Source organism: Azolla caroliniana, unplaced genomic scaffold, assembly GCF_043228905.1.
Source record: "Azolla caroliniana isolate FFs.n. ecotype wild unplaced genomic scaffold, voAzoCaro1.0.p SCAF_13, whole genome shotgun sequence".
NCBI classification, from domain to species: domain Eukaryota; kingdom Viridiplantae; phylum Streptophyta; class Polypodiopsida; order Salviniales; family Salviniaceae; genus Azolla; species Azolla caroliniana.
In genome coordinates, this window is record NW_028230448.1 from 18,010,211 (window position 1) to 18,082,299 (window position 72,089).

At 38.1% G+C, this 72,089-nt stretch overlaps 6 protein-coding genes and 1 pseudogene across 9 annotated transcripts in view; 3 read left to right on the plus strand and 4 right to left on the minus strand.

Annotated features, from left to right (window-relative positions):
- LOC147856483 (uncharacterized) overlaps positions 1-893 on the plus strand; it is a 5,194-nt gene extending 4,301 nt beyond the window's left edge. The window contains exon 8 of the mRNA XM_087329439.1: positions 1-893. This exon is cut by the window's left edge and continues 415 nt beyond it. Coding sequence (XP_087185565.1) covers positions 1-889 — 889 coding nt within the window. The 3' untranslated portion in view covers positions 890-893.
- Positions 894-2,806: 1,913 nt separating this feature from the next.
- LOC147856484 (ATP-dependent Clp protease ATP-binding subunit CLPT1, chloroplastic-like) lies at positions 2,807-5,871 on the minus strand. 2 transcript variants are annotated; one of them, XM_087329742.1, is made up of 6 exons: positions 5,603-5,871; positions 4,392-4,427; positions 4,164-4,282; positions 3,504-3,683; positions 3,238-3,365; positions 2,807-3,150 (listed from the first exon to the last, which is right to left on the minus strand). In XM_087329742.1, the coding sequence occupies exons 1-6, from the start codon at positions 5,821-5,823 to the stop codon at positions 3,124-3,126; spliced, it is 711 nt and encodes a 236-aa protein (XP_087185868.1). In that variant the 5' UTR covers positions 5,824-5,871; the 3' UTR covers positions 2,807-3,123. The 2 variants fall into 2 exon arrangements, with proteins under 2 accessions (XP_087185868.1, XP_087185869.1); XM_087329743.1 differs by having other exon boundaries at positions 4,164-4,273; positions 5,603-5,870.
- Positions 5,872-7,409: 1,538 nt separating this feature from the next.
- Positions 7,410-14,908, minus strand: LOC147856485 (uncharacterized). Of its 3 annotated transcripts, none has more exons than XM_087329422.1 (21): positions 14,831-14,908; positions 14,347-14,427; positions 13,683-13,823; positions 12,729-12,800; positions 12,528-12,632; positions 12,375-12,443; positions 12,199-12,288; positions 11,717-11,782; positions 11,550-11,614; positions 11,373-11,460; positions 11,117-11,206; positions 10,933-11,017; positions 10,644-10,776; positions 10,482-10,560; positions 10,329-10,406; positions 10,118-10,251; positions 9,936-10,038; positions 9,761-9,819; positions 8,281-8,371; positions 8,080-8,191; positions 7,410-7,980 (listed from the first exon to the last, which is right to left on the minus strand). In XM_087329422.1, the coding sequence occupies exons 1-21, from the start codon at positions 14,849-14,851 to the stop codon at positions 7,787-7,789; spliced, it is 1,956 nt and encodes a 651-aa protein (XP_087185548.1). In that variant the 5' UTR covers positions 14,852-14,908; the 3' UTR covers positions 7,410-7,786. The 3 variants fall into 3 exon arrangements, with proteins under 3 accessions (XP_087185548.1, XP_087185549.1, XP_087185547.1); XM_087329423.1 differs by having other exon boundaries at positions 10,488-10,560; positions 12,375-12,446; XM_087329421.1 differs by having other exon boundaries at positions 12,375-12,446.
- An 11,173-nt stretch (positions 14,909-26,081) lies between these two features.
- Positions 26,082-26,860, plus strand: LOC147856486 (secreted RxLR effector protein 161 pseudogene; annotated as a pseudogene).
- A 1,139-nt stretch (positions 26,861-27,999) lies between these two features.
- On the minus strand, positions 28,000-29,863 carry LOC147856487 (elicitor-responsive protein 3-like). Its single transcript, XM_087329061.1, has 5 exons — positions 29,704-29,863; positions 29,551-29,616; positions 28,645-28,771; positions 28,404-28,521; positions 28,000-28,187 (listed from the first exon to the last, which is right to left on the minus strand). Exons 1-5 carry the CDS (start codon positions 29,771-29,773, stop codon positions 28,083-28,085), a joined length of 486 nt encoding a protein of 161 aa, XP_087185187.1. The 5' UTR covers positions 29,774-29,863; the 3' UTR covers positions 28,000-28,082.
- Positions 29,864-65,644: 35,781 nt separating this feature from the next.
- Positions 65,645-67,998, minus strand: LOC147856488 (L-gulonolactone oxidase 3-like). The gene is made up of 2 exons (XM_087329855.1): positions 66,908-67,998; positions 65,645-66,820 (listed from the first exon to the last, which is right to left on the minus strand). The coding sequence occupies exons 1-2, from the start codon at positions 67,899-67,901 to the stop codon at positions 65,937-65,939; spliced, it is 1,878 nt and encodes a 625-aa protein (XP_087185981.1). The 5' UTR covers positions 67,902-67,998; the 3' UTR covers positions 65,645-65,936.
- A 3,610-nt stretch (positions 67,999-71,608) lies between these two features.
- LOC147856489 (secreted RxLR effector protein 78-like) lies at positions 71,609-72,016 on the plus strand. Its single transcript, XM_087329126.1, has one exon. It carries the CDS (start codon positions 71,609-71,611, stop codon positions 72,014-72,016), a length of 408 nt encoding a protein of 135 aa, XP_087185252.1.
- Positions 72,017-72,089: the final 73 nt, after the last annotated feature.

Genomic DNA, 72,089 nt, shown 5'->3' on the forward strand with positions numbered 1-72,089 from the left:
TAGTAGCAGTACTAGCGACACTAATCATAACATCAATTACGTCGAGGGCAGTGCTACTATTCAGGACGTGAATCATGTTAGCACTAATCAAACAATTAATCATCAAGAACTTATCGCTCATCAGAGTCATGTTACCATTCAGCTGCCGGATGCAGATAACCAAAGCCTGAACGGAAAGAATGATATGATTAGCAAGCCTAAGACTACTTCTCTGGAGGCCACTAATTACGAGCTATTTAGCTATGCAGATCATCATCAGATCAGTAGCCATAACACTAATTCTGTTTTACAGGATCTGGTGACAGGGTTAGAAAACCCTAATCCCAATAAGTCTATCAGAATGAATGACGGGTTGGAAGACGAAGAATTAGAAGAAGAAGAAGAAGAGGAAGAGGAAGAGGAAGAGGATGAAGAATTAGAAGAACGAGAAGGACAAGGAGAAGAAGCGGAAGAAGAAGAAGAAGAAGAAGAAGCTAATTCGAGAAGTTTAGTGCAGAGTAACTCGGCATTAACAGAGAGCCCAGGGAACCTGAGTGAAATTGACAATGGAAGCCCCCATCATCATCATCATCATCATCATCATCATCATAATCATCAGATCTTGCATCAGAGAGGCAGTAATCAGGCCCAGATTAGCGTTAATCAAGGCCAGGGTAATCAAGCTCCTCCACTATATAACATGACTAATTACAGCAACAACATTAATTACCCTCCTGCTAATCACCCTGCTAATCGTGGCTTAATCCATCCATGGATGATAAACCCTAACTCTAATACTACTGCCAACACCAATTCTAGTAGTACAAGTGACCATGTTCACACTAGGGCTGCTCTGGTCCCTGGCCACTTGCCCACCTTTGCAGTGTGGAATGACCATCATCACACATAAAAACCCACCCCCAAAATAGAAGGGAGGGAAAGTTCTTACCGCCCTCCTACTTGGGTGGAGATTTAGTGCAAAACAAGGGATTAGTTTAACTAATCTCACTCAATTAGTGGCTAATCTCAGCACCATTAGCACTAATCTATCTCCAAGAACTCTTATCCCAAGCTATGTATGGGGCCTGGGCCATCCATCTGCACCTACTTCTATCTACTCTACTCTACTTAAAGTTACAATGATAGTCATATCATCAACATTCTAATCCCCACATTGGGCTCCCCTTTTCCAAAACAATAAGAGAAACCTTCGCGAGTGCTCGTTTTGTATTCCTTTGAACCTCGATTCCACGCCGTCACATTACATTTTTACCTTAAACCTTTCACATCCTCGACAATATTTATTCCTCTCAGCCAAATCTAACCTCTTCTTTAACTTGCCCAATTGATTCGGTTTGCTTAGGGCTCCTTCACTTAATTAACCTAGTCTTTGTATCTAATCCAAAGTATAGCCTTGTAGTATACTACTGCTAGACGGTTTCATTCTGCTTAAATTTATGGTGCTCCTCTTTTTGGTGGAATATTTGACAATTTGTTACATAAATGACAACTTCATCTTTTACTAGGATATTTTCTCTCTGCATTTGTGCTATTACTATTGCTAGACATTTCCTCTTGTTCCCAATTCACTGTGTTTTTGTGTGAAGTATGATACGTCATCATAAGTCGATGGGAATTTCATTCTTTTAACACTTGAATCGTGTTCAACATTCATTAAATATACATCATGCATACCAAACACCCCTCTTCTTTGAAAGGCTTTTGTTTTGACTTTCAGAGTTATGGTTACAACTTACAATCTCTAATATCCTGGTTGTCACACCAGAAAGGGTTGTGTTTCATTTTCAACTTATAGTTACAATCTCAGATATCCTGATTATCACACTATTGATGCACCATCAAATTAGTCACAACATCAAAAATATGATTGTATTCCATGCATTGGGTATTATGATTGTAGGTTTTGTGGCACAGTTGCTCCACAGAGTAGACACTAATGTGGTATCCAAATTCTCTTGTACAGATATCCATGTACACAGTAAGTTCCAGTTCTTCACAAGGATATTAAGGAAGATCTCTAATAACCAAATATTGATGAGGAACCCAGACATTTTGAAAAAGTTCCAATGATTTTGGTTTGGAGATACATGTGAATGTTTGTTAAATAACATGTCCAAACTTGAACTAAATCAGGTAAAAGTCCTAGTTGTCAAACTCACTTTTCACCTTCCATGTTAGTACCAACATATGCGCACTCCATTAGTCTTAACCTTCATACCACATGTAAGATGAAAAATGCTCAAATTGGTTATGTATAATTCCCTTATATACGTAGCTACATGACAAACAACCCACTATTATTACAACCCAAGTCACCTAATACAAGCAGCAGTTCACAATAATTCTTTTCTCCCAAAGTCATGAACCTTAGAATCAAAGTCATAAAATTCAGAGAACCTATGTTTGATCCTTGCCATGGGATAAGCTCAGTCTCATACATCAAAATTGATTTCATGTGGATGTTAAAGAACATATCTATATATCTATCATGAAGCCTCCCACTGTGCATTTCATGAAAATTTTATAATATAATATAGGTGCTTAATCCCCCCCATGTGTACTACTACTATGTATAGATCAGGGTCGTTGAGTCTCATTTGCAACACAGATGCATCATTGCCATGAGGCATCTACGCGAAGACATCGATCAGGCATGACTATCCAAAGGCAAATTAAGTAAAATTTTAGGGAATAAGAGAATGTAGAAGCCCTAAACCCTAGTAATCTAAACATCATCTCACACCATCTAGATCTGACCTGAGCATGATGCAGAGAAGTACTCTCAGCCTTACAGTAAAACCACATGTAGCTTCAAAATTTAGAACTCTATTCCATGGCTCTCCATATAAGAAGCCGCAATATAAACGTTTCAATGAAAACTGTCCTGGCAGAAGATAAAAAACCGCACTGTTTTGCCAGGGTTAGTAAAATTGTCACCACATCTTTCCCACTTTTGGGAAATTATGAACATAAAAATTCCGGTTTTCTTTCCAAAAGGGATTTTTTGTTATCGAGGGGCATATGAAATAGAGTATATCCAACAATGGTGTGGTTGATGGGAGACAATTATATTCAATAAATACCAACTAACAAAATAATTGCCGCTAATATTAACTCTTCCTCTCAGCCAATCAATGTTGGTTGCTTCAACTGAAAATCATCAAAAAAATGTTCGTTAAGATAATTAACCTTCAGAGACGCATCATTAACCTCAAAAGAGAATAGTTTCACACTCACCGTGCCTTCTAGCTCTTCTGCATTTTGGTCATTGAATCCAAGTGCAGCAAGAATCAATTGACCTGCTGATCCTTTTTGTGCCCAAATGCCAAGAAGCAGGTGGGTTGCTGTCACCTCACCATTGTCCCCTGCACAAAAAAATAATAGGGACATTCATCTTGAATTCCAAGACACACTGATGACATGATACAACATGTGTCTATAATTCGATGGTGAAACCTCATTCTCTCTTTTGCATGCATTTAGAGGAGAAAAGAAATGCATGCCTGTCTTTTGTTTCTCATTGACAGCCCAATCAAGAGCCTTTTGAGCAGGTTCAGTCAATGGAGGATGTTCTGGGCTGAAAAAATACATGTCGGCTTTTCCCAAGAGCTTGATAGACTCCTCCCGAACTCCAAAAAGTGTAATACCATGTGCACGTAAGTATCTTGCAGCCTGACTGGTACCTGCACACATATGTTCAATATGTCACAATTATCTAGTTGCATAATGGATGACAGCATTTCATGGTTGAAACTATCAAAAAGGCAGGGACAAACAAAACTCATTAGCAAAAAGTACATTATTTTGGCAATTTAAAGATTTTTCATTCCACATATTATGCAGGTAGATATAAGGGTATAGAGTTAGTGGCACAAGTCCAATTAAAACAAGAGCTTTCATTTCACAACGAATGATAGTCCTGAAATTCTAAAATAAACCAAACACGTGTTTTTAATAATAACACATTATGCAAAGAGAGGGCCGTTTCAAATCGTACGCTTGATGACATCACATTATACACACAACAGGGCAAAATATCTTCCAGCAAGTGAAAACTATCACCCTCTACATTTTCTGCAGTTCAACTCTGGTTTTATGTAATGGAAATTGCAATGTTGTTATTAACATGAACTATCTGAATTCTCAAAACAGTAAGAAAATACCTTCAGTTAGCAGGCCCATTAGGATAGTCTCTGTGCCTGTATTTGGGTATTTCAGCTTTCTTGCCTCCAGCTCTGCCATACTGTATGACTTAATAGCCCTGGCAGACCATCTACCCATCCTTGCAAAACCAACTTTCACAATGAAAATTTATTCCACATAGAAGTACAATAGTCACTTTTAAACATGAAACTTTATGTCCAATTCATCCTAGAGGTAAATGGTTTTACTTTGGCTGGTTCCCGCTCGATGCCCTTTGCGGATCTCTACATAGATAAAGTCATCACGTCAAATTGCAATCCAAAGTGTGAAAGTTTATTAAGATTGGATTTACTTATATAGGAGATGTAATCAGAAATAGATATATAAGTCTCAAATTCATAGGTCTCTATTTAATAAAACATTCAAGTACTTCACTTTCATGGTTCACTATATCAATTTGCAATCCAAACAATGAAATTTACCAAGATTACCAATGCTTTCCATTGGAGATGATAAATAGAAATTTCATATTTATGATACTCATTTCAATCAAAGATTAGAGATTACTTTTTCCATGGTACACTGCACCATGATTAAAATTGGAGTCCAAACAATTATATCTAGCAAGATTACCATCATTTACAAAGAATATACAAACTGTTCTAAAGATTGGGGTTGCTTTAGTTTCGTGGCTTAGTATTACAAATTGCAATTCAAATGATGAAAATTTATCAAGACTGCCATTGCTTTACATAGCAGATAGAACTTGCTGCTTTCTTTAGGCGAGGGTTACTCTACTATCACGATTCACAGTTCACCATATGCAATTTATCCAGATTAGCATGCTTTGCATAAGAAAGTGATATGCAGATTTTGAAATCTAAGGTTTTAAAGATTCAGATTGCTTTTACTTCCAATATTCACCATGTCAATTTGCATCCAAACTATGAAAATTTACCAATATGGGCATGATTGACATGCAAATTCGTTGTTCTCAGTTCGATTGAAAATTTGGAGTTACTTTTATTCTCAAGGTTCAGCATATCAAATTGCAATCTAAACCACCAAAATTTAGCAAGATCGGCAAGCTATATATTTGCAAGTCATTGTTCTCAGCTTAATTTAAAGATTGGGCTTACTTTCACCCTTATGATTCATCAAATTGAAATATAAATGAACAAAATTTAGCAAGATTGGCATGCTATATACGAAAATTCATCGTTCTCAGCTCAATTAAAGATTAGGCTTACTTTCACTCTCATGGTTCTCTATACCAAAATTTCAACGCAAATAATGAAATTTCATCAAGATTAGCAAGCATTGTATTCAAATTCCCTGTTCTAGACTCAAACTAAAGACTAGGGTTACCTTTCTGTTTCATGGTTGTTAACACTCCAGACATAAAGTATGAAAATAAAACCACCAAAAGGAAAGAAAAGAAAACCACTGCAAGACTTACTGCGATGGAAGCATCATTCGGATGGAAGTACAGTGTCTGCTCCTCGTTATCTGAGTAGAAGAACGAGGGAGAAGAAACCAAAGAGATGCGGGCATAGGGGAGCGCAACCAGGGAGAGGAAACAGAAAGAGTTGAGGAAGGTTGGATGGGTTTCGGGTTCAGGTGGGTCGAAGGGGAGGCCATCGACAGTATCGACGAAGAGCTCGCGCCCACCATAGCCATTGGAGCTCAAGAACAGGATTGAAGGTATCTATGTATGTGTGTATGTATTTGTATATGTATGTATGTATGTCTATGTACATACATATATATATATATGTGTGTGTGTGTGTATATGTATGTATGTATGTATGTATGTATGTCTATGTACATACATATATATATATATATATGTATATGTATGTGTGTATGTGTATGTGTGTGTGTGTATTGGGGGTGGAGGGGGATTCCATATGTATGTATGTATGTATGTATGTGTGTGTGTGTGTGTGTGTGTGTGTGTGTTGCTTTCTCCAAATGGCACTCTGCTCTGTGTTTGTCTACCAAATGCATGTTGTAATTCTCGTGATATCTCTGGGCCGACCTATCTACTACAATCTTTTCTTCTGATGCTTTTAGTTTGATTGAATATGGGAAACCTCGAGCTCCCGAGCTCCTTTGGGTTTCCCCACATACAAGGAGTGGTTCAAACATATCGCATGTAATAAACATTGCATCCGTCAGTGAGTTCAAGACATACATGAATTTCAAACACATGAAACCCTCGTTGCCTGCATGGTATCCAACTCAACCATTTGTTAAAAATTTAGGTAGCTTACTATTATTTGATGAATGATTTGGAAATATGTTTGAATTGCAACATGAATAACAATAAGAGGATTAGCTGACTATGTGGGCCACATACATTAGCCTTTAACAATCCCCAATGTGCTTTGAGCCCATTAGGCACACATTCTTTAGGTGATGTGATCTCCATAATGTATGTCTTAGAGCCCTTGCACCACATCAATTATCCTCTTGCTTATCATGTCTAGAAGCCGGGATGAAATTGTGATGTGATGAAGCTTTAGCATGATGGTGTAATAATAAAACATATGTTTTGTACTCTTAAGAGTATTATGATCCAATCTTTAAATGATGGATCTATAATTTTTTATCGTAAAATCATTAACGTGTTTGGTTTAGCATAGTGCAAGAGACACTTTCATAATACTTCTTTCCTAAGAGTAACACTTATCCATGTTCCAAACACAGGTACACTACTAACTTCACAAAGATTGCTTAAAGTTTTTTCTACAACACATGTGGCAAACATTAGAAATCCAAGTCCTAATATGTATTGACAAGAACAAATTTGCTTTGTAAAGCCATTGTCCACAACCACTTCCTTATTATTGAAATTGACAACAATGTTGAAGAAATTTTTATTGCTAGATGATGGGTTAATTTCTTTTGAATGTGTTAGTGTTGACATTTGTTTCTAGAAAATCAAACATTATACAACAAGATTGTGTTTGTGACAACATTCTACACACTTGAATTGCTCTTCACTGCTTTATAACTAGTGCTCAACCATGCACTACAATTGAATTGCTCTTCATTGCATTATAACTAGTGATCAACCACACACTACAATTGAATTTGCTCAACCATGGTTTGAAAGCAAAGTACTTGATCTCAAATGCATGGAACAGATTACTGAATGTTACATTGCAATTGAGGTTTTGCTCAACACTACCAATGAATTACATCAATGCTTGAAATTGCATCAAGACTGCCAATGAAATGGACTTGGTTTTCAATAGATGTTGACGCAATTTATCTTTGTGGATATTATTTTTCTTAAATCACCTAGTTTACTAATGTGCTGAGATTTCTCAACCAAATGGTTATGTTCCACTACTTTTGATGTAAATAGAAGCACTCTTTAAGCATATGAAATATTTGAATGATATATATTTGACAGGTTACAAATGAATATAACACTTACAACATTGTAAAATTTCAGTTACCCAACATGCTCCTTAATATTTTAGATAAATTTGTTTGAAATATTCTTCTCTTCGATCTTTCTCATCTACTAAATGTCACAAGGGTTTCAATTTCAAGACTTTTGTGTGTTTGGCTTTTCGGAATTGAAAAGTTCCAGGTTTTTTATTCTTGTTTTTGTGGTGGTGGAGAGTCTCTAGCAGTATATATTAGCGAAGTTATTTGTGAGTTTCATCTTCCTCTTTGCTACATTCCTTTCCCAAGTTAACTTCATAGTCCCTTCTAAGGTTCCTGCTGGACATCCCCTGTACGAAAGCTCAACAATAAAATCAGCTTTGCCTTTTCTTTTGAATGCAACCACCGCGTCTCTTAATGGAATCACCCCATATCCTAACCAAAAAGAAAACAATTCAATACACAAAAGAAAAAACAGAAAACTTCAAATATTAACCCACACTAACTCCTAGACATTTGTTTTGGGCTTTTTACCTAGAACATTATCTGATGATTTAACAAAGTCATGGTCCACAATGCGAACCATAAGATACTCCTTTTCCAACCTTTGTAGCGCAAATGTATTAAGGATTAATGTTGGAAGGTCCTGGAAAAAAAAAGCCAGTTTTTTATCAGCAATTTTTTATCATACAATGACCCATAAAGCAAAAGACAAACAAGAAATATATGTATCACCTTGAGAGGATTCCAAACTGGGTTTAGATTCTTGAATCTGACCGTTGTATAGGCTTCTTCAAATAAGTTGGGGCCAAGAAATGAAACAAACCTGGCAGAACAAGCTGGGATTAAAATAGTGAAAAAATCCTTCACAGTTACACACTTAATCTGTTCATTTAGGTCAGAAGGCTAAACAAAATGCTTAGAAATACTATGCCACAAAACGCTTGCTTTACTCCAACAACTTTGAAATTTGATGCAACATGTACCATGCATCAATGCATGTATGAATGTATAATTATGCATGGATGTATACATATGCATAAATGGATGTATGTAAAATATATTTATCCATTACATCTACCAGGAAGGCCTATATCAAGCTCTTATTCCAGTGAGTTCATCCTTCTGATTCTGATTCTCCTCTTGTAGTTTGAGCAACTTTTGCAGTTGCGACATCCATCTAAGATGTCATGGTTAATATAATTTAGCTGTCTCTTTCTTTCATGACACTGACAGTGACCATCGATACTAAATCTGACAACTTGTTTCCATATTTTCTATGGTAGGGTATACAGTCCTCAGGAATGAGACTTTGGGCCATACAAGAAACATGGACTGTAGAATATATACTATAATAAAAAGTTATTGCATATGATTAACCCATAAAATTTTGGTATTGTTTGAATAACTTTAATTATCTGAGGGGGATGGAGGATGCCAGTCTCCATTTCTTCAAGTGCAAGGGACAGCTGGGTATATTTTCAGTTAAAATCTAGGGGTGTCTTCAAATGGCATTACTCATGGTTGCATGTAAGTTGAAGTATTGCAGCCTATCACAATGAACTCATGAACTTCTTCCACTGAACTGAAGCCCTGTTTAGAAAGAGAAGGCAGGGAATTCTAAGAACAATTGAGAAGAAATTTATCTTTGTTCCCGATATCTGTAGGCAATGCAGTCGACTTTCTAAGAAAGATCATGTATTGCTCTCCACCTTTCTTGACACTTCAAGCTACATTTCAATGGCAGATTGAAACCAGACTGAGAAACTTTCCGAGGGCAGAAAGACTCCAATCGGATCACCAATTTAGCTTAATTTCACCAGTCTTAAGTTTTTTATATAAGTGACAAAAGGACATCTTAAGTTTTTTATCACACTATGACTTAATTTCACATCCAGGAAGCTAGATTGCCATTGACACCCTATTGGCAACAAAGGCTGACAATCCTTTAGGTATTTCTTTTATTGATTAAATAGAGGATGATTGGATCAGATCTAACAAAAATCTTGGTAACACAGCCACATATTTTGAGCCTATTTCTACAACTAAAACCCATATGTAGAACTTCTAAAGTATTCTCCATTGAGCATACATGCAAAGAAAGTAGACCAGCTATAATTCCTGTTGATTTTCGTCCTCTAAAATGGGTTTCAATTATTTTAAGACTGAATTTCGAATTATGAGCATTTGAACAAGTGTTTTCCAAGTAACTTACGGATCAGAATAACCATTGATATTTGATGCCCTCAAATTCCTTGCTCGAAGCACAGTGAACTGAAAATCCATTTTCAAAAAGCCTTTTTTAATTTGGAAAGACCCAAACAAATCCACTTGATATTGTAAAAAGGTAATGCCTCCAAATTATGCAGTGGAAGGTTTAAGATCCTTACTCGGAGATGCCACCGTTTGTCATCCTCATCAAGATCATTCAAGGAATTACACGGAAGGGCATATGCAATTAATGAGAATGTTGCTGCTACAGGTTTGTGGTCACTGCCATCACTCATTACAAGTTGGCATTGAAGATACTACGTTATTACATGTAGAGGACTCTATAATAAATAAAGTATACCTTGATGTAATACTTGGTGCTGATGTATAAGAGAGCTGGTTTACATCACAGCCAGCAAGTGATGACCAGAGAATTCTATCACACCATGCAGGAAATCTTTTTGCATCATAAGTTTCTTCTAGCTCCTTTTTCATCTATTGGCAGTATCTCCAAAAGGATGAAACTAATTAAAGTATTCAGCATTACATCACTTAAAAAACCAGCCCCTTACCTTGAATGTTGGCGGAAAGGTTATCTGCCCCTCTTTAAATGAATAGAACGCTCTTTTTGCCTCTTTTTCTTTATTAAGCTGTTCGGGCAGAGATTTTTATATATATAATAATGGATACCAATTATTTAAGCATATCCATCAGAGCATCAGTGCCTTTACCTCATCAAACGGAAGCAAATTTTGAAAGTTTCTCTCTTGAATTTGTTCAACCACAGTGTCCCAAGCAGTCTTCCTGTTAACCACACGAAAAATGTTAGTAGGATGTCGAATCGTGATTTGACCAAGGAGTTTGAATAGCAAAAACTTATGTCTTACTCCACTGTCTTGCTGTTTTCATCAGAAGATTCAAAATCAAGCCGATAGTTCAAATCACCCAGCCAAAATACGTGGTGAAACTGATTCAGGATGTCCATTTTTTTATCATTGACGCGTATATTCCCAACAATTTCTGGCAACATGAGATTCTAAGATGGGAGCAATCATTTGCAAATAATTGTTTGACCAGGAAAGTAGAAAATGAAACAATGTAATGTGTATAATCCGGTTGGCCTTAACATTTAGAAAAATGTTTACAGACGTAAGGCTATTACATGAGATGACATACCTCTGTAATGTCCATTCCTGGCCTTAGTTTGGCCAACATGAGCAGCAAGATGGCTATTCACAAAGCATAACGATGTATCCCAAAACTGGTAGGGAATTTCAAATGTCACTTTTTGCAGACACCATACTAACCAGGGCATTAAGGGTTTGAAGATTACTTTCAACAAAAATAAACACTTTCTAACCTTGAGAGCAATGCAAACCCCACCCTTATTTGCAATCACATTTCCAATGCCAGTTGCCTCACTTCCACTTTGAATATCTGAAATAGCTTTCTGTTATGCATTGAAGTCAGTATATAAGCATCAAACGATGTGTCTATTCCACTTCTCCATGTTGGGGCCATATTTGACCTTCGAGGATGATAATACAATCTATCCTATCTGTGATAGAGCCTAGTTCAATTGCATAGACGAAAATAATTTATTTTTGAGTTCTCACTTCTGCACTGACGTGACAAAATACAGCTAATCGCATTTGACCCCTTGATAATCCATGGATGATCTTGTAGTTTGCGCCAAGGGCAGATCTACAAAGAAATTCTTGCAATGAATTAGAAAGGACTGTCTCACATCAGCAGCTTTCAAATATTGAGCTACAAAATAACCATTTCCATACATCAGGGTCGCCATCCAGTCCTTTTCACAATCAGCATGTGGTGCCCGAGGCGGGTATTCACATTCCTATAGAACCCAAAATGTTGAAATTTTTAGCATTGTCTATCAAGATTTCATATTCTAAAATATAAGAATGAATTCTAGATCTCTAGAGTCAGAGAAATATGCCTGAGCTCCAATACCAACAATATCATACATTGCTGTATCTGGAATCCATGAAGATAGGTTATCCTGCTGCATAAACAAAAAGAAATACAAAGCGCTGTCAAAACGCATATTATCAATCTTGAAATATGACACCAAAATAAGACATTCTTAAATATGCATGACTTCCAAGAGATGCAATGCGTTTCAACCATCTAAAGCTTACTTCATCACAATTCTGTTTTGAAGAAGAAAAAAGTAGATTTACCCTTAAATTATGCATAAGTTTATGTTTCCTCAATTTGAAGAAGATATTCATTTATTTGAATTTAAATATTTTTTCTATTTATCTATATGTATGGGTGTATGTGTTTATGTATGTACGCATCTATGTATACTATAGCTATACATAAGTATACACATATGTATGCATGGCCTTAAAATATTTATTGCAGGTATATATAAATCTAAACCAAATAACATCACGAATTAAGGCAAGTACATACAGGTCGAGCATTGCCTACATTCCATGTACCAACAAACACATGTACCCTTTGCTCTGGTCTGGCCATTGCTGCTCCTATCTGCATTAGTACCTGGGCAGTATTAAATCATCAAATTAGGAAGTTAATCACAATATAAGGTTGTGCATTAGTTCATGTTTTTACTGGTCAAGGTTCACCTGTCCTGGTAGTATCTTTCTCCCATCTTTTGAGTACAATTCATACCAGTCTGCTTTCCGAGTGCTCATCTTCTCTTGTACCCAGGATAAGTAAAATCAGATTGGTTTTGGCGAGTTTCTTAAGTGAGAAATTCCATGAATACCATAACTCACCTCCACAGCTTGCAGCAGATCATCAATTGCAATATTTTTGCATCGTCCAAGTAAATCCATTCCAAATAATCCCTTAGAATATATTTGCACAGAGACGATTGAGTTCTGCTCATCAAAATGGGAAAACTACAACTTAATGCCTACTTTGATCTAAATTTTCTAAGAGATCTGAATCTTCATAGCGAAAGCTAGTTCTTGAACCTTATCATCAATATTTAACGTAAAGCTCTGATCGATTTTGAGGATCCCATCTTCATCTGACTTCCCTTTTATCTGTGCATCAGTTGAATATTAACAGTTTACTCATTATGCATAATCCATCTAACTACGTTTCCTATCTATTGCTGCAGTTTCCCCAGAGAATGCTTTTCCCATAATATGCTTGTGTAATCTGATTTTTCATAAAATCACACGTGGACGTCTGGTTTATTTACAAAGATGAATTTTGTAACAATATTGTTCAAGAGGTGGGTGCATTCCTTCGTAGAATGAAGATAAATAAGCTATATTTAGGTCAACACAAAATGTAGCTGTGATCGAGCTAAAAGGATCTGCAAGTTTGTATGGAGGATTTACCAGTAACTAGTAAACCTTCACAATCTAGGGTGTTAGGATAAATCTCTCTAACCTGGATATTACTCCTATATATAGGAGCAAATTTGATTGGAGTACAGCGATATAGCAGAATTAGCACAAACTAGTATATACATCTGAAACTGTGTTCCATGTCATTTACGTAGAGGTTCTTTGGCATCTAGTTAACTTGAGAGTTGTGATGATCACAACCTGATCTCTAGTTTTTCTGCAGTTCGTAGCATCCTCCTGAAGGTTATAAAGGATCTGCCTTCGATAGTTACACACATTCATAAAGTGACAAAAAAGTAGACTAGAATCAAACATCGCAATGAATCATGGTAACTGAGAAAGAAATAGGGTCTGAATCAGACGCCACAGTGTGGTTGTCACTCTTCACACTCTTACAATTAACCAAAAGAACAAAATGATATAGGTATATGTTAACTGAGTTTCTGATATTGGTGTAAGGAACAATCGTTTCAGCTTCTTGCTTCAGCATATTAGGTCTTGCATCATAAGCTTAAGTATTTGCTGCTACAGTGATCTTATCTATCTAGTTTATTGGGTTAGATTACTTGCCTCAAGGGTCTTTTTAAGCTTTCCATTAACTGTGATTTTGAAGATAGGGTTCTTGATAGAAGTATCAAAAGAATATCTTTTCAAGTTCCTGACAGCATTAATGGTGATATTGAGACGGCACGTCCTATCCGTATTTGTCACCTATATCACCATATATATATATCCCATCATTGAAAGAAATGAAGAGAATGTGAATACAGAGAAAAGATCATAAAGAAATCGATGAAAGGTAAAAGGAAACCGAATAAAGAGAATGTGAAAAACAGTAAATAAACAAGCAGATTTAGGACAGAGAACTTGAAAGCCAATTTCACAGGATGATCGCTGGATGAATATAAAAAACAGTGAAATTTTGAGCACAGAGATTATGAATACAAAATTTAACACAGAGATAACTGTAAGAAAAACGAAAACCAGTGAATGGAACCGCAAAAATTAACAAGAAAGAATGAAAAGCAGTGAATGGGAAAGCAAAAATGGAAACGGATAGCATGGAAATCAGTAAATGAAAAAGCAGTTTAACAGAAGGAATATGAAAAGCAGTCAATGGAAAATCCGAAAGCTAGATAAGCCCAGAGAGAAAGAGAAGGAAACAGCAAAAACCCAGTTTTTAATAGAAGATAAGGAAAAATAAATCATTTCTGTTCTTCTTTTGCTGGCATACAAGAGCTCCATTAGAACCGGAAGCGATGGTTTTAAGGTCAAAGGTCCTTCCGCTGCTTTCAGCTGCCATCCCTGAATTATTCTTTTTATATCACATAAGAAAGAAACAGAGAAAATTAGTCTTTCCACTTTGATCAAAACATAGCCCTAATTTCGTGTGTAAGAAGAAGGAACTTAGGGCTTCTGCCCCTCACCCTAACCCTAGATAATATTGTGGAAGGATGAAGATGTGCATACCCCTCACCCTAACCTTGAGATTGAATGGAAAGAAGAAGAAGATTTGCAGACATACACACAGAATTCTTTCCAGTTATAAACCCTAACCCTAGATAATATTGTGGAAAGATGAAGACGTGCATACCCCTCACCCTAGCCTTGAGATTGAATGGAAAGAAGAAGAAGATTTGCAGACATACACACAGAATTCTTTCCAGTTATAAACCCTAACCCTAGATAATATTGTGGAAGGATGAAGATGTGCATACCCCATCTGGCCTGAACTCCATTAGAAGAACAGGGCCAACCAACTCCTCTCTCTCTCTCTCTTCCTTTCTTCCTCCCTTCAGCTCCTATGACTATTCATCTATTAATCTACATATTTATTTCCTCATTCATTGATCATTGATCTATCTCTTTACTATTTTCCTACATATTTAGTACTTCTCTATATGTATTTCCTGCATTAAATAGTTCATCTATACATTAATACATAATAATACATATATGTTTACATATAATATACCTATAATATACATATACACCCACATATGTATATATGTATGTATACAAAAAGTGTCCTTTTTAGAAATTACCAAAAGTACCCCTATGGGGTCCCACAAAAGAAAAGTGTGAAGTCTGGCTGGCTGACTTTTGTTTGTGGACCTTATCCATCATCACATCTCTCAATCACTCTTTTCCATTGACTTTTTTATTTTACCCTGACAACATGCCTCCTCACACGTCACAAGCATTGAAACTAGATCAACCCTCGTCCCTCGTCGACACGATTCATGCTCAAGAAAGTGCTTGCCCGCCCAATGGACCAGTCACCACACTTGTGATCGATTGGACTACATGCCTCCTCACGCGTCACAAGCATTGAAACTAGATCAACCCTCGTCGACACGATTCATGCTCAAGAAAGTGCTTGCCCGCCCAATGGACCAGTCACCACACGTGTGATCGATTGGACTATTAATATATAAGTCACGAAGAGAATGGCATTGGAACAAGCCTTCTTGGTTGGATCTACATATGTCAACTTGGAGGGTTGAATCCTAACTAGGACTGAGGACGTGGGAACCGATTGAACCCATGTATTCGCCAACGTGAATTCATTTAAGAAGCCTTTTGTGTTTCATATTTTGTGTGTGTGTGTGTGTGCACGTGTCCTGTCATCTCTAAGCGACCCAAATATGAACTGAGCATTTCCCTCTCATCTTAGAGGTGGTGGGACGTGTGCAGAGAGTCGTCGAATGCCCAGTACATTACATGCACCCAAGTTTTTGTTTTATTTCTCTTTAACATTTACATGCTTCAACTCAAAAAGCCTGGTTCACACCTTCTATCAACATGCTCTCATTGTGCTTCTATCAACATCTCACAAAATCAAAGGAAACATGTGGCGTCATCAACCTTTCCCCTCTTTGGTGGTTATGGAACTTATGACTTTTCTTCGTTTCCAAATCGTCATATATTATGGTATTGTGCCTCTCAAAGAAAATGACACTGAATGAATTTACACATGGTCTCATTTTGCTTGTGTCACATAAGTATAATCATCACTCTTTACCCGAGTTACATGGTGTCTCGATTCTCTACCTAGGCCTCACAAGCTATGTACCCTTCAATATTAAAGTTATCCATGTGTTAATGCAATGCTAATATGATAGTATTTCATTGCAATAAACAGCCCTAGAAAATACTTTTAGCTTTATAAAGGATTAACTTATTTTATTTAGTCAAACATTAATGCACCCTCTTTAATTATTGTTTATGTGTGAATTGTATGACAAAAAAAGTTATGGTGCTCACCCATTTGTTTTCTCATGTTTGATCATGAAATATACAACTTGGATCAAAATATTGCCTCTCTCTTGGCATGCTTTGGAGAGTTTCCACATTGGGTTGTGCTACGGTGTAGCACAATGGTTACTTCTAGAAAATGGCTTGATCTTTATTGTTTATATTTTGGTTAGGAGCACAATCATGTTTGACACAAGGTGTTGTGAATCAAACTAGTGAATCATTCCCTTTCTTTTAGTAATGAACATTAACCTATGAGTTCTCACGTCACACTATAAAGGGTGTGTTTGACACGATGCCACCTCTCCTATGAAGAAACAGTTCATTTGTGTTTTTGTTCATAAAATCATCGTTTCGAGTGACACATCAATGTTATGAAAGAGATACGAATTACTTGTCTTTCATCTAGTGACACATTCACACAACACATCATGAATGGAACAAATAATGTCGACCTCTAGGTTTCAAACTCCTGGTCTAGAAGACAATTGAGGCAGTGACACCACTACCATTAAGAAATACATGTTTCACATTTGGGTTCACACTAGTGTTTACGAAGGAAAGAAACACACTTGAGTAGCCAGAGCCTTTGATTTTAGGTCGACAATGTTCACATTATGCTTTGGACTTTATAGGGAAACTTAAACACCTTTTGATGTTCCATTCTACTTGTGATAGTTAGCAATAAAATATTCAAAAGATCTAGATTTAAAAATAGATTATGGCAAAATAAGTTTCATCAAGCAATTTTATAAGCATGCAAAAAGGTCTTGATTATTATACTCATCATTTGTTCGTTCCATATACATGCACGTCAAAGAAATCCAAAGTTGAATGTCACTATCCTCTTGCTTACTCATCTCTAAAATGAACTAATGACTTAAAAATGCTATGGTGTGACATTAAAAGTTGCGTGATTTTTTTATGGGTAGTCTCTAATAAAGTTAAGAGTATCGCACAAAATCTTTGATTCGTAACACCTTTTGTTATTTGTTGCACATTTTTATTATTCTTAACATCTTTTGTTATTTTTCCAATGGAATGGTTGTATGATGTGTAAACGACCGATCCGAATATGCATGTGCTAATTCATTATGAAGACATCTCGTAATTACTTCGCATTTTATAAGATTTGATTGATATTAGCACTTTGCTTCGTGAAGTACTCTTGATTTGTGACGCTAAAGTACACTTTCATTGGTAATATTATCACATTAAAGGAAAAGCAAAAAGAATATGAATATTATATAGCAAATTGTTTCCTGAATAGAACACCACAAGTTCCATCATGGTTTGCACCTATTGTTTCTGAGCTAACTATCTCTTACAAGTGAGCTCTAAAAAAATATTGTTATGAGAAAAGGTGGTTGCCAAGTCCATTCTTGTTTATTTATTGGGATGTTTTTCCAAGGATGTGTTCAAAGTTTGTTGCACATGTCTAAAATATATTGATTTAGGTATGTGCGAGTACAACGAATGGCCTTGAAATATGGCATGTACCATGCTTATGAGAGGGACAAAGGAGATAATGTCTTGGATCAATGTTGTTCTTTGATGGCCACCTTGGCCATTCATGATGATAGTTTTCCTAGAAATTAATTTGTCCAAGACATGGCAAGTTTTTCTAAGAGTTTACATGTAAAAATATAAAACCTATGGATTTGTTTCGGGATCTGTTAAATAATTATTCTCAAAAGTACCTTTTAGAGCGTTTCCATGCCTTACATATTACTACTTGCAAATCATCTTAAAAGTACTAAGAAATATCGAATAAACCTATCAATGATATTACGAAATAAACCTAACAATCAAAGAAATTGGTTTCTCATATCCAATTACACAATTAGTCACGGCCTTTGCATCAAATACACAATCCCATTGCATATCATGAATTTCTGGCCCATTGAATGATACTCACATAAGAACATCTAGGTGTTCTATATTCAACCTAATTCTTTTCATCTACTTGCTGGCATTTTTCTTAGAGAACCCTACTCATCTTTGAGCTTGGGAGGCTTCAAAGACATCTATGTGATTGAGGTGAAGGGGCTGTTGGAAAACAATATCATGCTTGATATGCTTTGGGTTTGTAAAAGCAAAGCAAAGCAAATCATTACAAATACATTTTCCATCCATGAATATGTGCACATGGTTTGCATCATTCACTTGAAATTTATGCTTTTCTATCCTTCATAAAAAAAGAGGTTGCACTATGGCAATCATCACAAACCCAAGTATTCTTCATAGCATGTATAGGCCCACCTTCATGTGTGTTAAGTAGGGCACACACAATGGCCATTCCCCTCATTATGGTCACAGAAATCTCCCATTTATCATATTAAATGGTTTGTGATACCAAGTCAAAGTTCCGGAAATAGCTCTCATGTGCTAGCTTCTGGTGGATCTTGTCCACGTTTGCCTAGGTGGGCATACTTTGAGATGACTCCGGTCAGACACAACAAACAAATGCATATTCCCGTTGGTATCCGATCAACGACAATGTCTTAGGTTGTTCCATGCCTTATTCTATACTCGCAAAGCCTCGATTTCATCCACCTCAATTTTGCATTCTGGCAGCTGCATATATGTTTCTCATGCAAATCATACACAATAACACACATTTCATCCAATTGTAATGAGTATTCAAATGCCCATCTACCAAGCTTTATATTCTTCCATTTTCTACAGGCACCCAATATACGTTGGAAAAGTGGGAAACCGCCAAAATGAGGAACCTTGTCGAGAAATGCACTGACTTTGCCAAAATGTCCGGCCTGGCTGTATGATCAAACAACTCTCCCTCTTTCGCTAGACCTAATGTTGTTAAAGTGGGAGAGTTGTGTAGTATTCTAGTGTTGGAGATGCATAGTATATTCCATACATCTAATCAAACAACTCCCCCCTCTTTCACTAGACCCACATGACTTGTTGCATCCATCAACACAAGGAAAGTAATGAAACTGGGAATTACACTTCCAGCCTTCATTCTTCTATGCAAGTCCAAGAACAAATCAGCTTGGCACATAATTGGCGATAACCAGCAATTAGAGCACTCCAAGAAACAATAGTCCACTCTGGTAGCTCATTCAAGACTTCCCATGCTTTTTCCAATGCTCTACACTTTCAATACCTGTCCACCAATGCATCACTGAGCACCGGATCTTTCTTCAACCACCCTTGCTTCCTAACTTCCGCATCAATATCTTGCCCCATCTCTAAAGATTCCACAATACCATACCATTTCAAGATGCAATCTGCCCAAATATTGTGGAATCTTTAGAGATGGGGCAAGATATTGACAGCTGCATCAGCTGTTAATATATCTTTCTTTCTTCTTTCTGATCTGACATCCACGCCTTAACCTAGAATGCCACGAGCTTTCAAAACGTTTTTACAAACCATTTCAATGCTTCTTCGCCAAAACCATTTTGAGAATAGCCCGATATCAAGCATTCCAAGACATGAAAGACATTCTTCACAAAGATTTGGTCGAACACTTTGCCCACTTCGTTAATTGTACCACATTTTTGGCATGTATCTTTCGAGCCCGCCGAATGTTCTCTTTTTGGCATAACTTCATAAGATTCAAAACCCTAACATTATCATGGATCCCATCATCATCATAAATCATCTCACCAATGGAATGAACCAAGTTGAGCACTTGTAGATTGTCTTTAACAAATGGTGGGTTGGACTCATCCTGAACCCACAATGGTTTTCCTGTTTGTTTGTGTCTGAAATCTGGTGAATAAGGATTTCAAATTGAAGAAAGCTATTACAAAGTTTTCAGATACAGGATTTCCTCAGGGAGAAACATTTGATGGTTGGAATGGGCTTACCATGTGGTGACGGTTGTTCCAGAAGTTTGAAGAATCCTTGCAGAAACGAATCCGGCGACCAGGACTTGGTGTCAGGAGGACATGAAGAGAGATGCAGATGTATGTGTATATTAAAAAAAGAGAGAAGAGAAATTAGTACAGCATAAATAAATCAGTTGTAAACATCCCACAAATAGCTCAGAAGAGGGCACATGAATCTTTCATTCCAATCCAGGAAATATAGTAATCAGGCTAGACTGCAATGTGCCACCATCGTCACAGCTTAGATTAAATTTTTTCTGCTTCAAAATATATAGTTATGCTTCTTCTCGGTGACCTTCAATATGGGATATCTGCCATAGCTACTCTCTCTCCCTCCCTGTCTCTTGCAAAGCATAGAATTATATACGGATTACATGTAAGAAACACCATTACAACCATCTCTCTCTCTCTCTCCCTCTTTCTAAGGTAGAGGATCAAATCATTCTCTAAAATGCATCAAAATACTTGAATATGCATTTGTTGAGACCATGCTCCAATACCCGAAAGTGCCACATAAGGATGAATGCCTTTCAACTCCATAATATATATATTTTGACTCCATGTCTACCTTCAAACATTAAAGCATTATGAAGGATCCAATTATGTTGGATCCTTCATAATGCTTTTGTAAGAATCGGAATGTGATCTCCAATAGAAGACCTTTCGTATAGGCCTCAATTAACACTAGTCCGAAATACCTCAAAAATTGTACGATCAATAGGGCATAGAATAAACCTATGTTATTATCCTCCAATGGAATGGTACGAAAGAAACATGTGCCATATCCCAATCTTCTCATTCTTAGAGCAAAACCTAATGGTAGTCCCCCAATCATGACTCTCCAAATAAGTGCCTTTGCACTAAATAGTAATTGGGAATGTCAACTATGTTGTAACATTTTCTAGCACCACCCTGAATCCGACTTACATTCATTCCACTCCATCTTTCATTTATCTTAGAGCCAAGAAAATGAAACCATGAAATGATGATGATACAATATATTTGTTGCACATGTAGCCAAACATTAATCCAACCAAGGAGTATTCTATGTCTCTAACTCTATCTCTTGATCTATCCGTCTCTCTCCCTCTCTCTAGAACAAGGTGGGTGTCATGGTGTTTGAGAACAAAGGAAGGCATTGAGAACTTGGTAGAAAGAAGCTCTATGAAGTCTTTCTCTCATACACTCTCTCTCCTATTGTGTGTCAATAAACTTGACAAACTTCTTGTTGTGATAATGGTACGAATGCTTCATCTTATTACATGGCTAAAAAAAGCATGTGTGGTTGTGGATGCCTACTTTCACATTGTTGTTGCTAGAGGTAATCTACAATAACCTGTCATATGATGTAAAAAAGAGTTGTCCTTAAACAAGCAATGTGATCTTACATCATTTTCAAACCTTTGCTCTTTCATAAGAGTAGTGCATACATATTAAAACCAGGCAATACATGCCATCCTGGGGTGACAATAAAAGGAAGGATCTTATCATAAGGTGTTGTAAAATCATCTCCAAAATACATTGACATTTTAAAGCCATTGTCAGCTAAACAAGCACCTATACAATAAATGAAAGATGACATTCCAACTTATGCTTAAAAATTGAACACATTAGGTGATAAACCATGTAAGTGACGTCTTCATTGTCAACAAGACTCCTATCCATCAGTTTGTAATAGATGGTGTTGGTGTCCATTGTAAGTGTCATTTTTTGCTTTTAAAGTGGAGATACGCACCATCAATCCAATGCCAAGCTCACCATCTTTCTCCAACAATCTCACATTTTTAACTTGACATCTATGTTATAAAACGGAAGTACGAGGTACCATGTCCAATACATGATAAAAGAGATAAAAAATCAAAGAAACCATTCTTCATTTTGCTCAAGAATATGCAATTGAACTATAATTGCATATTCTTGAGGAAAATGAAGAATGGTTGTAATATGTGATAAGGATTGCAATATACCACTAACCTTATTGCCAATTACAATCTTCATCCTTCGCAAGTTATATCATTAATTCATTTATTTTATGTTTTTGCTTGTTGGATACTTGCAATCTAGTAGGCATTAAGATTATATAATGTGTCGGTGGAAACATGTTAATGGACATGCAAGCATCAAGGGTGTGTTCCGGGCATAACCATAACTTATTCCATGGTAGTTTGTAGTTGTACCATAGTTTTCTACACATGAGGATAAGGGCGTGAGGGTTAATTGAAAATGTAACGAAGGAAAGATTATTTCTAATCTTAGGGATTATGTGTGAACTTGCCTGGGAGCCTTGGGTTTGGCTATAAATATGAGGCCTAGCTATCCTCAAGAAGGGCATTATTAGACTATGTCAAGAAGAACGGGATGCAAACAGAAAAATAGAATATATATATATATTGTTATGAACTCGTGGATAACTTGAGTTATGCTATACTTATCTCAGCATTAAACTCTAGTTAACAAGACTTTATGATGTAAATAGTATGCATGCATCTCATAATCTTATGAGTCATAAAACTTATGTATCTCAATCATTTTGGAATAGATATGGAAGAGCATAGCCTATGCGTTCTATCTAGAGATTGTATTGTGATCTTGATTAATATCTAATCACTCTTTATCTTGCTAAATAGTCTATTCTATAACACGCTATCATCACGATTAGCCTCTACCATAGCAATTAATTATTCTCTTATACAAACCTTATTCTTATCATTAGTATGGCTTCTCAATCTCTACAAATAGAGAAATGTTTATTCTCCCCACTTGCGTTGGATGGGTTCAATTATATGACTTGGATGGTTCATGTCGAAGGCCATCTCACGACGAAAGATCTCCTTCATACGATAAGTGATAATTTAAATGATGCAAAGAACTCAAATGATAGGAAGAAGGGAGCAAAATCGTTCATCTTCATCCTTCATCACCTTGATCTAAGCCTTCAGAATCAATACTTCTCCATCAAGAATCCATCAACTCTTTGGAAGCAACTTAAAGCCCGCTTTGATCATTAATGAACTGCTCTTGGCCCCAACACTTTGCATGAATGGAATCAACTTCGTTTTCAAGATTTCAAGAGAATTGTTGAATATAATTCCTCACTATTTGGTATCGTTTCTAAACTTAAATTTTGTGGTCATGGCAACCTTGTTCAAGAGACGAATCTAATCAACAAAATGGTAACCACTTTTCATCCCTCAAATTTTAATCTTTCCGAACAATATCATAATCATGATTTTAAAACATATGCTAAACTTTTATCTACATTTCTTGTCGTTGAGCAACACCATCAAGTGCATAGTATGTAAAGTTCGTGTTCGTCTACTATATCATTCGTTTTCCTACGTTGGAAAACAAACACGAATGATATTAAAAAATTTGTGTGTTTTTTTTTTTTTTTTTTATAGTTTTTTTTCCCTCTTTTTTTTCCCCCTCTTTTCCCCCCTTTTCCCCCCTTTTCCTCTGCACATCAACGCTATGCTCTGCTCTCCCCCCCTTTTCCCCCTTTTCCTTCAACGACTTGCTGTTGGAACGATTTGTTGCTTGCATCGTACACCTTCTCCCGGCCATTACTTTCTGCATACCAACGATATTCAGGTATGTTAAGGGTTAATAATAGGATTTAAAGTTGTTGAATGTTTAGGTCATAGTATGTACTCTATGGACAGAAATTTCTGTAATTTTTCACTAATTTTTGTAATTTCTGTAAATTCTTTTTAATTTCTGTAATTGTTTTGTATTTATGCGATTTCTGTAATTTCTGTATAATTTCTGTAATTTCTGTAATTTTGTTGTAATTTTGTTGTAATTTCTGTATTTTTTGTATAATTTCTATAATTTCTGTAAATTTGTTGTAATTTCGTTGTAATTGCAGTAATTTCTGTAAATGTTTTGTAATTTCTTTAATTTCTATACAATTTTTGTAATTTTTGTAATTTTGGTGTAATTTTATTGTAATTTTGTTATAATTTCTATAATTTCTATAAATTTTAAAGTTTTTTTACCTTGAAAAAATATTTACCTTATAGTAAATAATTTAACCAAAAGTATGGTATTTATCATTCTTCGAGGGTGTTTACCCTTCTCGAATGATTGAATCATTCTCGAACACGAATGCATGAATGGTACGCATGGTTCATACTATGATCAAGTGTTGATGGGTGGGGGATGAAACCTAGAATGGCTTCACCCCCCTCCCAAGGGGTTAAGTTAGAGAGAGAGCAAGAGAGAAAGACAAATAGGAAATGACACCAAATGAGAGGGGAAAAAACTATATCTCATTACATACCCCATAGGGGGTTTATATAATACATCCAATGTAACAGTTACATGACCGTTACAAATAAGACCGTTACACATTCTTGTACACATGCACATAATTGTGCATGTGTCCATACACATACTCATCCTCACAAACTCATTTACTTTACACATGCACATCAACCACATCATTACACATACCCTTATGCCTCCCCGTATATTCTTACGGGTAACATCAAGTTCTCCTCAAGGACGACAAACTTCATCAAGTTAATCAACCTGTGGCTCCTCTACAATTCAAGGATTTGATGCCTGTCGAGAGTGATTATTCTAGATGACATGCACAAAGTCGAGGAAGAGGAAGAGCAGGAAGAAAAAAACAAAGGAATCAATATCCCACAAGTAATCAAGTCAAGCCAATGCATCATCAATCAACGTCAAGTCAAGATAAGCCTTCATCGAATTCATGTCTTCGATGTGGTTTACGAGGGCACTAGGCAAACACTTGCCAAACTTCTAAGTTTCATGTTGATCTTTGACAAAAGTATGGGAATCAAGGTCAAGATAGGAAACCAAAGGCTAATATGGTAGCAAAAACATCAACGATCTCACCATCAATTCCAATCTTGGAATATAGTTTTATGGATCAACCTTTGGAATTCGAGCCCGAAGCCAACGTGATTGAAGCCCATATGATTGATTTGCATACAAACCATTCTCTTTGTCTTATTGATTGCGCCTTAACTCACACTATCCTATGTCATAAAGAATGCTTTCATCATATTAAAGATCAAGCCCCTTTCAACATCAAGTCTATAGCTCGTTCTTGTATTGGACAAGGAAGAGGCCCTGCCACTATCCAACTTCCAAGTGGTGTTTTCTTGGAAATACATGATGCTATCTATGCACCTACCTTGCTAAGAAATCTTCTTGCATTTGCAGATGTGCGACGCAATGGATACCACCTCATGACATGGGAAAAAGATGGGAAAGAGACGATGCCAGTTGTCTAGCACCTATCAAATACTACCCAAGTTATTGATGAGTTAGAAGTCTTACCAAACCAATTGTATTGTTTCAACCTTAAAGCCCCGAAGATCCGCATGGCTTCATTTGCCCACTACTCCAATATTTCCTCGAAGGTCAATACCGACATAATGGATCTTTGGCATGATAGACTAGATAATTTTGGCCATAGAATGATTAGGAGAATGATCAATAATGTTCAAGATCTACCTTTAAAGTTGGAATACTTGAATCGAGTTAAAACTCGTTTTTGTGTTCCATGCACACAAGGAAAGCTGGTGATTCATCCATCCTTGCACAAGGAACCGTATTTATCAAGCATTATCTCAAAGAATTTGTTATCATCGCTATTTATGTTGATGATCTCAATATTATTGGAACATCCAATGCTATTGAAGATGTTGTTATGCTTAGCTGCCAATTTGAAATGAAAGACCTCTGTTTAACTACATTCTGCTTGGGTCTTCAAATCGAGCACCTATCTAATGGAATTCTTCTTCATCAGTGCTCTTATATCCATAAAATATTAAAACGGTTTTCTATGGATCAAGCTCATTCTATTAGAACTCCAATGGTAGTGCACTCTCTGGATCCTTCTCGTGACCCATTTCGGCCAAGATCTTCTAACGAGTTAGCATTGGGACCACAATATCCTTACATGCCTGTTGTTGGTGCACTTATGTACTTGGCCAATTGTATGTGCCCAGACATTTCGTTCGTTGTCAATTTGCTGGCTCGATATAGTCACGATCCTACCAAAAGACATTGGACTAGAATTAAGCAGATTTTCTGATATTTATGAGGCATTCAAGATATGGGTCTTTTCTTTACCAGTGATTCTATGCATGGTCAATTCACCGGTTATTCTAACGATGGGTTCTTATCTGACCCTCACGTTGGCAGATCACAAACAGGATATGTTTTCCTTGTTGGTGGCACAACGATCTCTTGGCGATCGGCAAAGCAAACATTGGTTGCAACATCTTCAAATCATGTTGAGATATTGGCATTACATGAAGCAAGTCGAGAATGTCTATGGTCACAACGCTTAATTGGGATATTGAAAATTCTTGTGGTTTTATCGGCCCATCATTACCAACAGTTATCTATGAAGATAATTCTGCTTGTATTAATCAGTTCAAGAAAGGCTTCATTAAAGGTAATCGAATCAAACATATTTCTCTCAAGTTTTTCTTTACTCGTGAGCTCAATGATAATTATATCAACATACAACCTATTCAATCAAGCAAGGACTTGGTGGATATTTTTACCAAAAGCTTACCTACATCAAAACATTGGCTAAACATTCATTCTCTTGGACTCAGAAGATTATCAGAGTTGATGAACTGATGATGAGATGAGGGGGAGTGTTATGAACTCATGTATAACATGAGTTATGCTATACTTATCTTAGTATTAAACTCTAGTTAACAAGACTTCATGATGTAAGTAGTATGCATGCATCTCATCATCTTCTAAGTCATAAAACTTATGTATCTCAATCATTTTGGAATAGATATGGAAGAGCATAGCCTATGAGCTCTATCTGGAGATTGTATTGTAATCTTGATTAATATTTAATCACTATTTATCTTGCTTAATAGTCTATTCTATAACATATATATATATATATAAGATATATTATTATTAGAAAAAATTAATGTGTTTTTAACCTTTTCAATCTTGTAGACTATACAAGAACTATGAATAGAATAAGGATGGCAAGGAAGATACTACAAATAAATTGAAAAATCACATATAATGGGGAACGTACTAACATTTGGACGGGGCATCATTTGCATTGTTATATAAGGAAAGTCGATGCTAGAATATTAATTTCTTTCTCATTCCTATCAAGAATATTTTGACCTCTTCGATATAACTTAATTCATTCAATTGAGTCGATGGTGGGAGGCGGATGATTATAGGTGCCTACAAGCAAACGAAGAAGGACATTCCATCTCGCTAAGATAGATATGAATAAGGGTAAATAACATGTCAATAGTGTAGTAATGATATCTATTATTATCCTAAATGAAGTACATACTTAAATCATTATTGAAACCCCAAGATAAAGAATCTTGCGCAAGTTTTTGACCATAGAGCATCTTAGTTTGTATCTGGTTTTGGTGGAAATCAATCCTTCATAATTGTAAAATAAATAGATTTAAAGGTTAATCTATCTATCTTCTTACTTCTCCTTATTTTTATAGCTCCTTCTCTACTCCGATTTTAAAAACCTCTAGTTGATGAATACCATTGAGACTTTTAGTAGGTAACATCCAAACTCGAATCGTGGAATCAAGGATTGTCTCAACGTAGTCTAATAATGGCCCTCATGAGGATAGCTAGGCCTCATATTTATAGCCAGACCTAAGGCCCCTAGGAAAGTTCAATGAAATGATATCATCTAAAATATAGTTTCCAAGGTTGTTTCACAATAAGTCTAGCTTTCTTTAAAAAAAATTATTTATCTTAGAACAATGAACTGAGGGCAAACAATTAATATATTGCAACCAGATCAAGCACAATGAAAGAAAAAGCAAATGGATAAAGTCCGAAAAACATCATGTCATTGCCATCCACCCACATTGTTGTTCCCATAAGGACCATCAAGGCTAGGATTATTATCTTGATGGTTCGGAGTATGATGTTGTGGAACCTCCTCTGATGCAACCTTTTTATTGAAACAAAGTATGCTGAAAGTTAGCCAAAGGTAAAATACCAAATAGCGAAAAACTACAAAAATTTGAAGTTATAAAACATGACTAGCTTTGAAGTTCTCTACTTCACTAGAATTAAACCTTGTAATGCAACAATTTCATACAAGCAAAAGACCATTAGTTTAGAGAAAACGACTCGTGTTTTTTCATATGTTGGGACGGGGGTATACCTTGGGAATAAACTTCAAAGAGACCTCGATTTGTCCTTTTGTATGTCCTGATGGTCGTACCAAATTATAGTGCCTTGCTGGCACTTCCAGCTCTGAAAAGACTTCATTCAAAGGTATTCTGCAGGGAGGACATAGTTTCACCAAGTAGCATTTAAGGAATGGAGATGAAGATTATTCCAAAGACATACAACAAAGATTGAAAACTGCATAAGGTTTAGGTTGAAAGGGATAAAAACCATACTTGGCTTCCCCGATAATGTCATCAGCACTGTTCTTATCTTCATCAAAGATCTTAATGACCACATCACCATTATCTTCATCAACCTTAAAGAAAAATATTTGGTTCCATACAGGATCAGATCCACCACCTAGACAAAACATAAAGGTGTGTGCAAATTGCTTCATTAACAGACAAAAAACAAACAAACCAGCCAACCAAATAAAGATTGGACGAAAAAGGCATTAATTTTCTCACTTCTTCAAACATGATCATGTGTGCATATCACATGTACCATGTTAGCATCTCCATGTTGTCTATTTTTCTAATCATAGAAATACCAACAATAGGAGTAAATAAAAGATTGTGTGTGTGCATACCACATATGTCGAGTTCTAATTGTAAGCATACGACAAAAAATAAATCCATGATCATACGTGGATCTCAAATATGTCTATCACATGGAAGTAAGTAAATGCATGATCATCCATGCATATCACATGGACAATGTTAACACTGAATATCTAGCTATACGCATACATACGGAATCGGAGTGAACACATGACCATGCTATGTGATGCTACATGATCATGCATGCATATTGCATATACCATGGTAGCACAATGGTTTGAATTGTACATACACCATATGAGAGTATACATGAGCATGCCATGCACATTACATATCAATACGTTCCACATTGAACCACCATGAAAGCAAATGGGCATTGCATATGCATATGTTGCCACATGATGGATGGGTACACTGCAAATGATACCAGATCTGCACGTTGAATGTATCATTCATGCATTCTGTTATAAGCATTGCACCAAAGTAACAGAGAATCCATATACAAAACAGAATGAGATCTCAGATGAAAACCAAAACAAGGTAATTTACTTATACATATTAGAGAGAGGGAGACATTGCCTTCTAGCGTTTTGCTTTTCTGATCTTGAGTCTTGTAGGAAATAATGGCATAAGGATCATTCTTCCCTGTATACAACCAAAAACCAAAGATGAATGACAAAATTGAAAACCAAAACATAAAAATAAAATCGACAATATAATACACGAACCTACCTAAGAATTCAACGTTTTTCATGTCTTTTCCTCCATGGAGGCGAACTTGAAGGGTGCCCAAGATATCCATGACAGGTTCTTTTGGGGGAAATGAAATGGAAGGGATTCAAACCGAGATAGTCTGTAGAGATCTGTCTCTCTCTCTTGTGTCTCTGAGGATTCTGACGCCTGAGGACTTGAATTGTTGTATTTGAAGAAGGCAAAAAACGCATTTTGCTCGTGATGTATGTGTATGATTTGGTCAAAGGGTTTCTGTTTTTTGAAGGAATTTTGAATGGAATAATGCCAAAAAAGCACAAAAAAAACTCACATAGTCAAAAGGAACCCCCAAAGGAAAACCTTCATACATTACCTACCTACTGACATGGGGATGGGATGGGATAGTTCATTCAAATAGGGTCCTCCTTTTAGATCTCTCGACCCCCCAAATGTCCGTCCATTTTGAGCGCCCCCTCCCATCTCCCAATTAAGACCTATAAAACGAAAAAGAAGCAACACTATTTCGAATTAATCATCCACAGGGGGGGGGGGGGGCTCAAATGTTAAAAATAACTTTTTTCCTGGACATGTTATTTGCATATATGTATTTGGGGAGGGGCGAAGAGGATTTATGTCAATTTGTCGTCTGTAGATGAGTGACTTTGTAAAATGTCGGTCCAAAATGAAACAATAACATATGGCAAATTTAGTATGGGCCATTTGCATAATCATAGGACTTGAATGGAAAATAACTTTTTCCTTGTTACACAAATGATAACTTTGTAGAGTGTAGTGTATTGGTCCAATATAAATATATGCCATAATTGAACTTGTATATGAATAATTATAATGACTCTAATGGATACATCATACTCCTAGCTAGTGGTAATTTCTAACAAGGACATTTCTCATGGTTTAAATATAGATAGCACACATTTAAATAGACACAATATGTACCAAACATATTATGTATTCTTTCATGAGTGACTGAATCCACCTTGGAGCTCCTAGTACTAGCTATGTTAAATCATTATTTAATACTTAAAACTACTTTTTATCATGAAGTAATTAAAATAACCTATTTATGTATATGCCATGAAAATGAAGAGGAATATATATGTTTTTTGCGATAATGGAGTCTCAAGGTCATGTGCTACAAATAGAAAGGTACAATTTTGGTGAGTGGGCTCTTGAAACCTATAAAAATCAAAAGAGATTTCATTTCCATGGACGCTGAAGCTCTCTTAACAGATGGATTATCATGGGGTAACGAATAAGACGTGCTAGCGAATCAAGCAATGCGATTGTCAATCGTAGACTCGCTATGCCAAAATTCGAGGATCTTCTCTCGACAATCTTCCAAATTCTCAATCCTTCATCATCTTACTCTTTAATACCCTATACCAACCACTTCATTTTACATGGTTGAGGATTTTAATCTCAATTGTCTCTTGTACCAAACTTACAGGATTATCATGAGTTATTGCTTAATTCACATAAATTATGATAATGACGTGATGCTTAATTCACACAATTGATAAAGTAGAAGAATCAATTAGCTTATTGGATGTAGACCAGAGGACGCACCTGTTTGGTGGGGGTGGATGCTATGTTGGCGATGACACATGAATCTATCAAACCACTGTTGAGCGAACAAGCTCAAACGGATCCAGATCGGTTGAATAAGCCGGAGCTGGATCGGTATCCGGAACCAAGAGTTGGATCGGAGAGCCGGATCGGATTGTAACCGGTAGGCCGTTAGAGGCCTACGATCCTAGCCTAGTACGTAGGCGTATTTTTAGGAGTCAGTGTTAGTCACTCGTATGAGCATTGAAGTACATGTTAATAAAGATGAGCAACTTCTCATTTCCGTTTTATCGAGAGTCGTGGCCAAAGAATTGAGCCTTGAGGGGATGGTGACAGAGTTCAACACATATGTCCTTACATTTAAATGTATTATACGACAAGGATTTCAAATTTTCTAATGTGTAAACATGTTTTGACAGTCATAAGGTCTACATGAATATCCAATAAGTTATGATGAAGCAACTAGGTTGCTTGACATGGGACCAAGTGACTGAAGAATATCCGTTGACGTCTTCTTATAAGATGTTATCAGAATACTTTAACACATTCAAGGATTGGGTTAGTATCTCACTCCTTATTTGCATAATATGGGAATTGTATTATATTTCTTAGTCTAACTCTTTTAATTCTATCTCCTTTGCGCATTAGCAACCATGCCGAGGCAAGAAACCGGGAGAAGTAAAAGATATCCATGACTTCCCAACATTGTTTCTTGCTCACCTCGAAAGGTCCAAGAAGGAAAATGATCGTCTCTTACTAAAACCATACGATGTGGATGATGATGGGACCTTCAAAACATTTAGCCACAAGAAAGACATCACACGCGATTTATATTACAATGTATATTGTGCTGATGTGGCCGACATGAAGGAGAAATTGCCAAGAAAAGACTACACGTTGTTGATTCCCGACATACCATATGGTTTTTGAATGGCAGGATCAATGTGTGATGACGAACCGAGAATTGTCATTTTTCATAGTATGAACCAAAGCTACTCTGTTGCACAAGCATTGAGATCTCATTCTCATGGCATCGAAAACCTAGCATGGTATGGATACATGTCGACTACTTGAATTTATATTTTGCAAAAGGTTGATTCGTGTTAAACTTGATATCATGTGTATCGTGGTTATTTTGTTGTCATGTGTTGGATAAAAACCAATGTAAATAGAGGACCAACATTTAGATTTGTGAATGTGATCGAATATATAACTGTAGGATATTTTAATGAGATTAAAAAACAACGAATCCAGGAGCATTCAAATGAGGTTAGAGGCTCGAACCTATTGGTGTATCCAGAAGTTACCTGAAAATTGTGACACGTTGTCGTGAAAATCCGTCACTATGTGCGGATCATGAGGCGGAACCGCCGGGGTTATGAACGGGAAGGAAATACAGCTCACACGCACAACACAAGGAAGTCTTACACAAACAAGGCATGAGTATTCGAACGTGTTTGTGAAAAGGAGAGGTGCATGGGCAAGCCCGAATCAACCCCTAGTCACAAGGCGAACGAATGCACGTGAGGCCCGGGGGCTCCACTATATATAAAGAGGTTGTATCACGTGCGTTTAAGGCATCTTTTATAAACCCCTTATACGTATGTTTTTTACTATTTTAGATACCCTTCTATAAAAATTTGGTTAATAAAAATGCCCCTTAGTGCCAATATATATTTTGACAACAATTCATTTTAAATGCCCTTACATAGAAGTCACATGTATGTTTTATACATGTGTGTGTGTGTGTATTGTGTTGTATTGCATATGTTGCATTTATATCATATGTATGGATTATGTGTATATATGTATTGTGTGTGTGTTCATATGTATGTATTTAAATTGTATTCCTTGTTTATTTACTTATGTATTGTATTGTATGTGTTGTATATCTAGATGTATGGCATGTGTGTATGTATCTGGGTTATGCATGTGACCTCTAAAGCTAATGGATGTAGTCTATGCAATGATCTTGACATTGCCTCATGTGCATTGAAGCCACCCACCACTTTGGTAATAAAATCTGGATCATGTGGGATCTTACAAAATTTGATGTAATTACTTGAAGGACCTTTTCTATTTTTGTAAGTTCAAAGTTATCCTGCTTTGACTTGTCCTATTGTGTAGGACAATACTCTTTTAGAATCGATTTTTGATATTGCCTTAAAATTTTACTCTATAATTCAAGTGCTTTTAAGATAATTAAATCAGGATAGATAATGCAGAAACCTGAAGTTTATAATTGACAATAGATTTCCTCATACTCAGTGTATACTCATGGTGAACCTCCTTTGAAACTTATTGCAAGGTATGACTGATTGTCTTTTCTGACAACCTTTCAATTGCATGTTTACCAACATGACGAAGGGCAAATAGGTGCTATAAAGGTGTCGTCTATCCTTGCCTCAATATAGTATTGATATTTCAAAATGTGTTCTACATCTTCCGACATTGGATGAGCCCAATTGTGGTACCAAAGCATAGCTGATATGAAGACTCCGAGGACTCGGAGCGATATGTGGAACATAATCTTCTTTGTTCACAAGTTCATTATCCATATATTTTGCTTCTATCTTGGAATCTAGCAAAATCTGTTCTACATCTAATATATTTGATGAGCCCAATGGTTGATTCAAACAAAAACTCATCTGAAGAGTTTGGGAATTCTAAACACGTGAAAAATACTTTTTCATACATTTGTTTTGGAGACATTTTGCTTCTATGCTTGAAGCCACTCTCTTTATTGATGATGTCATCTGTACTTTCCCTGCTTGTAATATGTGAATTTTAGGATTGTAACATTCCTTCTGCATATCATTGTTCATAATCAAACAAATAAAACATTTGAATAGATGAACAGTCCCATTTTTCTTTTAAAAAAAAACTACTAAAAAATCAAGCTCTTCTTTGCTTAAAAATGGCAATTTGTAAGGGCATATCAAGTCACTAGGCTTCACATCTAAGTGTCTCCACAATCACTTATGTGTGGTTCGATCTGGCATCTCAAACCTTAGTATTAGTGCCACTACATTTCTAGTTTTGGGGATTGATACATTCAGTTTTCCAAGATCCATTGATGGAGGACTGCAAGATAGAAGACAAGAGTATCTATGTTATTGTATGTGTGGACTCGTGAATTTTTAAATATGCAAAAAATATCTTATTAAAGCAATTAAAATATTCTAACAATACCTGTTATAAATGCCAATGTGGTTTGACAGAGTATGACAAATGCCATGTTTTGCATGCATACTGGAATCGCTCTTGTGAACAAAGATTCTGTGCTTAGGATTGGAGACAAATCCACACTCTGGAAACCCATCTATAAAATCCAATAAAGAGAAGCATTGTCAACAACATTGATTCTTGTAAGCTTACAACCTTATCAAGAAACTAAAAGATAATTATGCTTACAAACTGAAATTCAAACCTAGGTATCATTCCACATCCATATATCCAACAAAGATAAAAGTTTCAGACTAAGAATGATGAAGAATCTCAGTACACAATACAAAAAAACACTTTTAAGATCCCTAGAACAAATACTGAAGGTTAACATTTCATTGGAGCATTCCTAATTTATCCTTAGAAAAGTTTCATTTGAGGCAAAGTCATTTTTGTGATTTACCACCCACTCTCTCACATGCTGGTGTACAAATATCAAAACAGTGGAAAGTATTGTGTTTTTCCCGAGATTGAAACTAATCAGAGTGATCTGAATACTCATCTAATTCACAATTTTGAGGCAAAATTGACCATGTAGTATTCATGCCATAAGACTCATTGACATCTACACATAATGGGAAAAGACACGATTATATGGTTAGTGGATACACTTACTTCAAGAGTGAGAAACAGAGAAGTTCAACAATAAACAGAAAAGCGTACTCGTTAGGCATGACCTCAACCAGCTTATCACTACAAAATGCATCATCAAATAGAGTACCCTTCTCCGTGCATAAGATAATGGCCAATTTGTGAGAGTACGCAGTTCATACAACCAGAAAATCAAGCTACTTAAAATTCACATGCAAATTTCGTACAAAAAAAAAGTTTTACCATCTTTCTTTTCTTTACTGCTTTCTCTAGCTCTTCAAAGTATTTTGTTGCTAACTCCTCGGCCTGACATCATTCAAAACAAATGCAAACTTACAATGCCATCTATATTAAAGTTATTATTCCAATAAAATGTTGTTTTGTTGTCGTAAACTCATCCAAATTAGATCCTCGGTGTAGGAATTATTACTAGTCTTTTCATGGTTGTGGATTTCATGTACTTCTTCAGTTTCAACCTCCTTCCATCAAGATACTCCCCTTGAGGAAGCACTTGTTTTGTTGTTGGACATGCCCTCTTCCCTGAAAAAAGAGATTATCATTACAAATGCTTTCTTTGTTTGTATCTATAACAACAAAAATCTAGCTATTAGCATACATCATCTCTGGATTTTTTAATTGAAGCAAAATTATTTCACTGCATTAAGTGTTTCAAAAATCAAGGGAACTGTACAAGAAGAATGTGAGTTGTGTGGTTGTATAGTGAATACAAAGTTTAGCATGGAAAAAATACATGAGAGAGAATGTTGCAAATGCATGTGTGCATGCGTTCATACATGCATACAAAAACACATACACAAACACAAGCATGCATATGCAAATACGTATACACACATGCACACATACAAACATGGTTTAAAACTTTCTCTTTCTCCATAATGGAAGTGAGAACCCTAAAACAAGCCCAACAAAAACCCTAGAAGGCACCTCTCTCTCATACAAATTATGTTAAATATAACTAGAGATTAACAGGTTCACCTTGATCCGGTCAATTATGATCACATCATTGCATTGTATTAACTTACTAAGTTCTAGTCTAAAAATCTCATATAGTAACATGTCTTTCAATATGTTTACAAGATGTCTGTCAATCTCACAAACCATATAGATCATAGAACATACATCATGTTGAACAAATTTCTCAACCTTGAGATAAACAATTCTTTCAAAAAGCAATAGTGAATATTTTGCAATTAGAGTAACATTAAGTAGCATTTAGAACTGATTGGGCATACATCAATAAGCTTCAAGATTAATTCCAAGTTCACTATGTTACCTTTGTTGAAAATCCTTGTTATGCGGCATTCCAAAGAAGCTAAGCGATGTTAGAGTCGTTGAAGTCATCATCAAAGGAGTTGAATAAATCAGAGTCGAGGGGTTGAGAGTTAGGGATGGAGTCAGAGAAGAAGTCGGTGGCGTCGTCGTTGTCGAGGTCGAGCTTCATAGCCGCAGTAGATGCTGATGCAGAAGAGATGGCAGCAGAAGAAACGGATGAAGAAGAAGAAGAAGAAGGTGCAACAGAAGGAGGGAATGTGGAAACGACGACGGAGGCAAAAGAAGAAGAATTGGCCATTCCTCCCAACGATGGGCGCTTCATCTCCCTCCTGCTACTTTCTTTCTTCTTTTTCCCCTAAGTTTTTGCTAAAACATAACACGCATATGGTGTAATCTCCCCCCTTTTCTTACCCCATTTTTTTAAACAACTAGCCTCGATTGTAGTATTATATATATGTATGTATTCTATGTATGGCATTACGTGTTTGTATGTATTATGTGTGTGTATGTGTATGTGTATGTTGTATATATGTGCATGTGTAGGTGTGTCTATATATATATATATGTCCATATATGTATGTATGTATGTGTGTGTGTGTGCGTATGTGTGTGTGTATGTACGTACGTACGTACGTGTGTGTATGCATATATGCACATGTCAATGTACATGATTCAATGTGTATCATGTGTGATTGTAATATGTGCATAATATATATGTATATATCTAATGTATGCATGTGTATGTATATATAACAATGTATAAATGAATATATGTATGTATGTACGAATGTACATATGTGCATGCATATGGTATGTATGTATGTATGTATGTATGTATGTATGTATGTATGTATGTATGTATATGTATGCATATGTCAATGTGCATGATTCAATGTGTATGGATGTGTGATTTTAATATGTGCATAATATTTCTGTATATCTAATGTATGTATTGTAGTGTATGTATGAATATATGTGTGTACATGCATGAATGTACATATGCTTATATATGTAATATGTGGAACATGTATGGATGTATGTCTGTAAAATTTATACATGTACCATTGTAGGCATATGTAGATATATAAATCTAGCAATGTATGAATGAATATATGTAAGTCCATGTATGAATGTACATATGTGTGTGCATATATGCATATGTAATGTATGTATGTGTATGCATACATACATATGTCAATGTGTATAGATTTGTGATTGTAACATGTGCATGATATCTATGCATATATCTAATGTATGTATGTGTATGTATATATGTATTGTTGTAACGAGTATGACCATGTGTGTGCGTGTGATGATATCTATGTACATATGTAATGTATGTATGTATGTAATATACATATGAAATGTATGTATGTTTATACATGTATGTAATGTATGTATATATGTGTATGCATGCATGCTTGTAAAATTTATTTCTGTAACATTGTAGGCATAATGTATATACATGAAGCAACGTATAAATGAATATATGTATGTACATGTATGAATGTACATATGTGTATATATGTAATATGTAATGTATTTATGTATATATAATTTCGGGGTATTTTTGTGTTTAGTATGTGTATGGCTCATATAAAGATGTATGTTTGCAATATACACATAATATGTATGCATATGTCCAATGTAGGTGTACGTATACATATATCAAATGTGTGTGTATGTATATAGTATGACCCCATATGACCTATATATATGGTGATATGTGGAATATGTATGTACCTATGTAATGTATGTACGTGTGTGCATATATACGTATGTATGGATGTGTGTTTGTAATATGTATGTATGTACGTATGTATGTATGGTAATATGTGGAAATTGGAATATGTATGTGCATATATGTAATATATGTATGTATGTATGTGTATGTAAATTGATTTATCGTGCAATATATATGGATTATATGATATGTAAAATCTAATTTATTTATGTGTGTGTGTGCATGTGCATGTAATATATATAATATGTAATATATGTAATTTGTAAGACATATAATATGTAACCTTATGTATTAATATGTATGTGTATGTGTGTGTGTGTATATATATAATGTAATTTATGTATTTATTTATGTATATTTTTTGTGTTTAGTATATATACATATTACATATATGCATTTGTATATAATTGTGTGTATAATGATATATGTGTGTAAAATGTAATATGTAAAATATCTTTGTGAGAATGTGTAGTATATATGTATATCAATATATATGGCTGATCATACATACATACACATACATACACACACGTGTGTGTGTGTATGTATGTATTTATATATGTAGTATGTAATGTATTTATGTATGTGTATGTACATATTTACATATGGTAATATATATTTGTACATATATTTATGTTTAGTCAATATGCATGTATAAATGGGTGTAATGCATATATATTCATGGATGTAATGTTTGAATGTAGGTATATATCCATGCATGCATGTATATGTATGTATGTATGTATGTATGTATGGTACTCCAAAAGAGTATTGTTTGCCCATTGTTTGCATAATAATTCTTTACTATTTCATTGAAATATCTAATATTTCATGGGCTTATGTAATTTTTTTTCTAACATAATTGATAATACCCTTATGTAAATATATATTTCAAATATTTATTAATACCCTCATATATATACATTCTGTACCTCGGTGACTAATTTAAACCCCTTTTGATGAACTCACGTGCTATCATACAAGTTTTGACAGTGAAGCCCCTGGGACGTGAGGAAGTCTTACACATGGCCACACAAGGAAAAGGCTTACTTACACACACGAGAGACAAAGTTTCGAATGCCTTTGTGAAAAGAGAGGTACATGGGCAAGCCTGAACGCTCCCTTGTTACAAGACACGTGAACACACAAGCAAGGTTTACACACGGGAGACACAATTTCGAACGCCTTTGTGAAAGGAGAGGTGCATTGGCAAGCCCGAACGCTCCCTTGCCACAAGTCGCACGATCACACAAGTAAGGTTTACGCACGGAAGACACAATTTCGAACGCCTTTGTGAAAGGAGAGGTGCATGGGCAAGCCCGAACGGTCCCTTGCCACAAGTCGCACGATCACACAAGCAAGATTTACACTAACACGCAAGACACGAAAGTTTGAATGCCTTTGTGAAAGGAGAGGTGTAAGACACGCAAGTTTGAATGCCTTTGTGAAAGGAGAGGTGCATGGACAAGCCCAAAACGCTCCCTTGTCACAAGACACACAAACAAATAAGCACAAATGATGATAACATATAAGATACGTAAGTTTGAATGCCTTTGTGAAAGGAAAGGTGCATGGGCAAAGCCTGAAATGCTCCCTTGTCACAAGACACACAAACAAATAAGCACAAATGATGATAACATATAAGATACGTAAGTTTGAATGCCTTTGTGAAAGGAGAGGTGCATGGGCAAGCCCGAAATGCTCCCTTATCACAAGACACACAAACAAATAAGCACAAATGACAATAACATATATTAAGACACGCAAGTTTGAATGCCTTTGTGAAAGGAGAGGTGCATGGGCAAGCCCGAAACGCTCCCTTGTCACAAGACACACAAACAAATAAACACAAATGATGATAACATATAAGATACGTAAGTTTGAATGCCTTTGTGAAAGGAGAGGTGCATGGGCAAGCCCAAAACGCTCCCTTGTCACAAGACACACAAACAAATGAGCACAAATGACGATAACATATAAGACACGTAGGTGAAACCAAACATTCCTTTATTACAATATAATGAATTCTTTTATAAAATAAGAATCAATTTTACAACAGGTTTGATATGAATATGAGAGATAATTTATAAAGGAAGGGGGAAGAGAGGTGGAGGAAAGAAGAGAGTGGAATATAGAAGAAGGTGATTCTTTGTTGATGATGCCTCTCGATGTTGTTGATCCTTCTTCTTTTGCCTTCCAATTGAGTAGATCTTCCGCGTTCCTTCTCCCTCCCCCCCTTCTTCACTAGAATAGGCTCTTATTTATAGGTTTAGGATTGCTTGCCTTTTGTCAAGATTCGAACTCTTGACATGACCATGCTATAATCGAGTATTATGTGTTAACCACACATCTAGCATATAATCATGTATATACTTCCTCATTGTAGGTTTTAGCTAGCATCATGTGCATAATTTCTCCCTTGTATTATTAACACTTGGCACATGCATGCGTACCTACTGCCTACATGCTCTATTGTATCACATGCATGCAACAGGTATGTATGCCACGTAGTATAAATAGTTGAGTTCACCTTGAAGGAATTCAAGGTGAACAACGCCAGTCATGGATATATCAATCTAGTATTCCCATTTCGCCCATCCTCTCTCCTTGATCTTCATCTCTATCTTTATGCTCTTGTGTCATTCCCCGTCTTAAGCTCCTCGCGTCATCGCTCCGTCATAGCCTCATCATCCATGCTCCATCTTAGTCCGCGCTTGGTGTGTCCGTGACAGTTTGTTCACCTTCCAACTTGAAGCATCACCCGTCTCCGTCATCGCCCTTTCTTCTAGAGTTACCATCGTCAGCATAGCATCATCAACATTGCTTCATTTCCTATCTTCCTCACCATTTCTATCTCCTAGTTTCTTCTCATCATTTTCATTGGCTTTTAGTTTCTCCTCATCATTGTCTCTATTTTTTAGTTTCTTTCCCGTTGGTGTTCGTGTTCTAGTTCCCGATGAGGGCCGCACAAGGCCGCTCACTCCCGTTGGTGTTTGTGTTCCAGTTCCCGGTGAGGTGTGCACAAGGCCGCTCACTCCCGTTGGTGTTCGTGTTCCAGTTCCCTGTGAGGGCCACACAAGGCCACTCACTCCCGTTGGTGTTCGTGTTCTAGTTCCCGGTGAGGTCCGCACAAGGCCGCTCACTCCCGTTGGTGTTCGTGTTCCAGTTCTCGGTGAGGTCCGCACAAGGCCGCTCACTCCCGTTGGTGTTCGTGTTCTAGTTCTCTGTGAGGGCCGCATGGTTGCTCACGCTTGTTCGTGTTCCTGTTCCCGGTGAGGGCCACATGGTCGCTCACTCCCGTTCGTGTTCCAGTCTCCGGTGAGGACCACACATGGCCGCTCACTCCAACTATTGTTCATGTTCCAGATCCCGGTGAGGACCGACATGGTCGCTCATGCCCGTTGTTGTTCATGTTCCAGTTCTCGGTGAGGACCACATATGGTCGATTACTCCCATTCGTGTTCCTGTTCCCGGTGAGGGCCACATGGTCGCTCACTCGTTCGTGTTCCATTTCTCGGTGAGGACAACATGGTTGCTCATGCCCGTTGGTGTTCATGTTCCAACTCTCAACGAGGACCGTTCCAATTCCCGACAAGGACCCCACATGGTCACTCATGCCCCTTGGTGTTCATGCTCCCCGTGAGGACCGCACATGGTCGCTCACACCCGCTGATATTTGTGTTCCAGTTCTAGGCGAGGACCACACATGGTCACTCATGCCCGTTGGTGTTAAATACCTTGTCTTGTGGAAGGGTTACTCCTTGTCTAGGATTTACAAAATACTTTGGAGGTGATTAAGATTTTCATCAACAATATCCCCTTAAGCCGACAAACGATTTGGGAAGGCATCGTTGAAAAGGGGATAATGTCAAGATTCGAACTCTTGACATGACCATGTTATAATCGAGTGTTATGTGTTAACCACACATCTACCATATAATCATGTATATACTTCCTCATTGTAGGTTTTAGCTAGCATCATGTGCATAATTTCTCCCTTGTATTATTAACACTTGGCACATGCATGCGTACCTATTGCCTACATGCTCTATTGTATCACATGCGTGCAACAGGTATGTATGCCACGTAGTATAAATAGTTGAGTTCACCTTGAATTCCACGCCAGTCATGGATATATCAATCTAGTATTCCCATTTCGCCCATCCTCTCTCCTTGATCTTCATCTCTATCTTTATGCTCTTGTGTCATTCCCCGTCTTAAGCTCCTCGCGTCATCTCTCCGTCATAGCCTCATCATCCATGCTCCATCTTAGTCCGCGCTTGGTGTGTCCGTGACACCTTTTTCCCCTAAAAAAAAGCTTGTCTATATGAGTTGACTTTTCTTTTCCTCACTTTTTCTGTTTTCTAGCCCCAAATTTCACATGCAATATATTCTTGGAAAGCTCTTTGGGTTAGCTTTCTTATGCATCTTTTCTTTTCTAATTTGGATATCTGACGAGGAAATTATGAGCTTTTTTCTCTATTGTGCTCCTCATATCCATGCGTGCTTTTTTTGTCTCTACTTTTGTCTACTTTTGAAAACCGCCTCTAACTTAATATTCATCATTATTTATTGTACGGTTCAATCCTTTGAACTTTTATTTATAAGGAATTATCTTTGGTAAAATGAAAAAGTATTTTTGCTACCAATAAAGTTGACTTCAGAATACTACTTTATTTAAACTACTATTTTGCTTCTTTTCGAGGGTGGTTTCACACTATATGTTAGAAACATCACGACAACGTGGTCTTTTCAACCCATATAAGAAGCCTCAACAACTCATTATGCGCCTTTTAGAAATGTTCTCCAATGAAGGAGATTGGATATTGAATTTATTCTCATGCACTGACCGTAAAGTTTTATGTAATGTATACTATGGTTTGCAGAATTAAAATAACCTTGTAACTTGGTTAAAGAAATTAGGGTTATATTTTCATCACGTGCTTTGAAGATTTTTCATAATACGGTTACATTGGAGAAAGACGATGAACAAGTCAGTTTCATTAACATGAGGATTAAAGCCTTATGGGAATGTCCTAACCAAGGTGATGATGTAGGGGCCAAACACATCACTGATACCGAGTGATTTCAAACAGCCTCCCGTGAGTCGATTCCTCTGTTAGCTGATGAACACGGGGAACTTATTGACCTTGATGATGACCTTCGAGAAGACCTTACAATTGCTAGTCTGTCTGGTGTCGATACCACTAAAGCAATTTGTGAGGAGAGTTCTCAAAGACATGAAGATGATAATGATGTAGACACCTTAATAGCTATGTAAAACTTTAGTCGCCGATGTAATATTAACATTGTAATCTAAGCATTCAATGTTTAAATATTTTTTCTTTAAATATGTCTTTCGATGTTTAAATATGTTTTTAAATTGATATTGTGTAAGATTAAATCTCAATGTTATTGTCGTTTTAATCGAATATGTTCTACCAATCAGACTCACCTTACTTTTGGGTGTGCTATAATGATTGTCCAAGTGTATCCATGATATACTACGTGTGTATGGGTGTCCTCTGTTATTGATATGTTCTACCAATCAGACTCACCTTACTTTTGGGTGTGACCATAATGATTGTCCAAATGTATCCATTATATAATACGTGTGTATGGGTGTCCTCTTTTATTGATATGCTACTTTCTTACTAACATTGGGTTAAGTTATTATATTCGGCAACAATCACTAAGTATTTGACTGCACCCAACATAATCAATAACTATAGCTATACCTTCCATTTCTTCTCCCTACACCCCCGCACAATGGTTAAAGTTGGAGACCAAATGTTGTCTAGACCATCTGCTATTTCACAAGTGGATGGTCTATAAAAGGGATGAAATCGAATCTTCGCGTAATGGCTCCTAATCAAATCGTTTGGAACTCTGAGGTTTGGGAAATCATTTTATCTAACAACAATGGTCGGGTTGGTATACTACCTAACCACGCGCTGCTTCTTACAACTTTAGATATGGGAGTCCCGAGGATACTCTCATGATTTCCACAACATTTCAACTACTATGCATATTTCATAATACATTTTGAATGTTTAACTTTTGTCAAACTCATAAACAATTGTCATATTCTTAATTTTAACTACATTTAGTATTTGGAGATCAAGAACTTTAAAAAGGTTTAAAAAAATACTTGTTTTTTAATTTGAAACTTGTTAAATATTAATAATTTAGCAAATTGTATATGGGTTGACAAACATGTGATACTAGTGTAACAAGTTTCTTTATATTGAATAAATTTGCACAATTATAAAAGGAATCTAAAAGTGGAATGCGTGATCCTTCCACTTTTGAATGCGATGAATGCGAATGTGTTATGCAAAAAATAATGCACCTACCCCAAAATTGCAAACATGGGATCATCGCTTTGAGAAATAGCATGTTCAAAAGTGTTTGGATCATGTGAGATACCCAACACCATGTTGAGAGGAGTTAATCTTGGTGATGACGATGGTTCTAGTATTGACAATTATACTTCACTTAGAGTCCTCATTGGTTTTGATAACAGTTGTCGAGAACCTTAAGTTGTAATTGGCTAACTCCATACTCCAGCATTAATAAGAGGGCAATGGGTGCTTCAATGTTATCCTTTGTATCCCCCAACATGTGTGGAGAATAATTGTGTTGGGATGCTTGATGGTAATCTTGAAACATATAAGGATCCATGTGTATGCATATGTGTACATGTGTATACGTATGTGTAGGTGTAGGTGTATGTGTATGTGTATGTATGTATATGAATGTTAATTTCATTTAATGTTAATTAGTGTGTATGCGTATGAGCTTCCCAATATTTTTGTATTTTTATGGCTAATTAACAATAATACTGTGGTGTGCATGTGTTCCTTTGTGCCACCCTTTTAGCTCACCCTTTTTAGGATGCGTGTGCTCAAGTTGACCCACCCTTTTAGCACACCCTATTTAGCCAAGCCAACCCAAATGGGTTCCGTTGTATCAACTATAAATTGATTAAGAAGTAAGAAGCTAAGTAGACTGGTTTTGATCTCTTATGTGCATTTCACAATACTAACCCTAATCCTAAGCATGTATGTGTGTGTACCTGTAACTATTTGTCAAATGTGTATGCATGTATGGTCAAATCTATGAAAGTTCATTTCTATATTTGTGAATTTTTGCGTGTTAAAAAAACCCCTAAACCCTAATCCTAACGTTAAATGTGCTTGTGGATGGGTGAGGAGAGGAGCTCAATGTTGCTCTGTTGCACCTCTTCAATGGTGAAGGGAATGGTCGATATGTGAAAATGGAGATTATGAATTCCATCTTTTCTTATATTTTTAAAAATAAAATTGAAAAATGTGCTGCTATGTGATGTATTTGTTAGGCACATCATTGTGCAACACGTCCCAACACAATACTATACAACAACCTTTCTTGAGCACTTTGTTTTGCGATGCATTCCAATATGGAAACATTGCATAAACTCTACATATGTCACACAATAATGCACATGTTTTAGCAAAAACTGGCATTATTAACACCCTATTTTGTTGTCGTGCATTGAGCTCTATAATAGTGAGTAAACCATGATATAGGATCTTCTCTTTTGGAATGCAAGAGTGATATTCTTGTTTAAGACGCATCTATTCTTACCTTTGCATGGGTGTTTGACTTGACCAAAATCATACTTTGTTAAAAAACACACATTTTATGTTTAGAATACTCTTAAGTAGTCTACAGTTTAGAATTACCCATTTAAAATGTTGCATGTATGAAGGATTTTAAGTATTTAACAAATATTTAGCATATTCCAAAATTTTGAAAATTATTATTATTTATTCTAAGTAATTTTAAACAGGGTATAATACTTTACACGTAGCATATGTATTGTATGTGTATTGTATGCTAACTATATGTATTGTATGTGTATGGTATGCTAGCTATATGTATTGTATGTGTATGGTATGCTAACTATATGTATTGTATGTGTATGGTATGCTAAGCATAGTTCCGAATATTTGCATATGTCGATACACATCATACGTTTGCGTATGATACACAACATTCGTTTGGTTTTTTTTTTTCTTTTTGGGTTTTTTATTCTGGTATTCATCGCGAACTGAAGTCTGAGTAATGAGGAGTGCGAAACAGGGTTCGAATACCATTTTCCAAAAGTTGATTCCCATCTTGGTGAAGAACAATTTGTTTCTGAGGTTTCATAACATCTTGCATAGTGGAGAAGGCAATGGTCTTTGAATGAACTAGTCGGGATATGGCAGCTCTAAAAACATCCATAACACGATCTCGCATAGCATGGCAATAGATGATCAATGGGGTTTGTTCACGCGGTGGTTGGCTCAGATGGATTCGGAGAGGTTGAGTTTGAGGCTGGGGTTGGGGGTGTGGAGGAGGAGCTTCTGCCATGGCCCATGGCCAATAGCAATTTATTCACAAAAAATGCATAACAAAAGAAGAAGAAGAAGAAGAAGAAGAAGACTCTCTTTCTTTTTCTTTTTTTCGTAAATAATGGCTTTCATTACGAAAGAAAAAAACACCACCATGACTAACTTACTACAAAGTATAGAACCATTCTATCAAGGGATCTAAAGAATACTACGACACCAAACTCAATGCCACCCTACACACCAATTCAAATGGCGAGTATGATGATATGTGACCTTGCAGAGTTCTCTCTCTTCATGGTTGAGATTTCGTGACTTCTCTAGCACTGTCAATTGCCACAAAAGAAGTACTCTCTCTCTCTCATGGGTCTAAAGGGGAAAACATAGTTTTGTGAGGTCTCATCCTCATCATCACTAGCAACTAATGCATTGCCTTCATCCAGTTGCAATCCAACGTCACTGTGATTATGAGACATACTCCTTGTTCGTCTCTGTGTTGCATCGGGAGGCACATCTGAGATTTTCTCTTTTATTATCTTGATTGTGGTCTGTCTTAGATGGCATGTTTTGGTCAAGGTGAAGTCATATACTACTATGTCTACATTATCTAGTGTCAGAGTAGACGTGCTCAGCAGATTTCTTTCTTTTCAGCTTTCTACTTGTGCCTCCGACATCCTTAACCATCTTTAAAGTGTACTTCCAAGTAAATGCACTGGGGAGAGAGGTATGATAACAATGAACCACAATGGAGATAACTTGATTGCCTTGTTCATCCTTAATAATTTCGGTGATTTTACCAATCCAAAAGGGATGGTCCAACTCATCACCCCCAGCTAATGTTGCAACCAACATACCAACTTGCGATATTCTTGGTCCCACGTAAATATTTCTTTGTCGTGGACGAACTAGATTATTCAGGTTAAGATTATCTAGTGATTGCACATTAGTCATGGTCACCATTGATTTACCACCAATATTCCATTTGAATTGATTTTGGAGTGCCCAGTAATTGACAAAATGGTTAACTAAAATTGTATGTTGATGGTTAAAGAAGTTACCCTACCATTCAACATCGTGATCACCAACAACTTCTTGGTGCGCTCAATATTTTTCTGTTTCTCTTCAAAGCACCGCATCCAATGTATATTTTTTTCTTTAATTGAATTACCAGGAGCCAATATTTTATGGTCGTCATATGACATTTATTCTGCACCATGAATTACCGCATCGGGAAAATGCAATAAGAGCCTACATCCCTCTTGTGGTCCCCATTGTGAACTAGATGAGTATTGTTTGGTGCATACAACAACATCTAGTTGTGGTTTATAGAACTTCTTTTTATGAAAAAGACATGGAACCCTACATAGATTCCCATCACCATCCACGCAAAAGCGTTTAAAATCATAAACTTCATCCAAATGGTGTACTTCTGGCTTTGCGGTATAGGCTTCAATGATCAACTTTGACAACATCACGTCTTGCTAATTTCTTCGAGAACCTACTAAACATTTGATCTATATGATCATGTGTGTGACCAACTAGTAAGAAATTAATCTTTTTGAATATATCCATGTCTACTAGCATGCTTAAATAACCGAACACAATCAAGTTTTTGTTTTCTCTTGTCGTGTTGTCTAGTTGCGCGTATACTACTGGCGGGAGAATACCTTACCAAGCCTGTAAAACTCTTTGCGTGACTGTTACTGTAAGATTAGGGTCGTTGTGGATATTAGGATAAGTTAGGAACACTTGAGGCCTTATTGTTTGACAATACGACAGAAAACCTACTAAGTGCATCTGCACTAGGCTTTCATCTTCAATATCCTTCGGCAACCTTCGAAAGTGTGGCAAACAAGTCTTCTTCTGATCCATGCCATCTATAATCAAGCACATGTACCTTTCCGGTTATTGAAGCACTTTTTGTCGGTGGTGCATAGCTTTAGATCTTTCCAATGCTTGACTTTCTTGATGTTCTTTTAATAAATTCTTATAATTCTTTATTTCTTCATCTATTCTTCCACTCTTTGTGATGCTTTTTAAACTTGCACATACAGACCAAACACCCATTCGGACCTTACGTGGTATGACCACATTGTTAAACTACAACCTCCATAATTGATTGAAATTACAATATTGTATATAAGGTACACTTTCTAATAACATGGCATCCTTATACGCTTGGTAAACCTCACGAAGAATGAAGTTATATGACAAATGTAATCTTCCAGTTGTGGGCATAATATCGTGACATTGCTTTGAGAAATATATCTCCATCCATCTATCGGCATGGCGCCCAACCAGACCCTTATATCCAAATACTTTATTGTTGAACATTACCCACGAACCCTTTATTGACCGATTTTGAATTATCTGGAGCCTCACATTACGAATGCAATAAGCAATTTTGAAAGAAACTTGAAAACTCTTTATACTTAGTGCAAGGTAATATTCGATATGCATTGAACTTGGCCCTTCTGTATAGTCCTTAACAAGTTGCATATGTGAAATCAAAAAAGTATCTTCTTCGTCACCATTAAGTGAAAAATACAAATGTCGCAATCCCCTCAAGTTTGTCTTTCCAAATCTCAAAAGACAAAGATTCCCACAACATGGTTTGCTTGTATCAAACGCAATTTGATGATCTGAACACAAAAAATTATATCTTTTGAAACTCACTTGCCAAGGAATTCTTCTAAAATTAAGAGGTTGGTTAACGCAATCCTAATCCGTAGACGAATCAACCCTTTCACTTTTTGCAACAACTTTAGATTTTTGGATACCACATTACTTAAACGGCTCGGTCAGAAAAAAAGGAGTTCAATCTTTGCCCAATATCATTGTTTGCCTCTTGACGTTGGCACCTTTGAATATGTAGATAGTTTTATTCCTCGGTTGAGAATAATGAGTTATTAGATAATGTAAAAGGTTCCACAGAAAATAGTGAAATTTTACTCGATGTTGTTGACATCTTGATGAGGTTAGATTAGATCAAATGACGGAAAAGTAGTAAAATTTCTTCCTAATAAACCACATATAAAAATAAATATTTTAAATTATTAATTATTAACTTTATTTATTTATTTTAAAAAAAATATAACTTTTTTAAAATGTATTATATAAAGGAAAGTCATCTCCTTAGTGTCATTATTGCGTTGAAGATTTCGAAGAGCTCAAGAGCACTAATACTCTTGTCGCAACTTAGGCACCATGAACAAGGGACATAAATTTGCCAAGTATCTTTTTCTAACTAATTCTTAAGATTCCTTAAAGATTCCCTAAAGATGCTTTTCTATTATTCATCAGTTTTAATCTAATTGTCGAAGCGTAGTACACGGGAATTTGATGCAGTGCATCGAATTCCCTCATAGTATATAGTGTAGAAAGTAGCGTGCGGAAGCAAGTATGAAGACTGAACAGAAGGAAGAAAACTCAGGTTTAATGGAGAGCTTGAGGTTACGTAGTATACACGGGAGAGACGGAGAGAGAGAGAGAGAGAGAGAGAGAGAGAGAGAGAGAGAGAGAGAGAGAGAGAGAGAGAGAGAGAAAACACAAGAACTATATCTAAAAAAGGGTACTCAATCTCAATTCACTATCTTTCATATGTGTGTTCAATGAATACTTTTATACAAGTCCTAGAAGGACTGACAGGAGTACTGACAGTACTTCAATGCTTATTAAGAGCTCTTACACTAACTCCCAAATATATTCCTCACGGATATATCTTTCCTAACGGCCTCTCGGTTTACGCATCGATCCGGCCCTAACTACGCACCGGTCTGCGTACCGGTTTACGCATTCGGTCTAACCGATCGGTCCCAACCGATCTGGTCCTCGGCTTCTTCAGCCAATCCGGCCGATGTTGAGCTTGTCTCTCAACACTCCCCCTCAAGCTCAACTTGAGACTCTTCGGGATCTTCGGGCTCACAACTCCGGTTCCTCCTGGCTTCACGCCTCGCTCGCGTTCCTCGACCTGTTCGACTCCGCGCGCTTCGACCCTTCTGGTCTGCTTGTCTGCTCATGTGGCCCTTATAAGCTCTTCTGTTGTTGCTGTGTTGACGCTTCTCCTGCTGCCTTTTCTTCCGCTTGGGCCTCGGTTGATTCAGCGTATCTGAATCAAACATCTGAACCGACTCGGCTACCTCCGATCGGTTTTCGCTCTCGTCCGAGTTGGCTGTCTCCAACTCGTCTTCGGTCTTCTCGCCCTCGATGGCGTCATCTTCCCCATGCGTGGTTGGCTTCGGCTCTCTCCTTCGGCTGCTCCCCTTCTGTCCGCTTCCGGACTTTTCCGCGGGTCCGCCCTCAGCTTCTTCAGCCGATCCGAAGTCGAACTCGACAACCGACTCGGTGTCGCGGTCTCCGCTCCTTTCCTGCTGCCTTGCTTGGTCATTCGGGACTGTTCTCCCCCTCAAGTTTGGCACGTCGAGGTGACGCAATCCGAGCGCACCTGAGAATTGCCGCAACTTGTCCAGACCAAGAGGCTTGGTGAAGATGTCGGCAATCTGCCGATCCGTCAAAACGTACTGAAGTTAGACTTCACCGGAAAGGACACGCTCACGGACGAAATGGTAGTGCACCTCAATGTGCTTGGTCCGTGCGTGGAAAACGGGATTTTTCGCGAGCTGGATGCTGTTGAGGTTGTCGCAGTAGATCGTCGTTGGATCTAACACCTCCTCTTGCAGGTCCTTAAGTAGCTTAAGTAGCCGCTTCAACCATATGGCTTCGCATGTCGCGATAGCCGCTCCTCGGTACTCAGCTTCGGTGCTCGACAGTGCAACTGTCGGCTGCTTCTTACTGCTCCACGCGATCGCGGCACTCCCGAGGGAGAACGCATATCCGGACGTGGATCGGCGATCGGCGGCGTTGCCAGCCCAATCAGCATCGGTGTAGCCGACTAACCGCGCCGCTGCACCGGTCCGATATAGCAGTCCCCGGTCCTTAGTGCCGTTGACATACCGAAGTATGCGTTGCGCACACTGGAGGTGCTCCTCGATAGGTCGCGCCATGAACCGACTGATCACTCCGACCGGATAACTGAGGTCGGGCCGGGTGATGGTCAAGTATATGAGGCTTCTGACAATTTGTCGGAACCTCGTCGGGTCGCATACCTTTCCTGTATCGAGACGAAGCTTGACGGTTCTGTCAGAGGAGTCGAGACGGACTTACAATCGGCCATCCCGAATTTGAAGAGCATACTCAGAACGTAATGACGTTGGCTGATTAATATGCCTTCGGGGGTACGGATCACTTCGATCCCGAAGAAGTAATGAACGTCCCCTAGATCCTTCATGTCGAACGATGCCGCAAGCTGGAGCTTCACGCGATCGATTTCACCTAGGTCGGCGCCGATGATGACCAAGTCATCAACATATAGTAAAATACTAACCGGTCCGAGTCGACCTTTCCGGATGAACAGGGAAGAGTCCGATTTTGACGTGATGAAGCCCATCCGACGCAGTTATTGCGTGATCTTCGCGTTCCAGGCACGCGGGGCTTGCTTCAGTCCGTAAAGGGACTTCTTCAGTCGGCATACTGCCGAGGAGTTCATTCCAGAGTGAAATCCGGGGGGTTGTACCATGTACACCTGTTCCTCAAGGTCACCTTGTAGGAACGCACTCTTTACATCCATCTGATGTAAGTGCCACCCCTTCACCGCAACTACTGCAAGCAAAACACGGACGATCGTCATTTTTGCGACCGGCGCAAATGTCTCATCGAAGTCGATGCTGTGTTTTTGCGCGTAGCCCTTTGCCACTAGCCGAGCCTTGTACCGGTTGACTGAGCCGTCGGTGTTGTACTTGACCTTGTACACCCACCTACACCCGATCGATTTTACCCCTGTTGGTGCGTCAACCAGGTCCCAAGTCTCGTTCTCCGCCAATGTGTGCATCTCTTCCTCCATCGCGGCACGCCAATTCACGTCTTTAGCCGCTTCTGCGTAGCTCTCCGGCTCATGCACTTCCGCTACACGGGTCATGTACGCATAATGATGCGCCATGTACTCGTTGTATCCGAACCGCAAAACAGGGTTCTTCTGGCGGGTAGATTGGCGTAATCTCACATTAGCCGATGTCGAGGCCATCTCGGTCGACGCGGACTTGACCTTTAAAGACCCGTCACCGGTTCCCTCGGAGTCGGACTCGCGTCGATCTGACTCGTTCCTATCCGTGCCGGAATCCGACACCTTCTTCTTCCCTTTCTCTTTGCGCGTAAGCCATCTCCTCGACTTCCTGCGCGGGGAATGCACGGCCGAGTCTCCACTACTCACCGGCTCTTCATTGGACTGATCGTACCAACTCAGTCATCCAATCGATCCACTTAAACGGAGTGAAATCAGACTCTCTTCGCGGGTCTCGATTTCGGGCTCATCCGGAGGCATCTCGGCCTCTCTGACCTCATTGTCAGAGCTCAGATTGGAGTCGGGGGTAGGTACTAGGACGGGGACTCGTCAAACACAACGTCGCGGCTAACATGCGCTTGTTTGGTGCCAGGGTTATAGCACTTATAACCCTTCTGCTCGTCCGAGTAACCGACCAAGATGCATTTCTCGGCCTTTGCGTCCAGCTTCCTCCTTTTCTCCTTCGGTACATGCATATACGCAATGCTACCGAACACCCTCAAGTGTCGCAAGTTCGGCTTCGTTCCGAAATATAGCTCGTGCGCCGACACTTTGTCTCCGATCCAATTCTGGATGTATACCGCGGTCCTTACCGCCTCGGCCCAGTAGAACTTGGGCAAGCTCTTCTCCTCCAGCATTGACCGTGCCGCTTCCACAACTGACGGATTCTTCCTCTCGGCCACGCCGTTCTGCTCCGACGTGTATCTACAACTGAATTCGCGTTGAATTCCCATTTGTTGTAGATAACCGTTGAATTGACCAGAAAAGTACTCTTTCCCGCCATCCGACCGCAGGCACTTGATCTTTCGTCCCGTTTTCGTTTGCACGAACCCTTTGAGGTCCCGGAAACAGTCGAAGACTTCGCTCTTCCTTTCAATGAGGTAGGTCCACGTGTGCCGCGTGTGGTCGTCGATGAAGGAGACGAAATATCGGCTCCCGCCAAGACTAACGTTTTGTGCCGGCCCCAACACATCGGAGTGTATAAGGTCGAGCTTGTTCCTGCTCCGGTTTCGCTCGTTGGGGAAAGGAAGTCGGTGTTGATTCCCGAGCTGGCAGGCTTCACAAATTTGTGCCTTTCGGCCACTAAATTTGGGCAATCCGAACACTACCTATTTCGATTGCAGATCTTGAAGCCTCTGGTAGTTGACGTGGCCTATCCGCTTGTGCCACAAGTCGATGTCCGACTCGGATTTTCGTCCCTTCGCGAACATTGCGGTGCCGCCGTCAGTGGAGTCGAGGATGAACATCCTCCCATCTCTACGCCCTTGCACGATCACACGGCCTTCTTCCTCAATGAAGCACCCGAGGTGTGTAAACCGAACCTCCATCCCTTGGTCGACGATCTGTCTGACCGAGACCAAGTTCTTCGTGATTGTCGGAACGTGCAGCACGTTCATGAGTTTCCCTTTCTAGCCGACATGGCTAAGGGGAACTTCTCCGACATTTGCAATCGGATGCGGAGTGTCGTCTCCAGTTGCGACTACTCCAGGTTGTATTGGTTTTTCAAGGTACGAGAACCACTCCTTATGGCTCGTCATGTGGTTTGACGCGCCGGAGTCTACGTACCACACCTCGTCCGATCTCGGGGTGGTCTGTTTCATTAAGCTTGCTTCGTGTCTCGTCACGAAGGCAGACCCTTCTCCGGCTCTCCCGGAGTCTTCGGCGTAGTGCGATCGCTGCCGATTTCCCTTGTCGATATGTCCGGAGCCGTTTCCGGAACTTGTTCTCTCCGAATCGGCGCGCTTCTTCCAGCACTCATTTTCCATGTGGCCTTTCTTGCCACAATACCAGCACTCCGCGATGGCCTTACCTTGCCGGTTCTCATCGCTTCGACTCCCCCTGTTTCCGGAGGGTCCTGAGTTGCTGTCGGCATCACTTCGGTGCCTTCTTCCTTGATCTCGTCGGCCGCCTCCATTGCGCGCCGACGCGCCGACTCGCCTCGTCCTCCACGTCCATGGGGCCTATCTCCCTCCGTGTACAACATTCTGCTGTCGGTGTGCGTGCTTGTAGACACACCCACGTGGTTCTCCTCTACCAGGAGCATTGATTGTAAGTCGAAAAAGGACGGCGTATTCTCCCGGGTACACAGCCATTCGGAACGCTCCGAACTTCGACGCCAAACCTCCGAGACAGATCTGGACCATCTCGCTCGAGTCCTCGATGTTCACCTCTATGGAGGCGAGGGAGTCGCAGATATCCTTGATCTTCGAGGTATAGTCAGCCACCGACAAGTCGCGTTGTCGTAGGTTGCTCAACTCTTGTCGGAGCTGAAGCTTCCTGGCTATGGTGCTCGCGGCGAAAATCTTCTTCAGATTTTCCCACGCACCCTTCGGCGTCTTTGCATCCCGAACATAGCTCAATAGTTGTTCGCCCACACACGACGCGAAGCAGTATAATACCCTGCTCGTCGATTGCTCCCACGACGGGAAGTCTTTGTGTGTTGATTCGGGTGCCGCGTCATTAGCTCCTTCGACATAAATCCAGTAGTCGTGCCCGAGCAGGTACTGGTGCATCTTGTAGGACCAAGACGCGTAGTTGGTTCTGTCGAGCTTCTCTGTTGGAAGCGAGCTCGCCATGCCTCTATCCATCGTTCTTCTTGTTCTTCTTCGTCAAGCTGTGTTGGCTGCAGAGAGGTTCTCAACCCTCGCGCTCTGATACCATGTAGAAAGTAGCGTGCGGAAGCAAGTATGAAGACCGAACAGAATGAAGAAAACTCAGGTTTAATGGAGAGCTTGAGCTTACGCAGTATACACGGGAGAGACGGAGAGAGTGAGAGAGAGAGAGAGAGAGAGAGAGAGAGAGAGAGAGAGAGAGAGAGAGAGAGAGAACACAAGAACTATATCTAAAAAAGGGTACTCAATCTCAATATTATTCATTATATTTCATATGTGTGTTCAATGAATACTTTTATACAAGTCCTAGAAGGACTGACAGGAGTACTGACAGTACTTCAATGCTCATTAAGAGCTCTTACACTAACTCCCAAATATATTCCTCACGGAATATCTTTCCTAACGGCCTCTCGGTTTACGCACCGATCCGACCCTAACTACGCACTGGTTTGCGTACCGGTTTACACATTCGGCCTAACCGATCGGTCCCAACCGATCCGGTCCTCGGCTTCTTCAGTCGATCCGGCCAATGTTGAGCTTGTCTCTCAACATATAGGAATTTGATATGCAGGAATTCGATGCAGTGCATCAGATTCCTGTTGAAAAGACAAGGTTTTCTATTAAAAAAACGAACACGGATATTGATAAAAAAAGCTAATAAAGTGCACCTATGTGGGCAATTTTGGAGTTTATCAACCTAATTATAGCCTATAATTTAATAATTGGTTGCTTTATCATGCTAATCCTAAAATATTTATTCTATTTTAGTGAACCTCACCAAAAAGTCCCCACCTTCAAGCTAGTGGACCCGAAAGTGAAAAACTACGTAAACCTAGAATGGAGTTTGGTTTACATCGAGGAAGAAGGAGTATTACTCCTAATATTTGCAAAGTCTGAAGGAAAGGGAAAAATGGATTTAGGCAAGAGCTTCACATACAGTAGATTTCGGAATGTTGTGTATGAAGATAGTGACTCGCTTAATCGTGTCCTTGATGTAGAAAGTTCGAATCGGCCTAGACGGGTACTCGTTGATGAAGGCAACCTAGTGGCTGAGTGTTGTAGCCACAAAATTTTGCGGAAGGACATACAAACGAAGACCAACCTAATTGTTTCTCTTCGTCCCTATGTTACTAGGGAGTTGATTGTTAGAGAAGTAGAAATGCCTCCAAAGAAGTCTTAGAAGTCAAATCCCAGACATTAGAAGTATCAAAAACGACAAAAATCTGATGAGTACGAACTAGTGATGCTAGAGTTTCGTAGAGGATGAAGATGAGGAAGATAAGGAAGAGCAACAATTTGAAGTTGTTTCTCCAAGAGGCCAAATGTCATCATGCATTTTATCTTCAGAGCAAAATCGTATTAGAGAGAACATTGCAAAGAAGAAACTGGTACGTAAAGGCCAGCTTTTTTATTTGCCTATTAGTTCAAGTCAAAAGCCACCAATAGATCCTGTGACAGGGAGACGTCCATTAGAAATTTGAGAGCCACATGTTATGCACGTGTAAAAACTTAAGAGTAAAATGAAGATTAATTCGCACCCCACAACAGTACCTTTCCTGATAATGGTGGATCCTGACGAATACCCCACCACTGCTGATTTCAAGTATAGTTAAATAGGTTTGGGATTTGCAAGACAAAATATTTAGCATGTGGGAGTGGAAAGAGGTGAAAGGACAACGGTCACAGAAGGCCAAACTCGATCCATAGGTGGAAATGAAGTCAAAGTCACATAAAAGTGATTTGATTATCTAGGAGCTCCCCGAAGATATGAAGTTGCCCCCTTGGCGGTCTTTACAAGGCATTAAAGACGAAAGGTTATTAATTTATGTACTTTCATGAGTAGTCGCCAAGGAGTTTAGCTTGGACGAGATGGTTATTGGATTTCAGAAGTATGTATTATTCATAGGTTCTTCTTTGATTGGTTTCTTGTTTTCATACCACAATTGACCCGTGATTTCTTTGGTTGTTAGCCATAAAGTATACATGAAGATCCAAGAGCTGATGATGAAGAAACTATCATTGCCAACATGGGAGGAAGTTGAACAGGCTTGCCCAGTGACATCATCATATAAGGCCTTGGAAGATAGAGAATGGGAAAGTGTCTTCATACTTTTACTCAATTTTTTTATCGTGGCTTGCCCTAACCAAATCGATAATTGTAGAAACATCCTCGCTCTAATAACGTTGGAGACATTCATGAAGGTATTCCAAGCTTGTTCATTACACATTTGGAATGGACAAAGTATGAAAAAAGAATGACAAAAGGAAAGGAGTTGGAAGTGCCTGACGATTTAGAGACAGTGAAAAGTTTCCTACATAGATCTGACCCTTTCCGACAACTGCATTACAGTGTGTTCAACAGGGAAGTGGGTAATATGCTAAAAATATTAACCAAGAGGCACTATACTTTACTTATAGCTGACATTCCATATGGATTCTGGATCACGGGATCCATGTACGATGATGTGCCATACAAATATCCCCAAATAGAGAAAATGGTGAAAGACTTCACCAAGATTACCCTTGCACCTTTATGGAGAATCGAAATATTCCATAGCATAGGCCAATCATTGTCTACCACAATGGCTTTAAAGTCACAACTTTCAGGTACTACTACAATATGTGTATTAAAGACAGGAACTCTATTGGATTGGAGAAGGAACCTGAGCAGGTTAATTTCATCAAAATGAACATCCAAGGTATCTGGGATTGTCCTAATCAAGACCAAGAAGTTGGGGCAAAGCATATCAATGATACTAAGATGTTCTAGATGACTTCTAAAGAACCAATGGAACTTATAGATGAAGAAGTAGGGGACCTTGTTGAATTAGAATACGTGTCAGAGTCAAAACATACTAGCGATTCTATTGAGTGTACCGACAAAGCCAATGAGGACAATCCTAATGAAAGAGCTAATCCTGAAGAGTCAGCTTTAATCCAGACTTATTATTGGATTGAATGCATATGACTGATTGTAAAATTTGAACAATATGAATTGTTAAATTTTGACGTAATGTATAAGTTGAGCTTATTTATAATTTTCGTGTAACACTCATTGAACTTAGAGATTACGTATAATTTGTATGTGTACATGTTGTCTAAATTCTCCTTTATCGTTTGGGGTATATGGGAGATAAAATTGTACTCTATCATTTGCTCGTATGATTGGAATGTTATTGTAGACTCGTTTATTTCTACATTGATGATGTCATGTATCACGTGTCAATGGAATTTTTCTCTCGACATAGTAGTATCTCTTAATTGCAAGGTTCACAATTTGCTTTAAGATATATTATATATAAATATACACACATAATTAGAAGAAGTCGCTTATTCAATGGGGTATGTTTTTTAGAATATGCACAGTGACTAATGTTACTATTATACTTCTATACCTTATCTAATATTTAGTGTTACTACTATACTTGCGTTGACTTCTATACCTTATCTAAGAATTGGACAAAAACATGGCGGATAGAATATACATTGGATGATTTTGTTGTCGTGATATTAGTTAGTTCTATTTTTCACTATGTTTACCACATACGCATGCGTCATGCCTTTTTTAAATTCTCCTTAGATAAGGCATTTTTTAACATCTCACTAAGATATGAAAAAGAGAATGCGACATATTACCTATTTCAAATGACCCGGTTTTTTAATGTTTTATTCCTTAATTTACGTTGCATTGACAAATCTTATATTCTTTTAAATATCCTTGGATAGATCGACTGCTTGCCCCTCTTTCTTTTCTCTTCCCATACGTTTTTGTTTTCCTTCTGTTTCACATCTCTCCCCTTTTTCTCCACACTCCTCCACCCTTCCTTTTCCCCACTTTCTACCTTTGACCACACCACATCATCACAACGTTTTCACAAGAAATGGTTAGCTCTTACCATTAAGTGAGCACTTTGATCAAATGCACACGTTACTATGCAACGTGGTAGTTAAAATCTCTTCATCATTAGGAAACTATGCAAGTCTAATCTATCCTTCGCATTTTCTTCTTTAATATTCATGTAACAATTACCAAATGGACACATGCAAAGGAATAGTAAGTTCGTACTTTCTTCTTTAATATGTATGTAAGAATTACCAAATGGACACATGCAAAGGAATATAATCTTTTAGTGTCTCCATTAAATTGAATGGACGAGCATGGAACATGACATAAAGCCAGGCTCCATTACTTTGAGATTTTGTTGAGATTATAAGCTTCCTCCATAATTGAGAGAGGTTTCTTCAAAATATTTTCCATTATTGTCATGATTGAGGGAAATGTGACGTGCACATGTAGTCTCCATTATATTAAATCCTAGATTGGGCAATAATTAAATATATGGTCCATTGAAATAGAATGATTTCCAAAATGATGTCTAAGTGGAATTGACAGAGAATATGCTATATTTTCTAATGTCTAATGTCGCCTACATATAATTAACTGGAAAAGTCAGAACACCTTGCGTGAAGGACAGCTAGTTAGATGTAACTAAGAGAAGTAATTGTCTTTCAGGACATGTCTCAAGGGATTAGGAATTAAATAAGTCAAAACTACTCTTATCCTTGCTGTGCTTGATTAGACGTATAATGCGTTGCCTTGAGGAGAGATCAATATGGCCACAAAAATAATCTGATATATATATATATGTCACTGCATGCATGCCTAAAGGGACAAAGAGATTATGATTATGATTATGATTATTGGTAGTATTATGCTCTGTAACTTCTTTGATCAGGTGGGCAAAACCATGACGATTGGTTGGGACCTGTTCATTTCAAGTGACAATTATACGCTCGTGAAAGTGAATTTTTCTGCAGATTCAAGTGGGTTAGTGACAAACCAAACAAAGAAATTTTAGGAGGATCAAGTTGCAAAAGACAGCATTCGTTATTGGTCTCTACTAACAGTGAAAATCTAATATCTTGTCACACTTTAAAGAATCTGAAATAATTAATGGTGGGACATTGATTTCTATCGCTGTTTTATAGGCACACTGTTTTGTGAATCTTTGATTTGGTCTGTTCTTATTAATCCTTGAAAAGAAGATTCCTCGAGTTTTTTGGTTAGAATAGATAAACTCGACTTTAAATGAACTACAAATTTCACACATCCAAAAATCAATGATAATGAGTCATAGCTATAGATGATTCTTAACCTACGGCTTAAATTGCTCCAAAATCATAGGTCACCCATTACTTCCAGATTATTTTATTAGGACATCTCCATCCAATTTAATTAGGCCATCCCCCATCCAATTTAATTAGGACATCTCCGTCCCTTTTAATTAGGACATATCCTACCAGTTACTCTGGATCTAGTACCCACCATGTAGGTATGAAACTAAGATGTTTCTTTGATTTTGTCTTCCTCTTATTAATCCTAGAAAAAGAGCTGTTTTGACTTCTTTATTACATTACATAAACTAAACATTACATGGACTTTGTCTTCCTCTTATTAATCCTAGAAAAAGAGTTGTTTTGACTTCTTTATTACATTACATAAACTAAACATTACATGGACTTTGTCTTCCTCTCATTAATCCTAGAAAAAGAGATGTTTTGACTTCTTTATTACATTACATAAACTAAACATTACATGGACTACAAATTCTAACATCGAAAATCAATGATAACTGGTCATATCTAGATGATTACTCCAAAATCATCGCTCACTCCATCGCTTCCCAATCGTTTAATTAGGAGACCTTCATCCAATTGTTCTAGTGCATGCCTACATATGTTTCCATTTATACCAACTCGACCACATAGGAGAACATGACCAATAGTTGCACAGGGATAGAACTCTCCGATCAACGCAATTGAGAAATGTACTAGTGGTAGTATTCAAAAATCTATGGTGGACATGGACCCCTGTAAACAGATATAGCAATGCATAAAACAATTGTGATGCTAGTACCCCTTTTTTGCAGATAAATTGATTAATCGTCGAGGTCATTGTCGTCCGTCCGGCATTTAAAATACTAGAAGTATATAGCAATGACAATTGTGTCCATAGAATTGGTATAATTAACAACATGAAATGAACGGGTGTAAAGTGTGTCTCATTTCATTGACCAATCAAAGTTATATGGGTAAAGTTGGAGGACACGTCCATGGTCACCCAACCATTATTAATTAGGTTTCATCGATTTGTCTCGTATGTATAAATAATAAAGGCACTTTTTGGGCCCTTTTGGGGCATATTTTGTACTAACTTGAAGGGGCCTTTAGCGTACTCATGCCTTATCATTCATCGATATCTCTCATATATATATATATATATATATATATATATATAAATAGAAGGGCACTTTTTGGTCCTTTTTGGGGCATGTTTGTACTAACTTGAAGGGGTATTTATTGTACTCATGATCTATGGGAGATATCGATGTTGATTACGACTAGCAAGTGGGCCCGGTTTGATTTAGGCTCAGTTCAGTTTCTTTGCCTTAGAAACCAAACTGAACTGAACCAAACCATTTATATAAAACAAAAACCAAACCAAACCAATTATGAACTTTCAAGCCATTAAACCAAACCATTTAAGAAAAAAAAAACCAAACTATTTAAACCAAAATTGTTTAGGGAAAAGTTGAAACCAAATCGAACCATTTAATAAAAAGTTTAAACCTAACCATATTTAAGCCAAACTAATTAAAAAATTAAATAAATAGAAATACTCTAAATTAAATAAGCATTTATGATAAATTAAATAAATAAATAAATAAGCATTAATTAAGCCATTAGATTAAATAAACATTTAAGTTAAGGGAATTAAATCAATAAAAACCATTCATTAAACCATTAAGTTATGTACATAAACATTTAAGCGATAAAAAATGTTAGCCGAAAAACCTATAAGCCATTAAACCAAACCACTTAAACTTATAAACCGATAAACCCCAGTTTCAAAACCAAACCGAACTCAAATGAACCGTTTATTAATAATTAAAACCAAACCAAACCATTTAATTATTTTGGAACTTATAAACCTTTAAAGTTTAAACCATGGCTTCAAAGTTCGATTTGGTTTGAGCCCAAACCAGGCCCAGTGCTAAAATTGACAACCATTGTTCTTTACACAAAATACATTCTACACTTGTATTTAAAAGTATACGGTCCCATCTATTTACATTTGTAATTGTACCCATGCCCCTTTATAGTTCAAATTAAGAAATATACAATATTGTTCATTGGACAGCCAACCCCAACATAACCACCCAATCCTAAAGCACCACATATATTGCACTTTGGGACCAAGTCATTTCAACCACACCTTTAGCCAAAATAATAAAAACTGTATGAAAGATAAAAACCAATCAACTAATATTGAGATGTACAAGACAATGGTTTGTAAATGACTTGCATCGCAAGCAACCCCCTAGACTTCATGTTGTATCTAGGTTTTCGAATATAATGGAACAAGGAAATCCAAAAGCCTTATGTAAGTATTATGGAGGAGTTAGGTAAGTTGTCAAAGGTGAAAAATACACCCTACCATGAAATATGAATGAATGGAGCCTTTTGGAATGATAATTGATTATGATATGTTTTCACTCAGACGGAAGTTACAAGTAAACTTAGACACACAGATATCAAATGAGTAGCACACGATTTACGTGGAAAACCCTAATTTCCAGGAAAAACCACGAGAACATAAATTTTCACTATGAGGTAAGACAAAATACAATCACGGAATGATAGAACCTTATCTAGTCGGAGTGTGCTATGAAACCATGATTTCAGCCGAGTGCACCAAACCCTAACTCCTAGGTATCTATACCTTTCGAAGCTTCCAAAGCTTCTCCATTTTATCACTCTTCCTTTCTGGTGCACTCTTCGTTCTGCTTCTCACACTCAACTTCTGAGCTATGGCAACCACACAGCCACTACAGTGTTTTCTCTTAGTCGTTTTCTGTCTCGCTCTTCTCTTGCAATATATTATTCTTATACAACTCACGCGCTCGCTTTTTCACTTAAGTATGCTTTCACGTTTTTTCTCATTGTTTTTACTCTCAGTGAGTTATCCCACATACATCCGCACTAGTTCGAATCTTACTATATATATTAGCTCATCTCATATACATATGTAAGAAGATATATATCTCATTTTGGCTTCTCAACCGATTTCGGCCAGCCGACTCCCCCGAAAAGGAGGGACTATCTACATAACATACTATCATCTATTTTGACTTAATATCTCCTCCCATTAAGTATATGTGGAGAGGAAGCTTATCTTAAATATTGTCTATCACCTATTGAGTGAGGATCTCAAACATTTTACTTAATCGCACCTCAATGTACTTAATCCCTTTACTAAGAGTACACCATTAACCATCATTAAGGGAGATCATTCGATTACCTCACATTCATCACAACGCCACTAGTAGATAACATGTATTCGATGTATGTATGCATGAATACAATATATTATTGAACAACAATAATTTATGAGGAGCCCTAATCTATGCGCGGATATGTGCCGATAAACCCTAATCTATGTTTCTTTTCAAATTAATTGCCTTTACATCAACAGATGGATCAATGGCCGGATGGTGAGAGGAGTGAGGCACAGGCATTTGGATTCTGTACAAGGAATGCGTGAAATTATGGGAAGCTTCTGTCGTCAAGCTAAAATTGGAGCAACGTTAATCATCCCCCAAAAATTCGGAAACGAAATTACTGACCTAGCGGCAGCTTATTGAAAGGTAAATCTACAACCTTTCTTTCTATAGATCTAGAGATAAATCGCCAATTCGCTCTTATTGATGATTCCATAAAAAGAACATGAATTCATGCAATTCGAAACATGAATCCTTCAACACTGAACTTTGAAGTTAGTGCAGTAGTATTGATTCACGAGAAAGGTTATGTACATGGCTCAAGCCTAATCACTACATGTCAACGGTATTATACTGTGTGTTAATACCTTGGATCGAAAGCTATACAGACGCACAAGTTGCAATAATGCAAAGTTAGATTTTCGATGGGATTAAGTTTTTGGTTGTGAATTGTGATAGTGGAGATGTAATGTCACGCTTGACAATGTTGATCATGATACAGAAACAGTGAAAGGGATTTTCTCTATTTCCTGCCATAACAACACCATTATCCTCCTTTGGCCAAGAACCATAGAACCTTGAATGAATGCTGATTACCCTCTCAATCTAATGGGCCTCATATGTGTCCACAAGGATCTCCCTCAGCAAACTATTAGCAAGATTCTGTCTTTCCTATCCATATCCATGCTTACATGTGCACCTTAGAGGAGGAATAATCAATATAACTCGGAAATCAATCTTCTTTTCATATATACATATATATATATGCGTGTGTGTGAGTGAGTGAGTGAGTGAGTGTATGCAATATATTATTGAACCAACAATAATTTATGAGGAACCCTAATCTATGTGCAGATCGGTGTCTATAAACCCTAATCTATTTGATCAGAGGACTGATGTCCAAATGGTTGATGTGGAGTGCAAAAGATTTCGGAAGCAGATCGGAGAGATGTTGGGAGAAGAGAGGAAGACACAAATCAAACTCTAATCGAAAGGTTCTGAGTGGAAGGCACTACACTAAGGACTTCCAAACCGTTTTCATCCTGCACAGGCGTTTGGATTTCTGTACAAGGAATGCATGAAATTATTGATGGGGGAGCTGAATCTGTCCTCAAGCTGAAATTTGAGCAACATTAATCATCTCCAAAAATTCGAAAAATGAAATTCCTGGAATGGCGGCAGCTTATTGAAGGCCCAATCAATCTATACACCATTTCTTTCTATAGATCTAGAATCTTCTTTTCATACACACATGATGTGTGTGTGTGTGTGCGCGCCACACATTTTCTAAAGATTAGAGATTGAGAGAGAGAAGAAAGAAAGATATATGAACAGTCTTCTAAGACCAAAATTGGCCCTTGAGACCAACTGGTTTACAATAAAAATGGGGTATTTACCCACCCATTCATCGAAAAATAAAATAGAGATTAAGCTAAACCGTTCTAGTGAAAAAACATGTTCTATAAAGAAAGAGAGAGACATAGAGTATGTTCTATAAAGAAAGAGAGAGACATGCATGCACTATTACTCCTCGAAGAAAAGGAGAGATGATGAATACGTTGTTACGTACCAAAAGATTGAATAAATTGTTGCACGAGTGTTGCCCCTTAGATATTTTAAGGTGGCGTGAATTAGACTTCCTCTTCTCGTGGTATTTATTACATTGGTGGTTCATGTGGCCTAGTGACAACAAAACAACACAAGTTACGGCCCAAGTTGCATGGTCATCAATTGGAAAAGACATCAAGCCGTCTCTACAAGTGTCCGACAAGTGACCCCCTTGGGTTGTATTTATGGTACTAGGGGCCTAGTGACACCTCGTCAAAAGTAACACACTGTAAAAAATACTTGCTATGTTGATTTTCTATCATATAAAGGTTTAACTTTAAAAGACCACAAAATTCTTGCAAAAGACACCCTTTTCCATTTCTGGGCTTTTATTAAATAAAACTAAAAACTTTGAGAAGAACTACACAATCTAACGTACAAAAGAACCAATGCTACGCCAGTCATATGTTGGATATAAAAATCCACGACACATCACTATGATCTCTTCATGATTTACAAATGTATACACTAGTCTCACCATGACTTCATGATTTATTTTCCAAGGTCAAAGAACATGTTAATACCATTGCATTGGGTTAACTAGTTTGATTGGACTAACACTTGTCGTCGACACACATGCGCTCCTTCATAGACTTGGCCTGCTTGGCATGTATAGCCGGCATGAGGAGAGCAATGGACATCCTCGACACACATGCACAAACCTTCAAGACCACAATGGGGCCCATGATTTCCTCGGGTCAATGAATGGTGGAGCCCAAGGAGTTCATCGGTCCATGCACTTGAGAAGAGCCCATCGGGGTCGAGCTCTGCCTTCACCGCCAAGAATCCTTCAATATTCACAACTTTCTCTTCCACTCCCACGAATGCTATATCTCGATTCTTCCCCCAATGTGGCTTTCCCCCATATTTCATCACCATCATTTGCTCCATTTCCTCCATCAAGTCTTCATTAAGCCGTGGTTGGCTTCGTTCGCGTGCACGGTAATAGATTAGTTCGAACATCGCAGAGTCCTCGCGCTCACCCAAATATGCACTCGCAGCTCTCAAGAACCGGACATGGATCCCACCGAACATGTTGAGGCTGCACATTCCGTTGGGGTTAAGGTCACGGAGCCGCTTCACATCGCGGATGAAGGCCGGAACCTTGGCCATTGGGATGGCCACTGCCGTATGGTGGTAGAATATATTATGCGGAGCCAGGCGAGGATCCCATTTGCAAGTGGTTAAGTCCAAGTTAACATCATGGCCAGACGAGGAATCGGTGTTAATGCCGATGGCAATTCCCGCCTCTTGGCATCCGCCTGTCATCTGCATGCGGTGGTTGAAGCCGATCACGGGGAAGCCAGTGAAGCCGGCATCCTCGGAATTTTGGTAGCCATCTCCACTCATGAGGCGGTGCTTCACCATTTTCTCCCCTGACATGCAAAGCCCCCCCACTTGGCCATCTCTCTCCACACCGTCCTCTGCCATTCAAATAATAGATTCAGTTAATTTCTTGGTAGATCAACCATGACCAAACTAGTCACAAAGAGAAGGTACTTAAAACATACGATGAGCTCGCATGGCCTTGATGTCCGAGACTTTCATCGGTAGCAAAAGCGGGAACATGTTGGCGCCTTCGCCTTCAGATTCGATCGGCACAGCGTCCTCCTCCTTGTACAGCACCTGTCCAGCGGACGGGACCCAGAAGAGGCTCGCAAAATCGTGCGCCTTCGAGAAGCCTAAGATCTCAGACTCGAGGTCATCGTCGTGGGACAGTCGGACCATCAATGACCGCTTGAACATGGGCATTACCGAGAATGTGACCTTGGAAAGGACACCCAGCACACCTAGTGACATCTTCACAGCTTCCAGAAGCGCCTTATCGTGCGGATCGCTACTAGAGCCTATGTTGAGCACGCGCGCATAGCCGTCCTCTGGCGGTGCGGGCACGACAATTCTGGCGCCGACCACGTATTCGCTCACCGACGACCCGCGCATGAAAAACCCGCTTCCGTGTGACCCGGTGGCGATCACGCCCCCCACCGACACCCCGTCCCAGAGGGGCATATGCGGCAGTGTGAAACCGTGCCCCGCGAGCTCGCGGACAAAGTCTCGTACCTGCATCGCTGCGTCCACAGTGGCGGTCATGTCGGTCGAATTTACGAAAACGGGTTGTGGGACATAATTGCGGAGGCTAATGATGAGGCCCTCGTCTCCGTCGGGGCACGAGATCTTGGTCGTGCTATAGCCGACCAAAGTGGCCACTTTCATCTTCAGGCCATCACGGACGGCCTCGGCAACCGAGTCACGGATGTCGGATTCGGTGGCCGGATAGACGGCCCGTGCGGCTCGGCAAGGGCGCCCGTCCGTCCAAATGCCTTGGTAGTTGGAGAGTGTCCATCTGGGGGGGGCGACCGAGTCTTCGTGTCGTTCGGGCGGCGGTAGCGAAATCCGGCTCGACACCGAGGCATTAATACAATCTAAGAGAGGCAATAGTGCTAGAATCGGTACTATCGATATCACCAGAAGAAGGGGCTGCAGACTTACAGGAAGAAGTTCCATAATACTGTTTGAAGAAGAATAAAATCATGGAGTGCTTGTACATAGGTAGTTATGGTCCATGGGAGAATCCACGAATAAAAGAAGAGCATATCTATATTTACATATATATAGTTGTGTTTCTATTGTTATCATTTTGGAGATTATTTCTACTTTTCCAAGGTCCAATCTGAGACACGTAAACTGTAGTTATTGTCCATGGGAGGATCCACGAATCAAAGAAGAGCATGTACATATATATATATATATATATATAGTTTTTTGTTATCTATATAGGAAGAAAGTCGCGTAAAGTCTAATAATCTAATTCCCTGGAGTTGTTGTTTGTACCATCCAATTCCTCATTCGGCAAGATTCTCGTTGTACCATAGATTATTTATCTTCTAAGGTCCAACCAGTGACACGTAAAAAACACAGAGAGACATTCAATGCCCTCATCAGGTCATTTAAGAACCAAACTAACAAATTTAACTTGCATTATGTGTCTGCTCTCTCTCTCTCTCTCTCTCATGAAACGGGTTCCAGGTTTAGTCAATTACTCTCTAAAGCTACAACTAAAGCTCTTATTGGTCACCAAGCCATTTAGTCAATTACTCTCTAAAGCGACAACTAAAGCTCTTATTGGTCACCAAGCCATTGGTCACTTTAAACTTGGTATGTTCTCTCTCATGAAATGGTTCACAACAAGCAAAAAATTGACAGGTGTCATGCCCGTCAAAGGCCCTTTTTGCCCGTCGAAAAACATACACTTAATAAAAAAATGCCCGTCAAGTGACATACAAAGTTTCAATTTCCATTTTCATGTGAAAAGCCCCTAAAAATTTTACATGTCAAATGACATATACAAAGTTTCAATTTCCATTTTCATGTGAAAAGCCCCTAAAATTTATACATGTCAAATGACATGCTAAAATTCTATTTCCATGTCATATATATTATATATGTATATGACACATATTATCATATAAATATATGTATACACTCTTTTTTTATAACACGCTTAAAATAATATCATCATCATGTTATAATTATAATGATATATATTTTCAAACCTTTATTCTATACTAATAATATTAGTTTAAATTTGATTAAAATTTTAAACAATAACCTTTATTAAATACTCTAAGATTGTAAACTCTAGGTTTGATTTTAATATTTTATGTTTTAAGTCAAACCTTGATTTTTTACTAACTATTTTTTTCGATAAAATAACCTTTTTTAACAAAACAATAACCAAGTTTTTTCCAAAAATAACCTTTTCTTCATACTTAATAGTAAAAACATTAACACGATATTTATTGGAATGGGCTATTTGCCCCCCCCAAAAAAAATGAAACCTTTTTGGCCCCCTAAAAAAAATAACTTTTTGGCCCCTCTATTTTGGCTATTTTGGCTAAACCACCCCACACCCCCCCCTTCCCCCCACAAAGAAAAAAAATCTCTGATATTTCTTCCCCCATTTTGGCCACCACCGACCCTCCCCATCGCCTAAGACATCATGTAAAAGAAAAAGGAATCCACAGTATTGATTGGAAACTTGAGGAAGAAGAAGAAGAAGAAGAAGAAGAAGAAAGAGAAAGAAGGAAGAGTAACTACGCCTTTTTTTTGGGGGGGGGGGGCGGGGTGGGGGGGTTTAGCCGAAATAGGGGGGCCAAAAAGTTTTTCTTTTCTCTTTTTTTGTGGGGGGGAGGGGGGGGCAAATAGCCCATTCCTATTTATTTTATATATTTCATTATCTTTGTGAGGTAGTTATGCTAATTTATGTATCATTGTGTTATAGTAATGACATCTATAGCGATGTGACATTATATAAAGCTTTTCATTTTTAAAATTTGTATATCAAATGACATGTTAGTTTTTGTAATCTTATGGCATATGACATACATCTTTAAAAAATGGCAGTCAAAAAACTTTGACACTAACCCGTCAAAATTAGGCCTTGGTTTAGGGTTTAGTCAATTTTTCTCTAAGGGTGCAACTAAACTCTCAAGTTAAGGGGATGTAAAATTGAATGCACATTTCCCAATGTAAACATGAGTTGTATGCAAACCTATGCGGTACCTCTCTAGGAGATGAAATATACTTGAAGAAGTTTGAACCCCTACTCGTATTACATAATTCGTCTCCTTAGTCGTGTTACATACTTAAGTGTGTGTGGATTTGTGCTTGATTAAGTCTGATCACTAGTCAAATACCACAATGTGCAAGTGGCTAAGCATTGGGTTAAAGCTACTTACCGGTTTTCATTCCAACACTACCTATGTCAAAGCCCAAAGTTGATAACTCAATATTGAATATGCCCATGCCAACCTCAAATAATACATTGCACGCACGATGAATTGCTCAATTCACACAAAATGAGCATGATAAATGTCATTCGAGAATGGTGAGTCCACTCTGAATATTGTGAAACAATACCATCTCAATTGTCGAGCCATTCTAGTGGAGTCTAAAATACTAATTGAGGATGGAACTCATAAGCTTTCCCCATCATGAATGCATCATTGGGCCCAGTGTTGCCTTTTGACAGCTAACATTGCATGTCATGAGAACGGTATTCCAAAAAAATTGCCCGTCAAATGACGATTTGTCAAAATAATTGACCTTCAAAAGTAAATACATCAAATATTTGTACTAAACAATATATTATACCCTTCTATCCTTTGCATCTTTCCAAATTTCATATACATGATCCCATTGTATTTCTTCAATGTGTGGCCCATTCAATGAGACTCACATTAAATCATCTAAATGTTCTATATTCAATCAATTTCTTTTCATCTCTTTGATGAGATTTTGCTTAGAGAACCCTCTCTCACACAAAACTGTGCTAGATGGAATAACCAAATAGCATGCCATAATTTCATCAAATGAGGGAAACTATCTTGCCAATCCTTCATTTTGCAAAACATACACCTAGGTTCAAGCATAGTATAGCCTTCACAATTTAAACTTCAAGTGTCAACAAACCTATAGAGTTCCATTTCATAAGCCTTTGCATCATGTAAAATTTGAAGACATGCATTGACATCAACATTTGGTTGTAAGTGAGAAATCAAAATTCCCAACCATGTCTTTGCTTTACTATCCCTAATCACATCGTCATCTGCATAATGGCATGGGTTGAATAATTTTGCTGCATTGAAGAGGCTTAAGTCAAGGAACCTTGCATTCAGTCCATCAATAATCCTTTGCACATAATTTTGAGATAGTTTAATACAACTTTCAAGCAATCCATTTATAAATAGTCTCATTCCCTTAGATTTTGCAATATTGGGATTCGTATCATTGTGACTTGCTTTATCAATATTAGAGAGAGAGAGAGGAATGGGCTGAAAATAAAAGAAGCCCTAAGTTTGAGGAGAGGAGCATGCCCCGGCCCCGATGGTCTCTCACGAGATTTTTTCGAGATCCATTGGGACATTGTTATCCCGTCCTTGGAAGCCGGGGTTCAAGAGATTTGGTCCTCGGGAACGATGCCGACCGGGCTGGCTGAGGGGATGATCTATCTCATTCCCAAAGCGGCAAAGTGAAGCCTGGAGTTGCGCCAATGGCGTCCTATAACGATCCTTAACACGATTTACAAGATTCTGGCAAAAGTCCTCGCGCAACGGTTAGCAAGCTTCTTACCAGACATTATACATGAGAATCAAACAGGGTTTATTAGGAGTAGGTGTATCTTTGATAATGTGTTGCTTCTCTGGGAAGCCATGGCATTGGCTGATCAGTCCGTCTCGAGCTCAGTTATTCTAATGCTTGACTTCGAGAAGGCATACGATAGGGTCCTTTGGCCCTTCTTGGAAAACATGATGAGAGCTATGGGCCTACCCAAAAATTGGAGGAAATGCACTTCTGCCCTCTACCGGACTACTACCAGTAGTGTGCTCATCGCGGGTGCTAGGGGCCCTTCCTTCAAACTACAACGCTCAGTGAGGCAAGGCTGTCCCCTAGCCCCATATCTTTATTTATTCGTAACTGAGGCGTTCTTTGCCTACTTACAAGCCCCAAGCAACAGATTGAGGGGATTGCCCATCCCTAATGCGAGTGAAGATCTTCTTCTATCTGAATATGCTGATGATACGGTCCTCTTCCTGCAAGGTGATGAGGAGAATTTGTAGCAGGCTGAACATCTAGTCGAGGACTTTTGTCAGGCTGTTTGTGCCAAGGTAAATTGGGATAAAACCCAAGGCC

Bases quoted from the DNA above. Each gene is read 5' to 3' on its own strand.
- LOC147856484 (XM_087329742.1), bottom strand. From the start codon at position 5,823: ATGGCTATGGTGGGCGCGAGCTCTTCGTCGATACTGTCGATGGCCTCC. The intron at 4,283-4,391 runs GTAAAACCATTT...TGGTTTTGCAAG, and splicing joins TCGAGCGGGAACCAGCCAAA to GATGGGTAGATGGTCTGCCA. The intron at 3,366-3,503 runs GCATGCATTTCT...TTTTTTGTGCAG, and splicing joins CAATGAGAAACAAAAGACAG to GGGACAATGGTGAGGTGACA.
- LOC147856485 (XM_087329421.1), bottom strand. From the start codon at position 14,851: ATGGAGTTCAGGCCAGATGGG. The intron at 10,777-10,932 runs GTATGTCATCTC...TCATGTTGCCAG, and splicing joins CAGGAATGGACATTACAGAG to AAATTGTTGGGAATATACGC. The intron at 10,252-10,328 runs GTAAGGGGCTGG...TACTGCCAATAG, and splicing joins CCTTTCCGCCAACATTCAAG to ATGAAAAAGGAGCTAGAAGA.
- LOC147856487 (XM_087329061.1), bottom strand. From the start codon at position 29,773: ATGGATATCTTGGGCACCCTTCAAGTTCGCCTCCATGGAGGAAAAGAC. The intron at 29,617-29,703 runs GTAGGTTCGTGT...GGTTGTATACAG, and splicing joins GAAAAACGTTGAATTCTTAG to GGAAGAATGATCCTTATGCC. The intron at 28,522-28,644 runs GTATGGTTTTTA...TCCTCCCTGCAG, and splicing joins GACATTATCGGGGAAGCCAA to AATACCTTTGAATGAAGTCT.
- LOC147856488 (XM_087329855.1), bottom strand. From the start codon at position 67,901: ATGGAACTTCTTCCTGTAAGTCTGCAGCCCCTTCTTCTGGTGATATCG. The intron at 66,821-66,907 runs GTATGTTTTAAG...TTTGAATGGCAG, and splicing joins CAAGGCCATGCGAGCTCATC to AGGACGGTGTGGAGAGAGAT.
- LOC147856489 (XM_087329126.1), top strand. From the start codon at position 71,609: ATGGCATTGGCTGATCAGTCCGTCTCGAGCTCAGTTATTCTAATGCTT.